The sequence below is a fragment of the Capra hircus genome, chromosome 9 (assembly GCF_001704415.2).
Source record: "Capra hircus breed San Clemente chromosome 9, ASM170441v1, whole genome shotgun sequence".
NCBI classification, from domain to species: Eukaryota; Metazoa; Chordata; class Mammalia; order Artiodactyla; family Bovidae; genus Capra; species Capra hircus.
In genome coordinates, this window is record NC_030816.1 from 52,185,013 (window position 1) to 52,257,101 (window position 72,089).

Consider the following 72,089-nt stretch of genomic DNA (forward strand, 5'->3'; position numbering starts at 1 on the left):
GCAACACCTACCATCTTACTTGGGTTTTCTCTTACCTTGGGCGTGGGATGTCTCTTCACAGCTGCTCCAGGAAAGTGCAGCCGCTGCTCCTTACCTTGGACGAGGGCTATCTCCTCACAACTGCCCCTCCTGACCTTGAACGTGGAGTAGCTCCTCTCGGCCCTCTGCACCCGTGCAGCCACCACTCCTTGGATGTGGGTTTGCTCCTCTTGGCTGCTGCCCCTGACCTCGGGGGAGTGGAGTAGCTCCTTCTGGCTGCTGCCCCGACCTCGGTGGTGGGGTAGCTCCTCTCGGCCATGCTACATCATGGCCAGTATACTATTTATGCATTAGTATACTGTATTGGTGTTTTCTTTCTGGCTTACTTCACTCTGTACAATAGGCTCCAGTTTCATCCACCTCACTAGAACCGACTCAGATGTATTCTTTTTAATGGCTGAGTAATACTCCATTATGTATATGTACTACAGCTTTCTTATGCATTCATCTGCTGATGGACATCCAGGCTGCTTCCATGTCCTGAATATTATAAACAGTGCTGCGATGAACATTGGGTTACACGCGTCTCTTTCAACTCTGGTTTCCTCGGTGTGTATGCTCAGCAGTGGGATTGCTGGGTCATATGGTGGCTCTATTTCCAGTTTTTTAAGGAATCTCCACACTGTTTTCCATAATGTCTGTACTAGCTTGCATTCCCACCAACAGTGTAAGAGGGTTCCCTTTTCTCCACCCTCTCCAGCATTTATTGCTTGTAGACTTTTGGATAGCAGCCATTCTGACTGGCGTGAAATGGTACCTCATTGTGGTCTTGATTTGCATTTCTCTGATAATGAGTGATGTTGAGCATCTTTTCATGTGTTTGTTAGCCATCTGTATGTCTTCTTTGGAGAAATGTCTGTTTAGTTCTTTGGCCCATTTTTTGATTGGGTCATTTATTTTTCTGAAATTGAGCTGGAGGAGTTGCTTGTATATTTTTGAGATTAGTTGTTTGTCAGTTGCTTCATTTGCTATTATTTTCTCCCATTCTGAAGGCTGTCTTTTCACTTGCTTATAGTTTCCTTTGTTGTGCAGAAGCTTTTAAGTTTAATTAGGTCCCATTTGTTTATTTTTGCTTTTCTTTCCAGTATTCTGGGAGGTGGGTCATAGAGGATCCTGCTGTGATTTATGTTGGAGAGTGTTTTGCCTATGTTCTCCTCTAGGAGTTTTATAGTTTCTGGTCTTACATCTAGATTTTTAATCCATTTTGAGTTTATTTTTGTGTATGGTGTTATAAAGTGTTCTAGTTTCATTCTTTTACAAGTGGTTGACCAGTTTTCCCAGCACCACTTGTTAAAGAGATTGTCTTTTCTCCATTGTATATTCTTGCCTCCTTTGTCAAAGATAAGGTGTCCAAGTTGTGTGGGTTTATCTCTGGGATTTCTATATTTTTCCATTCATTTTTCCATTTCTGTCTTTGTGTTGGTACCATACTATCTTGATGACTGTGGCTTTGTAGTAGAGCCTGAAGTCAGGCAGGTTGATTCCTCCAGTTCCATTCTTCTTTCTCAAGATTGCTTTGGCTTTTCAAGGTTTTTTGTATTTCCATACAAATTGTGAAATTATTTGTTTTAGTTCTGTGAAAAATACCGCTGGTAGCTTGATAGGGATTGCTTTGAATCTATAGATTTCTTTGGGTAGTATACTAATTTTCACTATATTGATTCTTCCTAACCATGGACATGGTATATTTCTCCATCTATTAGTGTCCTCTTTGATTTCTTTCACCAGTGTTTTCTGGTTTTCTAAATATAGGTCTTTTGTTTCTTTATGCAGATATATTCCCAAGTATTTTATTCTTTTCATTGCAATGGTGAATGGAATTGTTTCCTTAATTTCTCTTTCTATTTTCTCATTATTAGTGTATAGGAATGCAAGGGATTTCTGTGTGTTGATTTTATATCCTGCAACTTTACTATATTCATTGATTAGCTCTAGCAATTTTCTGGTGGAGTCTTTAGGGTTTTCTATGTAGAGGATCATGTCATCTGTAAACAATGAGAGTTTTACTTCTTCTTTTCCAATTTGGATTCCTTTTATTTTTCTGCTCTGATTGCTGTGGCCAAAACTTCCAAAACTATGTTGAATAGTAGTGGTGAAAGTGGGCACCCTTGTCTTGGTCCTGGCTTTAGGGGAAATGCTTTCAATTTTTCACCACTGAGGATAATGTTTGCTGTGGGTTTGTCATATATAGCTTTTATTATGTTGAGGTATGTTCCTTCTATTCCTGCTTTCTAGAGAGTTTTTATCATAAATGGATGTTGAATTTTGTCAAAAGCTTTCTCTGCATCTATTGAGATAATCATATGGCTTTTATTTTTCAATTTGTTAATGTGATGTATTACATTGATTGATTTGTGGATATTGAAAAATCCCTGCATCCCTGGGATAAAGCCCATTTGGTCATGGTATATGATCTTTTTAATGTGTTGTTGGATTCTGATTGCTAGAATTTTGTTGAGGATTTTTGCATCTATGTTCATTAGTGATATTGGCCTGTAGTTTTCTTTTTTGGCATCTTTGTTAGGTTTTGGTATTAGGGTGATGGTGGCCTCATAGAATGAGTTTGGAAGTTTACCTTCCTCTGCAATTTTCTGGAAGAGTTTGAGTAGGATAGGTGTTAGCTCTTCTCGAAATTTTTGGCAGAATTCAGCTATGAAGCCATCTGGACCTGGGCTTTTGTTTACTGGAAGATTTCTGATTACAGTTTCAATTTCCATGCTTGTGATGGATCTATTAAGATTTTCTATTTCTTCCTGGTTCAGTTTTGGAAAGTTTTACTTTACTAAGAATTTGTCCATTTCTTCCATGTTGTCCATTTTATTGGCATATAATGGCTGATAGTAGTCTCTTATGATCTTTTGTATTTCTGTGTTGTCTGTTGTGATCTCTCCATTTTTGTTTCTAATTTTATTGATTTGATTTTTCTCCCTTTGTTTCTTGATGAGTCTGGCTAATGGTTTGTCAGTTTTACTTATCCTCTCAAAGAACCAGCTTTTGGCTTTGTTGATTTTTGCTATGGTCTCTTTTGTTTCTTTTGCATTTATTTCTGCCCCAATTTTTAAGATTTCTTTCCTTCTGCTAACCCTGGGGCCCTTCATTTCTTCCTTTTCTAGTTGCTTTAGCTGTAGAGTTAGGTTATTTATTTAACTTTTTTCTTGTTTCTTGAGGTATGCCTGTGTTGCTATGAAACTTCCCCTTAGCACTGCTTTTACAGTGTCCCACAGGTTTGGGGTTGTTGTGTTTTCATTTTCATTCATTTCTATGCATATTTTGATTTCTTTTTTGATTTCTTCTGTGATTTGTTGGTTATTCAGCAGCGTGTTGTTCAGCTTCCATATGTTGGAATTTTAAATAGTTTTTCTCCTGTAATTGAGGTCTAATCTTACTGCATTGTGGTCAGAGAAGATGCTTGGAATGATTTCAATTGTTTTTAATTTACCAAGGCTAGATTTATGGCCCAGGATGTGATCAATCCTGGAGAAGGTTCCATGTGCACTTGAGAAAAAGGTGAAATTCATTGTTTGGGGGTGAAATGTCCTATAAACATCAGTTAGGTCTAACTGGTCTATTGTATCATTTAAAGTTTGTGTTTTCTTGTTAATTTTCTGTTTAGTTGATCTATCCATAGGTGTGAGTGGGGTATTAAAGTCTCCCACTATTATTGTGTTATTGTTAATTTCCCCTTCCATACTTGTTAGCATTTGTCTCACATATTGCGGTGCTCCTATGTTGGGAGCATATATATTTATAATTGTTATATCTTCTTCTTGGATTGATCCTTTGATCATTATGTAGTGTCCTTTGTCTCTTTTCACAGCCTTTGTTTTAAAGTCTATTTTATCTGATATGAATATTGCTACTCCTGCTTTCTTTTGGTCTCTATTTGTGTGGTATATCTTTTTCCAGCCCTTCAGTTTCAGTCTGTACGTGTCCCCTGTTTTGAGGTGGGTCTCTTGTAGACAACATATATAGGGGTCTTGTTTTTGTATCCATTCAGCCAGTCTTTGTCTTTTGGTTGGGGCATTCAACCCATTTACGTTTAAGGTAATTATTGATAAGTATGATACTGTTGCCATTTACTTTATTGTTTTGGGTTCAAGTTTATACACCCTTGTTGTGTTTCCTATCTAGAGAAGATCCTTTAGCATTCGTTGGAGAGCTGGTTTGGTGGTGCTGAATTCTCTCAGCTTTTGCTTGTCTGTAAAGCTTTTGATTTCTCCTTGATATTTGAATGAGATCCTTGCTGGGTACAGTAATCCGGGCTGTAGGTTATTTTCTTTCATCACTTTAGGTATGTCCTGCCATTCCCTCCTGCCCTGAAGAGTTTCTATTGAAAGATCAGCTGTTATGGGAATCCCCTTGTGTGTTATTTGTTGCTTTTCCCTTGGTGCTTTTAATATTTGTTCTTTGTGTTTGATTTTTGTTAATTTGATTAATATGTGTCTTGGGGTGTTTCACCTTGAGTTTATCCTGTTTGGGACTCTCTGGGTTTCTTGGACTTGTGTGACTATTTCCTTCCCCATTTTAGGGAGGTTTTCAACTATTATCTCCTCAAGTATTTTCTCGTGGTCTTTCTTTTTGTCTTCTTCTTCTGGGACACCTATGATTCGAATGTTGGGGCATTTAACATTGTCCTGGAGGTCTCTGAGATTGCCATCATTTCTTTTAATTCGTTTTTCTTTTTTCCTCTCTGATTCATTTATTTCTACCATTCTAAGAGGAATGAAAAAGCCTCTTGACGAAAGTGAAAGAGGAGAGTGAAAAAGTTGGCTTAAAGCTCAACATTCAGAAAGCGAAGATCATGGCATCTGGTCCCATCACTTCATGGGAAATAGATGGGGAAACAGTGGAAACAGTGGAAGAATTTGCTTTTCTGGGCTCCAAAATCGCTGCAGATGGTGATTGCAGCCATCAAATTAAAAGACAGTTACTCCTTGGAAGGAAAGTTATGACCAACGTAGAGAGCATATTAAAAAGCAGAGACATTACTTTGCCAACAAAGGTCCATCTAGTCAAGGCTATGGTTTTTCTTGTGGTCACGTATGGATGTGAGAGTTGGACTGTGAAGAAAGCTGAGAGCCAAAGAATTGATGCTTTTGAACTGTGGTGTTGGAAAAGACTCTTGAGAGTCCCTTGGACTGCAAGGAGATCTAACCATTCCATTCTAAAGAGATCAGCCCTGGGTGTTCTTTGGAAGGAATGAGGCTAAAGCTGAGACTCCAGTACTTTGCCCACCTCATGTGAAGAATTGGCTCATTGGATAAAACTCTGATGCTGGGAGGGGTTGGGGGCAGGAGGAAAGGGGGCGACAGAGAATGAGATGGCTGGATGGCATCACTGACTTGATGGATGTGAGTACAAGTGAACTCTGGGAGTTGGCAATGGTTAGAGAGGCCTGGCATGCTGCGATTCATGGGGTCCCAAAGAGTTGGGCATGACAGAGTGACTGAACTGAACTGAATCCTATCTTCTGCCTCCGTTATTCTATTTGTTCTGTCCAGAGTGTTTTTTATCTCATTTATTGCATTCTTCATTATATATTGACTCTTTTTTATTTCTTCTATGTCCTTGTTAAACCTTTCTTGCATCTTCTCAATCCTTGTCTCTAGGCTATTTATCTGTGATTCCATTTTGTTTTCAAGATTTTGGATCATTTTCACTATCATTATTCAGAATCCTTTATCAGGCAGATTCCCTATCTCTTCGTCTTCTGTTTGGTTTGGTGGGCATTTATCCTGTTCCTTTACCTGCTGGGTATTCCTCTCTTCATCTTGTTTATATTGCTGAGTTTGGGGTAGCCTTTCTGTATTCTGGCAGTTTGTGGAGTTCTCTTTATTGTGGAGTTTCCTCGCTGTTGGTGGGGTTGTACAGGTGGCTTGTCAAGGTTTCCTGGTTAGGGAAGCTTGTGTCAGTGTTCTGGTGGGTGGAGCTGGATTTCTTCTCTCTGAAGTGCAATGAAGTGTCCAGTAATGAGTTATGAGATGTCAATGGGTTTGGAGTGACTTTGGGCAGCCTGTATATTGAAATTCAGGGCTGTATTACTGTGTTGCTGGAGAATTTGTGTGGTATGTCTTGCTCTGGAATTTGTTGGCCCTTGGGTGGTGCTTGGTTTCAGTGTAGGTATGGAGGCATTTGATGAGCTCCTATCGATTAATGTTCCCTGGAGTCAGGAGTTCTCTGGTGTTCTCAGGATTTGGACTTAAGCCTCCTGTTTCTGGTTTTCAGTCTTATTTTTAGAGTAGCCTCAAGACTTCTCCATCTCCTTTTGAAGACCATGGGCTGCTTTTCTGGGTGCCTGATGTCCTCTGCTGGCATTCAGAAGTTGTTTTGTGTAATTTACTCAGCGTTCAAATGTTCTTTTGATGAATTTGTGGGGGAGAAAGTGGTGTCCTTGTCCTATTCCTCTGCCATCTTAGAACTGCCCCTAGATTTCTATTTCTGACCTGCAGTCCAATGAAAACACTTAAAGAGCATCTTCACTTTTAAGCATTTGGTGGTGGTCGGGGGCGGGGGGTGTCTGTCCTTGTAGATCACCAGAGTTTAGGGTGGGATAAACACTAAGGTATTTTTATGGCAATAAAAGATAGTTCCCTGGAGGTCTGCTTGCCTCTCCTCAAAAAAAGAGGCAACATGCTCTAAAACATTCATTTTACATCTAGATATTAGATTCCCTTGTTGATCTCTTTAAATCTGTCACCGTCCTTTTTTTTTAATTTTTTTATTTTTGCCATGCTGAGTCTTCACTGTGGCACACACAGGTTTTTCTAGTTGAGGGGCTCAGGTTCAGGCTCAGTAGTCATGGCTTCAGGGCTTACTTGCCCTGCAGAATGTGGAATCTTAGTACCCCAGACCAGATATCAAACCCAAGTCCCCTACATTGAAAGGCAGATTCTTAATCCCTGGACCACCAGGGAATTCCCCCTTCCTTTGTGTTTTCAGTTGTTAAACGTTGTATCATTATCCTTTCTTTTTGTCCTCACTATCATGAGTTCAGTTCAGATTCCCACTATCTCTCACCTGACTGTATGTCAAGTCCTACCATTTTTTCTAAGGTATAAAACATGTTAAATAGTGTGTGCATGCCATAGTGTGTAATATTGTTCTCTGTGAGAACCTGCCTTGCACAGTGCCTCGAAATCTTTGCTAAACTCTTCCAACACACATGTCAGAGAGTATCATATCTTCAGCTTGATTATTTGCACACCAAGGTTGGAATGTACAGTAGTGGTCTATGTTTGCTGTCTATTAATTTTTTAAACTTAACTGAGGAAAACCAAACCTGTGTTGGAGGACCCCCAGGCTGGTAGTTTCACAGTCATGAGGAATTGTTGCAGCAAAAATTGGGGATTCAAGTAAGAATGCAAGTCATGTTGAGAAGGAGACCAAAATAACTCAATCAAAAGATTCTTCTTCTGAAAAAGGAGCCTGAATTATTGTTGTCTGATATTGCTAGGACTAACACTGAAGGCTGCAGTTTATGAAGTTCCAGTTTAAGAATTGCTACCTTCCCTTCTCTGATTTTGATAGTTAGGTACATCCTCTTTTCTTTTTCTGTATAAGAAATCACACCAAAACTTAGTGACTAAAAAAAAAAAAAAAAGTCCCTTTCTGTAGGCTGACTGAGCTCACCTAGTGGTTCTTCTGCTCCATGCTGCAACACACATTTCGGAGGTTATCTAGGCTGGAACAGCCAGTATGCCTCACTACCATGTCTGGGACTCTGGTGCTGGTTATCAGTTGGGGTGCTTCATAGTTCCTCTACATAGCCTCTCTCTCTCTCTACATGGTTTCTCATTATTCACCGAGAAGCCAAAATTCTTACAAGATGGTAGGCTTCCAAGCAAGTAAAATAAAAGCCACCAGGCCCCTTAAAATATAGTCCCAATGGTAGTACAGAATCACTTTTTCTGCATTAGTTTGATCAAGGCCAGCTCAGATGCAAGGAGAAAGAAAGGAGGCATGGCCTGCCTAGACATTGGTAGAAGGTTGGCGACGATCTTTGTAGATAGTCTACCGCGTTACTATTAGGCCTTAAGCTTATAGAACCACAGTGCATTTCACTTCCACAAGGCACAAATATTCCAAATAGTGAATAAAAAAAGACTATGATGCCAAATTCTGTCTAAAAGTGGATTGTCCATTATGACTCAATGACTTAACAAGAGACGTTCAGTTCTCATGAGACTGTCACTGAAGTTGTGATAGTGTTCATCCATTTGTTAAAGGCATGAAACTCCTTTTGCTATGGCTGACCACTGTGTTTTATAGGCATTTGAATCAAATGGGTATTATCTGAGAGTAATTCATAGCACCAACAAATATAAACACATGTTCTGTTATCTTTAAGGGAAAGTCAACTGGAAAATTTTGTGTTATTCTAAATCATTGTATAAACATATATTTCAAGATAGCTTTTCAAATTCAAGCTCAGATATTTCAGATAATGTCTTTTTCCTGCCTACTTTCAGTTTGACTTCAAACAATTGGAAAACTTTTAAAGACAGAGAGTTATCTTATGTAAGAAAGAATGAATAGTGTGTCAATATTTCCTGTAGGGAAGAAAAACAGATTAGATTAACTATCTATGTCATTTTCCCATGATTGGGTTTTAACAATCCCCCCCGCCCCAGAATATTACAAGACAGTCAAATCTCTAACAACTGAAGAAAAATATTTGGGCGTAAGACCCTCTGTCAGTGCTTGGGACTTCAAAGCCCTCTGAGAATTCTTAGAATGGATTTTAAAAGATCTAGGTTTTAAATACTTTCACAATTAACTTAAAGGTATTTGGTGACTGGAAAAATCAACTTGTGTGAGGAAGAAGCTAGGACAAGACTCTTCCCTGCACCATACAAGAAACACTTAACATTTCAGCTTCTATAAATAACAGTGGTTAGAGGTTATGGATTGTCGAAAATCTACTCTGAACCAGTGGCTCTACTGGATGCCTTATATACATCATCCCACAGTAATTCATGGGCTGTTCCTTCATTGTCATGTGGTATTACTACCTAACAAGAGTAATACCTAACTCAAATTTGACTCACATGTCCTTGATTCTAAATCCAGAGAAATTTACACTGCAGTATACTATCCTCCAAAGATAAATGAATGAAAGTGTATGTGTATATGTGTGCTCAGTCACTCGGTCGTGTCTGACTCTTTGCAAGCCCATGGACTATAGCCCATCAGGCTCCTCTGTCCATGGGATTTCCCAGGCAAGAATACTGGAGTGGGCTGCCATTTCCTCCTCCAGGGGATCTTCCCAACCTAGGGATTGAACCCATGTCTCTTGCATCTCCTGCACTGCAGGCAGATTCTTTACTACTGAGCCACCTGGGAAGTCCTTTAAATGAATTAAACTCATGGTAATAAGATTTTCCCAGAGTAGCTCTAATTTCTGTTCTCACTCCTCAGTTATGAAATGGGTACACAAAGAGACTCTCAAACACAGAAAAATCTAGGTGATAAACAGGGTGGCTTAGCTGATAAATAATCTGCCTGTAATGCAGGAGAACAGGGTTCAATCCCTGGGTTGGGGAGATTCTTTGGAGAAGAGAACAGCTAACCACTCCAGTATTCTGGCCTAGAGAATTGTCTATGGAATTCCATGGGGTTACAAAGAGTCGGACACGACTGAGCAACTTTCCCTTTCACTTTCAAACAGGGAAAAACCTATTTTCTGTCAAGTTTCTTATTTCTGGGATCAAGTCTATGATTCTTCCTCAAAATTTTTGCCCTTAGCATTGTGATATTTGAAACTGGAGAATGCCTAGGATATCAACATTTGATGTGCTGTTTAGGTTCTTAACACATCTTTACACATGAACCTTGGAATGACTGAAGGAACAGCACAGGGCTGGGAATTACTGACAAGGATGTCAGATAATTTTCATATCAAAACCCTAAGTCTTCAGAGTCTCCTACCCTATGAGGAAGTTGCAACAGGCACCAAGATCTGATTAAAAACAGCAAGAGACTGTTTCACTGGTCACTACTCAGAGTTGTTTCCTTCTTGTTGAGTTCTTGCAATACAAGGTAAACTTCTAAGGACCGTGTCTGGGCCACAGATTTAGCTTTACTGCAATCCTGTCTATTCAATATGCACAATGACTTGCCCATTTTAGCCCTCACCATATACACTTAATAACTTTTCCTTTCTTTTTCTTTTTTGCCCACACCATACAGCATATGGGATCTTAGCTCTCTGACCAGGGATCAAACCTGTACCTGCTACAGTAGAAGCACAGAGTTTTAACCACTGGAACACCAGGAAATCCCTAACTTTTTCTCTTTGAGTGTTGCATATGCTCTGATCCTTCAAAAATTACATAATAATACAGTAGAGGACCTTTAATGATGTTACTGAGGTTGGGTCTTGATAGTGGTGTTTCTGCTTCCAAGTGTAACCTTTGAAGGTCATTCTGAAGATGTTGCCTGGCAACTCAGTGTGGTGGTGGTGTTAATGGTGGATTATCATCCTGATTCTGTGAGGATCAAGACTCAGGTAGCATGGTATCAAGTGGGGTTCAAACTGAGGTTTCCTTCTCTCTAGCATCCCTTGGAGTGAGGGAGAAGGAGAAGTAAAATGAATAATAAAACATGGGTGACCATGATGACTTCAAGTGTGGAGATTATTTTACAAAGAAAGCCATGTCTGAAATGATGCAAATTATTTGTGAAGGGAAAAAGTAAAATTGCCACTTAAATCACAGGATTTTCAGGAACAAATGGTTTGTATTTAATACACATCATATATTTCACATACTTATTGGTCCTGGTTTCATCTAATAACTCAAAGTGTATTTTCCCATGAAATTTTACTAGGTTTCTTTCTAAATTCCCCACCAGGAGAGTACCTGACTACTGTAAACTAAGAAGGTGTTCCCAAACAAAAGTTTATATGAAGTTGGTGAGAGTGTGTTCCACCCTTTCAAGTTCAAGACCAGTGCTACTGTGAAATAAAAACTGTGTCTTAAATCCAGAAGTGAGGGCACAGGTTTGAGAGTGGAGGAGAAGACTCTATTTAGAATAACTGGACCAGTGAAAACACTGATTCTTGCTCTATCTATATGGTCACAGTGTGAAGCTTACAGCCCTGATCCTGCCCGGAAACCAGCATTACCCAGTCGCTGTCCTTCCAAAAGCCAGTTCTTCTGCCTTATTGCCCCTAAGTTCTAGCAATTTTTTGATAAATACCCCTAGTCATCTTTGGTCCTGGTCCCCATCTATGCCAGAGTGCACCCTTCCCAGAGGCACTGATATATTCAATACGCCAGAGTAAGTGACTTGAGAAGACAGGGCCTTTGTTGAATCCTGCAGAAAACAGGAGCAAACCACTTCCATCACTTGATCCATCATGTGCATTTCCCTTTAATAATAATGAAAAGGATGATGTTGATAATATTATTTTATGATATATATTCTAGTGTTCATTTAATATGCATCTTGTTTTGATGCTAATCTCATAGAATGCTGCAATTAGTTCCATTTCACAGATGGGGACACTCAAAGAGCTTCAGTTGCATGTCCAAGGTCACAACAGGTTATAAACAAAATCAATGAACTAAACTCAGCCCTGTCTGCAACACTTGTATTTCCCTCTCTGTCAAAAGCAATACAAATGCTGTACTGTTTTGCTGTTTTATTTTTAACTGACTAAAATAAACATTTCTAAGGAGTATCTCTATTGTCATTGAGTATCAGTTTCACTGAAATCTCTAGTGTGCTTGAACAATGAATAGGAACCCCTTATCGGGGTCTTTCAGAATAACTCTCTTACCTGAAAATAGAAATAAATCTATAAAAAAGACTTCAGATGGATGGAGCAAACTGTGTGAATACTAGTTTTAATATTGGCTCAAAAACGAAAATATTTCTCATGCTTTTGTTCAATTGATGATTAAGCAAATTGTGTTGAATACCCATGTTTGAGTCAATAGTGATTTTTGAAACATTTTTATATTCTTATATAAAAGTCTTAAGTCCATATTATTATAATATATCAGGGTTGGTCACCAAATGCATAAATACTGAGTGCAGCTGTAGAATTTAATAAAGCCCAAAGTTTGAGCTAGCAAATGAAAAATTATATATTATTGGAAACTTGTGCTCAAAGTTGAAATGTGAAGGAAATATTTTAACACTATCACAATATTACATTGCAATCATTATTTAATTTATCTCCTCTGAAATGACTTAGGGGAAGTGCTCGCAAAGCCCTATTTACCTCAGCCAGGAAGTAAGGCAATGGTCAGCAAATGAATGAAGTCATGGAGAGCTGACAATGCCACCATTGTAAGGGCACCTCAGGGTATTGTTTGACGTTGACCGATTGAGGACTAAGCATTGGGAAGTTTTTATTTCGACTTAACAAAAGGGTAGGGCCTGAATTCTTCTTTTTCCTTTTAATTGAAAGTGTCCAACTTAAATGCACCTGGAAGAAAAGGATGTCTTAGTAAATTATGAAGATTTTGGAAAAAAGGTTTACATTTGAAGCACAGATCTTCAGTAAATAGCATTTAAAACTTACCTATAAGCATAAGCTATATAAATATTCATAAATGCTATGTATCATTCATAAATATATGTACATGTATAAGTGATTTATATATTCACCAATTTTTTCCAGGAGAAACTTCAAGCACTCCTAAGCAACCTGTGCATTTCAATTGTCACTTTGAACTTTGGAACAAAGGAGAGACTGTAAAACCAGTTTATAAAAAGTATTATGAGATACCACAACTGGCATTTTTATGACCTTATTAAACTACATTCAAGTGGCATAAATTATATGTAATGAAAGTGAGAAGGATCTCTGACCCGATTTTAATATTGGACGCATGCTTATTAGTTTGAGATTTTTTCTGAATAGAAACCTTTTTTCAAACTTTAGCAGTTGATATTATGTGGAAGTCATAAATGTCAGATTACATTACACTATTTTGGTTCATAGAATAGCACAGCCATTAAGTTACTAGAGAGTAATGAGCAGGTCTTCTCACAAAGTAAAGCCAAAGGTGTTAATTTAGATTTGAAACATTCCACCTCATTATAAAAGCCAAATTAATTTGCCATGTGTAGAAGCAGCAAAAACTAATATTTGAAATGTGAAAGACCTCCTTTTTGCAGGAGATTGATAGAAAGGAGCATTACGAAGTTTCTATTTCTAAAGAGTAGGCATACTGGCCCCTCAGAGGTTAATTATTAGGTGTTATAGAGTCTCTTATTAGGAATTTCTATTCAAAAAGTTGAATGGATAGAATGAGTTCAATGTTAACAATGAAAAGACATCTGGTCACTTAGTTTGAAAATATGTAGACTTAAACATAAATGTAAAGTTAGCCTATTTTATCTCCTTCAACTTTTATAATGTATTATGAAAGAAGGTACTTTTATGTGGTCATAAAGATTTTGTTTAGGCATTAGTCACAAAATCTGAAAAAGATAAAAGCAAGAAACCCACTAATTTAGAGAACTATAGAAACAAATCATAGAGCATCTTCAAGTGTCCATTAATTAAGGCCAGGCCAAATGAAGAATACCTTAAAACATAAAGAAATGAGGATACTACACAAAAAAATGTCAAAACAACAGCCTTTGCTAACCTAGACAACATATTCAACAATGGTAAAGTGATAAGAATAATGTTGAATTGGCTTATCATTTTTAAAATGTGAGAGAAACCAAAGTACAGAAGCCAATTATGAAAGGCTAGTTCATAGTATCCCAGCCCAGAGATGGACAAAAATACCAATTGTGGTGTCTACAGGATCAAGCATACAGAATGGTCACCTGAAGAACCTTCAGTGACGTTGTTCTGGTCAGGATAGCAAGCATTACTGAGGCATTAATAAAGACCCCACACAGATTCCAAGAATCTTCTCTGTGTTCTTAGCAATAAAGGCAGCAGGCAGTGATGTTAGTCCCTGAGAAGCTGAGAAAGGGAGGTTACGCAGAATCATTTAGAGTAAACAGCAATTTTAGTGCCTTTGGTTTGTCCTTTGCTTTCTAGCTCAGAAGGCGCTTTATATCCTCAGAGAAACCACTCCAACTGACAGATATTTATATTTTATTTTCCATATTAGGACACAGATTCAGAGAGGGTAGATCAGCTACCAAAGATTATGCAGCTAGTTAATATCTAAGACATTTATAGATTATCTGGCCAATGTCTGTCTCATCTGGATTTAAGTGCCTCTAGCAAGGATATTTCATGATTTCTTGGGAAAGCTTGCTTCACTGATGAAAAAAATAAAAATAAAAAACAAAACAAAGCTGTATAATAAACTTCCTGTGATATTTTTAATATCAAGTCTTTTTGGTTTCTAACATGGCATTGTGGATGAATAATAAGAATAACTAACATTTATGTGTCATTTTGGAGTTTGCAAATTGTTTAAATACCTAAATTAAAACATGTAAGACTGCAGCTTCTGCTTTCACACTGCAATAACTTTTCAAAAACATACAAGCACATTGCATTTCTCTCTTAACATTCCCATGTATCCAGATTCTTCACTCTTCTCTAGGTCCTGGTTGCCCATCTTTTTAAATGTGGTTTCAGCTATAGGGATAATATTCCAGAAACACTCAGAGCAGAGTGAAAACAAAAAAAGAGGGACAAAGTAGGTTGAACAGATACAGAGAGGGGGAAAGAAGGTAGAAAATTAACAAATCACCCATGGTTGCCATAACAGATTATTGCAAACTGGTGGCTTACAACAACAGAAATTTATTTTTAAATAAAATACTTTTTTCAGTAAAATAAAGGAATTGGTTTCTTTCTGAATAAAAGGATAACCATCTTAAAATCATACCTCAAAGGCATGTCTGTCAATTTATTCAATAGTTTCTAAAGGTAGGCTGATATGGGACTCCCCTGGAGGTTCAGTGGTTACGACTTCATGCTTCCACTGCAGGGGCATGGGTTCAAACCCTGGCTAGGGAACTAAGATCCCCACACTGCATGGAGTAGTCAGAAAAAAAACACAAACAAACAAAACAAAGGCTATTAAAAAACAAGTAATTAATTTTTTAAAAAATAGGCTGGTATAATCAGGATTATAATAAAGATTAATGGCATTTAAAGAGGGCTTACTAATTTACCAAATAAAATAATGTTGTAAGCTACCAGTTTTCAGTTCTGGAATCCAGAAGTCTGAAATCAAGGTGTCATTCCCTTCTAGGATTTTGTTCCTCCTGGAAGCCGTGGTGGTTGTAGGCAACCTTAGTGTCCCTTGGCTCATAGATAGATCACTCCACGCTGCCTCCATCTTTACATCACCTTTTTCTCTGTGCCTCTATGGATCTTTTTTGTCTCTTACAAGGGTACTCATTGGACTTGAGGGCTACCCTAATTCAGTTTAATTTCATCTTGACTCTTAACTAATTACTTCTGCAATAACCCTATTTCCAAGTAAGGTCACATTTTGAGGTTCCAGGTAGGCATGAATACGCAGGGGACACTGTTTTACCTACTACAAGGAGATAAAGTTTCTGAGAGCCTCATACCTGTCCTCATTCTCAGGCACTAGGTGATTTTAAAAATGATTTGAAATGAGCAAATAGGCTAAATTGAAATTTTGGTGTCTTAAAGACAAGAGAGAAAGAGAGAGAGCTTGGAGATATCACGTTTCTATCCAGAACCTTGATTTCAGAGCTGCCCAGGTGGCTTTAGTGGTAAAGAACCCGCCTGCCAATGCAAAAGACATGAGGGGTGCAGGTTTGATCCCTTGGTCAGGAAGATCTCCAGGAGGAGGATATGGCAACTCACTTTAGTATTCTTGCCTGGAGAATCCCATAGACAGAGAAGCCTAGTGGGCTATAGTCCACAGGGTCACAAAGAGCTGGACACGACTGAGACTTAACACCCATGCACTATGATTTTCATTAGTAGAGATGGTACAGTTTCAATGAGGAACTTGGTGCTCAGTGTGGCAGTTTTCAGTGAGGTGCTCGCCATTCCATTGGAAAGTCACTAGATACTCAGTCACAGAACATGAAGAGGAATCAAAATAAATTAAGGAAGGGTAATACTGAACATATGGAAGCAATGCAGTGATTCTATTAAGAATGACAGATAAAGGCCAGAGGGATTGCAAATCCATCACCCAGTTTTCAGTGAAATTTAAAGAACAGAGGCTCTAAAACACTGATCACTTTTAAGTGATGTTTCCCTCTGTGTCTAGATTCCCTGAGGACCTTGGCTAACAGAACAGAATGTCCGTGGAAATGGATGTGTGATCTTAGAAAATTCAGTGAATTTAGGGAATAGGCAAAAACAAGGTAAAATTTGTGCTCAGAACACTGATTGAGAAAAATGTGGGTGTCAAACAGCTGAAACAGATTTTCTGGACAGATCTTATCAGGGAGATTGGTTTAAGTCTGAGACCTAGACAGTACATAAATGTGGATATGGTTGGGATCACTTGTCTGTGGGAGAAGATATGAACTCTGTGGATGTCTGTCTTTCATAAGAGGTAGGCAGCAGAAGGAAAGAAGCGCTAGGAGTAAGAAGGGAAGTGCTGAGAGTCAGAGTCTAGAAGAATGGCATTTATTGGCCTCTACTTCCTCATTGTGGATCTGGCTAACCTCAAGTTTACCTGAACTCCTCTAGAGAGGTGGCATTGCTATCAAATGAAAATCATTCAAGTCTAGGATGATGGTGGAACTCAGGCATCAAACCCACCCATTTCCTCTTTTGTTTCACATCAAATCATTGTTGCAGAACTACAGTTCAGTGAAAACAACATAACAAATTAGAGCGAGCTTATGAGAAACTTATTAAAATTTTATTTAAAAATGTTACCTGTAGCATGTACACCTAGAAAAAACATATATCATAAGAACTCCTTATTCATCCTTAGATGGAAGTCACCAGAGTTCTTTCATCCTTTAATAGCTGCTTTTTAAAATGACCATTGCTTAAGCCCAAGGGGTGATATCATCAGCCCAAGTATCATGGGACTCTAATGGATGCTTCAGGTTCACTCAAGGCAAAAGCTTTTAATTTCTACCAAAAAAGAAAATTAGGTTTGCAGCCTTACTATTCCCAGAAATGTCTTCCTTCTATTCTCATGTGTGCTCAACACACCAAAGTTTTCTGATGCTTTTCTTAAAAGTATGAAAGAGTGTTGTGTTTATATTACTTTCTCAGTTGTATTTGACTCTTTGTGACTCCATAGACTGTAGCCCACCATGCTCTTCTGTCCACGGAATTCTCTAGGCAAAAATATATTGGAGTGGGAAGCCATGCCCTTCTCCAGGGGATCCTCCCAACCACGTGATTGAACTCAGGTCTCCTGCATTGCAGACAGATTCTTTACCATCTGAGTCATCAAGGAAACCGCATGAAAGTTTGTCGTGTGTATTTAATAATATATGTGAAATCACCCCCACCAAGTCTGGCCTAGAAGCAGGATAAACTGTCTTCTGATCTACAGTATCTGCCATAGGATAAAAGTATATTAAAGATGCAATTGATCACTCTGAATGTTTGCAAGAATGAGAGGTGAAACACTGTGAACTCAAAGCAAATTGAGTGATTGGCTCCAGATAAATAATAAGTTAAGAGTAGAACAGGCATGTGTGTTCTAGGCTGTGTCCCCAGAGAGTTAGTCACCTGCACACTGGAAATTTGTTTCCTTCAACCTGCTATGCTCTTGAGGTTATCATTCACTGTTCTTAGGGTGGCGAGCCTTCTCAGTATGCTCTGCATCTCCAGCATATAAAGGCAAAATGGGACATCCTTGGTGGTCTAGCGGTTAAGAATCTGCCTGCCAATGCAGGGGATATGGGTTTGATTTCTGGTCTGGGAAGATCCCACATGTCTTGGAACAACTAAGCCCTTGCACCACAACTACTGAACCCATAAGCTTCAGAGCCCATGCTCTGCAACAAGAGAAGCCATCTCAACGAGAAGCCTGTGTACCGAAACTACAGAGTAGCCCCCATTCACCCCAATTAGAGAAAGCGCACACAGCAGCAAAGAACCAGTGAAGCCAAAAATAAATAAATAAATGTTTTTAAAAAGCAAAACAACTGCACATGGTTTTTCATTCATTTGTTCCACAATAAAAGTTCAGTTCAGTTCAGTCGCTCAGTCGTGTCCAACTCTCTGCGACCCCATGAATTGCAGCACACTAGGCCTCCCTGTCCACCACCAACTCCCAGAGTTTACCCAAGCTCATGTCCTTTGAGTCGGTGATGCCATCCAGCCATCTCATCCTCTGTCATACCCTTCTCCTCCTGCCCCCAATCCCTCCCAGCATCAGAGTCTTTTCCAATGAGTCAACTCTTCACATGAGGTGGCCAAAGTATTGGAATTTCAGACTCAGCATCAGTCCTTCCAATGAACACCCAGGACTGGTCTCCTTCAGAATGGACTGGTTGGATCTCCTTGCAGTCCAAGGGACTCTCAAGAGTCTTCTCCAACACCACAGTTCAAAAGCATCAATTCTTTGGCACTCAGCTTTCTTCACAGTTCATCACATCCATACATGACCACTGGAAAAACCATAGCCTTGACTAGATGGACCTTTGTTGGCAAAGTAATGTCTCTGCTTTTGAATATGCTATCTAGGTTGATCATAACTTTTCTTCCAAGGAGTGAGCATCTTTTAATTTCATGGCTTCAATCACCATCTGCAGTGATTTTGGAGCCCCCAGAAATAAAGTCTGACAGTGTTTCCACTGTTTCCCCATTCAGGACTGTGTTATTAATGGTTTCTGTGATTGCAGAAAGAAGTTAAAGGGAAATAGCATCTGACCTCACAGAGCTTTCTCTTGCATCCAGCCATCGAAAACATACCCAATGAGCATTCATCAAACATCATTCTAGGTGCTTGAGATATGGCAGTGAACAAAACTAAGATCCCTGCCATCCTAGGGCTTATCATCCATTACAGGGAAATGAAAAAATAGATGTGTTGAAAATATGTAAATTTTACAGTATATTTGAATGTGTTGTGTTACAAAAAGAGAAAAGTAGATCAGGATAAAGAGGGATCTGCAAGAGATAGGACCAAGAGAGGCAGTAGCACAGTATGAGTTCCAACTTCAAGTTAGAACGGTCAGGGTAGACTCCATTGAAAAGAGAGATTTGGGCAAATACCTGGAAAAAGAGTGTTCTTTTAATTATCTGTAGTATGAAGATTCCAAGCTGACAAAATAGCTGGTTCAAAGACCCCAGAGGCAGAATCATGCTGGGTTGGAGGAGGGGCAGAGTCTAGATTAGCCTAGTATCTTGTAAATAAAAGAGAAAATGTACTCTACCTGGATGCATTTTCCTAAACTATACCAATAAGTGCTAGATCATTTTTCCTCAATTATTTGAGACACATGTAAGATTCACTCATTTTAGAAGGTGAAAATTATTTCTTTGGGAATTCTGGAATTAATATGCTACCATAATCTAAAACCTCTTTTTCTTGAGGTTTAACATTTGAGTCTTCCAATACAGAGACTTCCAAGGAGTCTTCCATGCTTGGCTATTAATAGCAATGTCCCATACTTTCTATAGTTCCCTTCAATAATTTTCTTTATCATCTATATAAATAAACATCTCAGCCTCTTCCTTCCCATGGCAATGTTCAGGCATTTTGATTCAGCTATGAAAGCAATTCTCCACTCCTGATGTTAATCTAGACAGGAACTGACATCAAAACAGGGAACTCACAGGGGCTGTATTAATGAACAGATAGAGCTCTGGTCAGGACTTTTATCACCACCACACAATGACCATTTTACAAGCACAGTGATCTAACATAATGTTGGCTTGTGCTAAAACCCGGTTCTTCTTTCAACCACATGGACAGTTTTAGTAGTATGTCTGACTCTTCAGCGAAAAGAATATTTTGAAGAATGAAATGGGTTAATCAAGAAAACCATAATACCCTTGTTGGGTATCTTTCATAGCCGCTTATAAAATACCCAGCTAGTGTCAAGGATGAGAGTTTTAAACCTGAAAATTAGAGCAAAACAAGCAGACTGTCAAGAAAAGATTAAGATTTATGCTTTGTTTCACAGTAGAACGTCTTCATTTTACCACCAGGAAAACCTACATCTTGGGCCACTTTCTCTCTGTGAGGAAATTTCACAAGACTGTGATTTCAAGCATCCTCTAAATTCAAGAACAATTTAGTCATTGAGCTTCTACTGTTTCTCTACAGAATGCAAGGCAGTGGGAACTGAGATCTTTGCTTTAATATCAGCTCAGCCAATGTGTAAGTCTTGAAAGGAAAAATGAATTGCAAGTGCCTGTCAGCCACTTTTTCAATCCAGAATGCAAGGTAGAAGAGACATGTCTTTAAAGCAAGAGCTGACGGTTTCCCTTGCACACCTGTGTGGAAGGAGGCTCTTACATAGCAGTGGGTCACGCTCAACATCTGCTCCTTTCATTGAACTGAGCTGTAAATTGAAATTCCATTGCAATGTTTTTAGAACTAGTTGAAGTAAGGAGACTGTCAGAAATCCTCTTTAAACTCACCCTTATCCAAACAGGAAACTGACCCTTGGCCCCTGAATGTAACAGTACACCAGTGGAAATTTCATTATCCCTGTTTCAGCTGAACTAAGTGAAAATTAATTGTGTAATTATCTGGATGAGCACATGTGTAAAATTTTACAATGTGCCAGTTAGATTAAGTAACGTGTTAGTGGCATGGTTTAGTGCAGAGTCAAAGCTGTCCTATAAAAATGGAATCAAAAAATCCAACGAGATTGGAAGGAAGAAAAAAAAATATGTCAGAACAAATACTTAACATGAGAAGTAAGGTTAGGCTTAATTCCATAACCTGATGAAAATCTTACCCTCCAGACCATAGGTGAATCTGGCAGGGTTGGAAAGGGTGAGTGAGTGTGTGTGTGTGTGTGTGTGTGTGTGTGTGTGTGTGTGTGTGTGCGGCGTGCATAAGCAGGCACACATATGCACACATGGGACATGTTTTAAATGACTTCTCAAATTACTGTCATTTTAAATGAAGTTACTACTAAAATATTTAACCTGCCTGCTATTGTATTTTTCATATATAATTTCCTTCATCAACCAAGCTCTATTCAGTATATGGAATTATTTGCTTCAGGTGACACTATGTTCACCTGTTCAATAAGCCACTCTGACTTTCCTTCTGGAATTAATTTCTCAAATGATAAGATAAATGCTGCATCCTGACTTAAGATTATTTCTTTAAAACATATAGGCAAATCATGAACTAGCTTTAACATCAAATGCATAGGGAATTTGGATTTGAAGTTTTATTCACTCTGATAAAGATTTTAAGGGACATTTTTCCCTGAGAATTTGGCCTCCCCCCTAGAAAAATATTGCTTTATGGAGACAATTTCCATTTCAAAGTCTCTGAAATGTTTAGATAGTAGAATTTCGGGATGAAAGATACAACTTGGGTAGACACTCTTTGAAAGTAAGGACCATCTTTAAACAACATTTAAATAGTGCATTGATTTCCTGGAGAAGGGAATGGCTACCTACTCCAGTATTCTTGCCTGGAAAATTCCATGGACAGAGGAGCCTGGCGGGCTACAGCACATGGGGTCACAAAGAGTCGGATACAACTGAGTGACTAACACTTGAAACCTTAGCAACTCTGAATGTCAGATTTCACGATGTCTGTGCTATTTTGGCAAATCCAGATACTAATTTATGTATCTTGCCAATGAAACGGTTCTCCTGTTTTTCTCATTCCTTATACTACACATGGTCTCCATAAAGCTATGTTTATGGTAAAAGTCTGCGGAGATTTTTCCTCCTCAATGCCCTTCAAAAATGAAAGTTGCACTAGACAAAAATAGTAATGTTTTCAAAGAAAATATATTCAAAATGTGTTTCAACATTTTTTTAATCTCAGTTTAAAATAATGCCATTAGATATTTGTACTTTGGGTTACCAGTGCTTTAAAAGATTGTGATTACTTTAAGAAAGTTGTAAAAATATGTATATGTTCAGTGAAAAACATTCTAATGTCTATAAACATGATTAAAAGGAAGAAAGCACTGATGTGATTGTAGCCCAGAGGTAAAGAGTACACCTGCAATGCAGGAGACTTGGCTTGGATCCTGGGTCGGGAAGATCCCCTGGAGAAGAAAATGACAACCCATTCCAGTATTATTGCCTGGGAAATCCCATGGACAGAGGAGCCTGGGAGGCTACAGTCCATGGGGTCGCAAAGAGTCTGGCATGACTTCGGGACTAAACCACCACCACCACCACCACGATTTATAGAACAGAGCAGTCAAAGGACATTTTAAAATATTTGAGACTATTCAAAGGGAAGAGGAGAATTTCAGATCAGGGATTATTAGTTCAAAATGAAAAAGAGACTCTGGTATGAAACTTGTATTTTACTGAAGACTATTGATTAGGAAGGCTTTGGTACTGGACATTTTTCTCTGAGTAAGACACAATGCCTTCCTCACTGGTTTTAACATGTCAGGAGTTGGTGGGGAAGGGCTATTGTTTGTTAAACAAAATGGCAACTGGGACGTGTCCTTGAGACCCCGCAGAGCCCAGGGTGGCACTGGTGTCTGGGGATCCCAGGACACCTGCTCTATTATTCAGGACACGCCACTTCACAGAGGCTGCAGTGTTTGCCACCTTTTCGCAAGCCTGGCCTGGGAATTACTTTGTGCCTTTCAAGAAACAGTCAAAATCAGGAGCATCTAGTCAAGCTTTTATATATATATATACATATATACATATATATATACACACACACATATATATATGATATTAAATATATATTAAAATTTTTCAGTTGTAATTGTCCTGAATTTAGAATAATGAAATTTAAAAAAATTTAATCCTTAAACTTATAACTATATTTGATATGAGTGCTTTTTAAAATGCAATGTTTTTATATATTCCAAGAAGACCTTGGAATATAGTTTCCAGCACTGAACCAGTTATGTTTTTAAATTATATTTTATTCTTACTGATTACAATCAAGACCATTTTTATTACCATAGAATTGAAGCCTTACCAAAGAAAGAAATCTTTATTCTTTATTAACTTATTATTCATTCTAATTCTTTATTACCATAGAAAGAAATCTTAAAGCCCCCCTTGTCCATTCTACAGGTGAGAAAACTAAGCCCTAAGGAATAGCTCCTCTCTTTGTGCTGTTTTAACTAATCCAGGTTTCTGGTTGTGTGTAGGTTCCCCCACCTCCAATAGGATAAGAAATAAATATGTGAGGAAATGGCAAACCACTCCAGAATTCTTGCCTGAAGAATTCCATGGACCGAGGAGCCTGGAGGGCTACAGTCCATGGGGTCACAAAGACTCGGACACGACTGAGTGAGTAACTTTCACTTTCACTTTCATGTAATAAGTCAGATGACAGGTTTAATACACAAGAGGAGGAACATGGGATTTAAAGCCAAGACAACCTAGGTTCAAATCCTAGTTCCCTGTCTTGCTTTCTGTGTGACTCTGAGTGTGTAACTTAACCTCTCTAAACTTTAGAATCTCTCTTTTGGTAAGTGGCATCTACTCCACTTGGTAGTTATGAGCATGAAATTAAACTGTAAATGGAGCTACCCGGTACTTGATGGACAATAAAATTCAAATATTTGAGGAGAAATTTTCAAAGTCAGTTTATTATATTTATGGTGAAAAGCATATGAAAAAAAATCTTTGAGAGAAATCAGGGAGGAAATCAGGTTAGCAGAAATGTCCTTCCTAATAAGATTTAGTATACATATCCCCTATAAAACACGTTTATTCAGTGTGCAAGCAAATTTTCATTTGGGCATTTGGAGAACAGAGTTGGCAAGGAAAGAGAAAATAACCTGATAACTCAGGAGGAAAATGCATGTGAAAGAAACATGTATATGTCCATTTCATTATGATTTATTATTTGTACCCCCACTTGATTCCTCCATGAATTCAGCACGGCAACATTATTATGTTTTTATTTCCTATTTTGGAAATGTGCATTACATTTTTAATGTCACAAATGGTAGAAAGCTTTGAATTCTCTTTCTGTCAAAAGTTGATCTGCACTGCAAGACCACATGTCCTGCAGAACTACAGGAAAACCCTGGGAACAAAGGATATACAAAGTACAGAGAACCAAGTCCACGTGTGAGAAACAAACATAAGAGCTCCCTACTCAAGGGATGGAGGGAGGGAGGGGGAAAGGCAGGGAAGGAAGCTTCCTCTCACTAGGTAATAAAAGTGAGCATTCAGATTTGCTCTCATTGCTTGTGGAATTTGTGAAATACTTTATTTTTTATGTTTTTTAAAACTTTATTTATTTGTTTATTGGCAGCACTGCATCGCATTTGGGATCCCAGTTCCTCCACCAGGGATCAAACCAGTGCCCCCTACATTAGAAACAAGAAGTCTTAATCACTGAACCACCAGGGAAGTCCCTGTGAAATACTTTATTGTAAAGCAGAGGGAGGGAGAATTATTCCCGGTGAAAGCCTAAGAAATGGAATAATAGAGTTTTTGAAACTGATTCCAAGTCAGCATTCAGTTTTATTTAAATACAAAAATAGGCTGCTCGTCCCTACCGTGGGGTCATTCTTTCACTGTACAGCTCTCACGCACCAGAAGCGCAGCACAGGTAGAACCTAGCCCTTTCATTTATGGAGATTTCATTCTAGCAGAGACAGACAGACAGTGAATAAATATAATGCTAGGTGTTGAGTGCTATGAAGAAAACTTAAGCCTACTGAAGGTGGCAGAGGCAGGGGGAGCACGATGTTATAAAGGGTGGTCAGCGAAGCACTTTCTCATAAGCTCTCAAGTGGATAGTCTCAAACTTATTCTGACAGTTCCCTGCTGGCTTAAGCAGTAAAAAATCGCCTGTCAATGCATAAGAGGCAGGAGATGCAGGTTCCATCCCTGGGGTCAGGAAGATCCCCTGGAGTAACAAAAGGCAACCCACTCCAGTATTCTTGCCTGGAAAATCCCATCAACAGTGGAGCCTGGTGGGATTCAGTCCATAGGGTCGCAAAGATTCAGACACGACTGAGCACACACACATACCACACCTCAAAAACTTCTACTGTGAACCGTTTTAGGGTGAGTTGACTCATTGGAAAAGACCCTGATGCTGGGAGGGATTGGGGGCAGGAGGAAAAGGAGATGACAGAGGATGAGATGGCTGGATGGCATCACCGACTTGATGGACATGAGTCTGAGTGAACTCCGGGAGTTAGTGATGGACAGGGAGGCCTGGCGTACTGCGATTCATGGGGTCGCAAATAGTCGGACACGACTGAACGACTGAACTGAACTGAACTGAGAAAGGTTACTTACTTCATTAGTTTTTATTGATTATAATTTCTACTTGATAGATCTGTGTCCTTCATTTCTGTATCAGTCAATAAGCCTATAATGCGTGAAAGGCACTGTGCCTGTGTCTTACCCAAAAGTAGAGTCCCATGAAAAGATCCAAAACAGGAAGAACCAGAGGGAGAGATATTCCTTTGAAAAAACGGGGACTGGGGGATGTAAAATAATACAGTTACCAAAGCTAAAAATAAACGACAGAGTATCTGATCTTAGAAAACATAACATATTTTCCTGGAGAACAGAAATCTAAGACAGCAGAGGGAATTCTTTTCCTCACTGTCCCACTTTTATCCCAAAGATCTGAGGGAGCCAAATGAAAATTTCCTGGCTTCCTGGGGCAATAAAATAATCTTGGTCTTCTTGTGAAACCACATTAGTATGAAGAGGGAACAGAGGCCCTTTGAGCACTCCTAAGTGCTGTGTAAGCTGCATTTTCCCCCAGGAACTCAACACTTTGTTTATTTGCAGAGTTGTGCTATGAATGCATGGGGGCCCAAATGGCCCAGGTGACACACTTAAGTCTGAACACTTATCACAGAAAAACTCTCAATTAAATGCTTGTTCAAGAGCCAGGAGAGATGCATCAATTACTATTGCTTTTTTCAGAGATGTTGATGAGAAAGAAAGTGGCATTTCTCTGGGGAAGGTAGACTCAAGATAAAATGTCCTTAGAAAGATACAGTTGACTGAAGCCCTGGATGATCTGAGCCAAGGCTTCTTTCACCTTTACCAGTTTCAAGCACTTAGATCACTAAGATCACTGACTTTCCCATTAAGAAGGACATGAAGTCTAACTTTTAAGTGACTGCATTGTGAGTGCATGCATGAGCACCTTAGAGAGAGATGGGGTTCTTGGGCCAGTAATAGAGCTTTGTGGGAGGGAGAAAATTTTCTCCCCTATAGAGGGACACTTTATATACCAAATGCTGTAAGATCAAGTGCTCGGCTTCAGGAAGTATGTGGATTACTTACTTCCTCAGAAACATCTATATAAATAGACACAGAGTCACTGGTGTTACTTACAATTTGGTCTCTATTACTTAGGGCCAGAGTTACCTACCTTCATTCTTTTCTTGCTACAATGTTTGAGTTGAAGGTTTAACTATGATAACATTTTGCTAATGAATTTAGTGTCTGCACAAAGAGTCGGACACGACTGAGCGACTGAACTGAACTGAACTGAACAAAGCTAAATTTATAGCCCACAGAGCAGGGCCCTGTTAATAAAATGATATTGATATTCTCTCTTCCAGTCCTGCTGCTGAAAATCATTCACAAAGATGCAAGGATTCCACAACATTCACTGGGCCACTGGAGATATAGGGCTTTGGAAAGTGGGTAGAGAGTGTTCCAAGTCAACCCTTGTTTATGATGAAACCCAACTTCAGCTCTACCCTCTCCTACCTGTCACCTGTTTCTCTAGTCAGCCTGCTCAAAACTAGCCTATAATATCTTAACAAAGGCTTTTCCTTTTCACAAGGCACTATGTCTTCCAAGGAGGGCCATGGAGATGCATCCAAATGCCCCCACAGTTACAGCTTTGAACATGTTGCCTGGTTTCAGGTGTACAGCATGGTGATTGAGTATTTTTTGCAGATTATATTTCATTATAAGTATATTAGGTAATTCCAAGAGAGTAAGGTAAAATTTCCTGTGCCGTGTAGTAAATCCTTATCTTATAGTAAATGTTCATCTATTTTATACATAGTCATTTTTGTCTGTTAATCCCAAACCTTTAATTTGTCCCTGCTCCCCAACTTCCTCTCCCATTTGGTAATAACAAGTTTGTTTTCTATGTCTGTGAGTCTGTGTTTTTTTAACTTGGGAAATATTATTTTATATATAGAAGTATAGTTGATTTATAATGTGTTAATTTTAGATGTACAACAGAGTGGTTCAGTTATATGCACATAGAGATCTATTTTTTTCAGATTCTTTTCCCTCAAAGGTTATTATGAAATATTAAGTATAGTCCCCTGTGCTATACAGTAAGTCCTTGTAAGTTACCTGTTTTATATATAGTAGTGTGTACATGTTAATCCCAGGTTTTGGTTTTGTATATACATTCATTTGTATTACTCTTTAGATTCTACAAATAAGTAATATCATGTAGTATTTGTCTTTTTCTATCTGACTTATTTCACTGAGCATAATACATGTTGCTGAAACTGGTAACATGTCCGTTCTTTTTTATGGCTGAATAATATTCCACAACACACACACATATGGATAGATATGTATATATACACATGTGTGTGTATGTGTGTATAGCACATTTTCTTTATCCATTCATCTGTTGATGGGCTCTTGGGTTGCTTCCATGTCTTGGCTATCAGAAGTAGTGCTGCTCAGACCCTTAGGGTGCATGTATCCTTTCAAATTAGTATTTTCATTTTTTCTGGTTATATACCCAGGAGTGCTTCCCTGATGACTCAGTGGTAAAGAATCTGCCTGCAAAGCAGGAGATGCAAAAGACTGGTTCAGTCCCTAGGTCAGGAAGATCTCCTGGAGGAGAAAATGGCTATCCACTCCAGTATCTCTGCTTGAAAAACCCTGTGGACAGAGGAGCCTGGCAGGCTACAGTCCAAAGGGTCACAAAAAGTTGGACACAACTGAGTGACTGAGCTCATTGCATATCCAGGAGTGGAGCTGCTGAATCATACAGTAGTTCTATTTTTATTTTTTAAGGAACCTTTATACTATATTTCACAGTGGCTGCATCAATTCACATTCCCTTCCATGGTGTATGAGTATTCCCTTTACCCCACATCATCTCCAATATTTGTTATTTTTTTATGATAGCCATTTTGCATTTTTATGCTGCAACTTTCTTGAATTCATTTATTTTTTTGTTAACTATACTTTTGCTTTGCTTTTTAATAGCGTTTTGCTGGAATCCTTAGAGATTTTTTACATATAAAGTGTCATCTGTGGACAGAGGTAATTTTACTTCTTCTTTTCTAATTTATATGTCTTGTATTTGTTTTTTCTGCCCAATTTCTCTAGCTGGAACTTTCAGCACTATGTGAAATAGTTATGGTAGGCATCCTTGCCTTTTCCCTGATATTAGAGGAAAAGATTTCAATTTTTACCCATTCAATATGATGTTTGCTGTGGGCTTTTCATATATGGCTTTTGTTATGTTGAGGTAATTTCTTTCTATTCCCAATTTGTTGGCTATTTTTATCATGAAGTGAATTTTGTGAAATGCCTTCTCTGCATTGATCGAGATGATCGGACCGTTTTTGTCCTTCCTTTATGTTGTTAATGTGGTATATTACACTGATTGATTTTCGTGTTCAACCATTATTGCATCCCAGGAATAAATATCACTTGGTTGTGGCATATGATCTTTTTTAATGTGCTGTTGAATTTGGTTTGCTAGCATTTTAACACTTTTATATGAGGGATATTGGTTTAGAGTTTTCTTGTTCTGTTGTCATCTGGTTTTCGTAACAGGGTAATGCTGGCTTTACTCAACAAGTTTGGGAGTGTTCCCTCCTCTTTGATTCTTTAGAAGAATTTGAGAAGGTTTGGTATTAATCGTTTATTTAATGTTTTGTAGAATTCCCTGATGAAGTTATCTGGCCCTTGGCTTTTATTTGTTGGAAGAGTCTTTTAAATTGCTTTAATATCTTCACTAGTTATAGGTCTGTCCAGATTGTTTATTTCTTCATAATTCAGTCTTGGTAAACTGCATGTTTCTATGAATTTATCCATTTATTCTGAGTTATCCAATTTGTTGGCATGTAATTGTTCTTAGTAGTCTCTTATAATCCTTTTTATTCTGTGGCATCCGTTGTAATGTCTCCTCTTTCATGCTTAATTTTAATTTATTTCTTTTTTTTCTCAGTGTAGCTAAGAGTTTATTAGTTTTGTTGATCCTTCTGAGAAACTTTTCTTGGTTTTGTTAATTTTTTTTCTATTCTCTATTTTATTTATCCCTGCTCTAATCTTTATCATTTCCTTCCTTCTGCGGACTTGACCATCATGTTTTTATTAAGACGTATTTATATGCTGAAATTTTAAATATATTTACCTCCAGCTATCTCTGCTTTATTGACTATGCCAAAGCCTTTGAATGTGTGAATCACAAGAAACTGTGGAAAATTCTGAAAGAGATGGGAATACCAGACCACCTCACCTGCCTCTTGAGAAATCTGTATGCAGGTCAGGAAGCAACAGTTAGAACTGGACATGGAACAACACACTGGTTCCAAATAGGAAAAGGAGTATGCCAAGGCTGTATATTGTCACCCTGCTTATTTAACTTAGATGCAGAGTACATCATGAGAAATGCTGGACTGGAAGAAACACAAGCTGGAATCAAGATTCCCAGAGGAAATATCAATAATCTCAGATATGCAGATGACACCACCCTTATGGCAAAAAGTGAAGAGGAACTAAAAAGCCTCTTGATGAAAGTGAAAGAGGAGAGTGAAAAAGTTGGCTTAAAGCTCAACATTCAGAAAACAAAGATCATGGCATCTGGTCCCATCACTTCATTGGAAATAGATGGGGAAACAGTGGAAACAGGGTCAGACTTTATTTTTTGGGGGCTCCAAAATCACTGCAGATGGTGATTGCAGCCATGAAATTAAAAGATGCTTATTCCTTAGAAGGAAAGTTATGACCAACCTAGAGAGCATATTCAAAAGCAGCGACATTACTTTGCCAACAAAGGTCCATCTAGTCAAGGCTATGGTTTTTCCAGTAGTCATGTATGGATGTGAGAGTTGGACTGTGAAGAAAGCTGAGTGCTGAAGAATTGATGCTTTTGAACTGTGGTGTTGGAGAAGACTCTTGAGAGTCCCTTGGACTGCAAGGAGATCCAACCAGTCCATTCTAAAGGAGATTAGTCCTGGGTGTTCTTTGGAAGGAATGATGCTAAAGCTGAAACTCCAGTATTTTGGCCACCTCATGTGAAGAGTTGACTCATTGGAAAAGACTTTGGTGCTGGAAGGGACTGGGGACAGGAGGAGAAGGGGATGACAGAGGATGAGATGGCTGGATGGTATCACCGACTCGATGGACATGAGTTTGGGTGAACTCTGGGAGTTGGTGGTGGACAGGGAGGCCTGGTGAGCTGCGATTCATGGGGTCACAAAAAGTCAGACACGACTGAGCGACTGAACTGAACTGAAGCCTTTTCTTGGCAACCTCAGACAAACATGCTTGTATGGTGTCACTTCAGTCGTGTCCGACTCTGCATCCCTGTGGTTACAACCCCTTCCAGGCTCCTCTGTCCATGAAATTCTCCAGGCAAGAATGCTCAAGTGGGTTGCCATGCCCTCCTCCAGAGGATCTTCTCGACCTGGGGATCAAACCCACATCTCATATGTCTCCTACTTTGGCAGGTGGACTCTGTGCTAGTGCCACGTGGGAAGCCCTCAGAGGAACATATCAAGCCCAAGTACTGGATGTCTTCACAAGGATTCTCAATACTAAAATATCTGAAACCATGATTCTAAGTACATTACACCTATTTATTCATTTAATCCTTAGAAGAATTTTAAGTAAATATTATTAATATCTTCCCCACTTTACAGAAGAAGAAACCAAGGTACAGAGAGTTTAGACCACCTCCACAAGGCCATAGAGATAGCAGTAGCAAAGCTGCTAACGTTATGTTTGTCCTGAAGATTTTTTCATGTTATCTTCTTGCCTGAAATGCCTTTCCCATTTTCGATTACTTACCCTCTAATTCCTGTTCGTCTATAAGATTTAGCTCAGAGTTCCTTTGCCAGCAGGCCTTCCCTAACAACTCTACCACTGCTGTCCACCCGACTTGGCTGGTTAGTTCAACCCTCCTTTATGCTTCCATAACAACTAATGCATGTTCCCGTTGTTGACTTTTCCAGTTTCACAATTCATTCTGTTCATTTCTCTGCCCTTCCCACCAGAACCATGTGCTTCTTGAGGGCTGTGAGAGCACTCATTCAATCTGAGATCCTCTGTCATGCAGTATGGTGACTGGCAAAATTATAAATTTAATGAATTTTTCACATGTGAATAGACATGAAGAGAAACTGAAAATAAAGTATCATATGGTATTTATTAATAGATTAAGTGTGCAAATACATAAGGAAAAGTGTGGATAAAACTTGCTGGATTATTAAGCAAATATTTATTAAATACCTGCTTTGTACCCAGCCCTGGTTACTTGCAGTGACTGACAACATAACAAACAATTGAAATATTTGAATTGAAAATAAGATCATTCCAGATGAATGTAATGCTTCCTTTGCTGAGTCCCTTTGCTGTCCACCTGAAACTCACAACTTTGTTAATCAGCCATAGTCTAGATTGAGGGCAGGAGGAGAAGGGGATGACAAAGGATGAGATGGTTGGATGGCATCACCAACTCAATAGACATGGGTTTGGGTGGACTCCAGGAGCTGGTGATGTACAAGGAGGCCTGGCGTGCTGCGGTTCATGGGGTCGCAAAGAGTCAGACACGACTGAGCGACTGAACTGAACTGAACTGAATACAAAATTACAAGTTTAATTTTAAAAAAGAAGCTCCAAAAACAAACAAAACAACAACAAAAAATAAAGCCAATATAGTAATTTATAAGAGAGTTTCCAGAGCCTAAATCACTCTCCAGATGTCAACCATCCCCTTGGGAAGTGTCATGACTCCTCTTGAGCCTCTGGCTTTGCAGGTAATGCAAGAAAGGAAGAGCCTTTGAGTCTTTGTCTTCTCCCTCAAGGTGGAAGAGAAACCCAGAGGCCTGTCTGCCCTGGTGCTTTTCTTCTGGAGTCTCTCCTTCCTTGGCATGTGTGCTCTGGACTGGACTTCCCTGAAATTGAAGTGGTAAAAGCTTAGATGCAAAGGTGGCTTTGGGGCAAGAATAAACAAAAGAGGCCAAAACCAAGTTAGGTTTTTCACCGTGCTAATGACATGCCCTAGATTATGGGATAATAACTTAGTTTGCTGGAGTGGTGCTTTGAGGTATGACCAAGAGCATAACTCTTGGTACTTAATACTTCATAGCATTATTTATATGTAATAATTAGGTCACACATTAGGTTCTTGAGAATCCACTATGGCAGACTATGTGCCGCATTTTGTAGATAAAAAGATACATAAAAAATAGGATTCATACTCTGTGCAAAAAAGTGCTAAGTTATTTCAGTCATGTAGAACTCTTTGTGACCCTATGGACTGTAGCCTGCCAGACTCCTCTGTTCATGGGATTTCCCAGGCAAAAATACTGGAGTAGGTTGCCATTTCCTTCTCCAGGGAATATTTCCTACCCAGGGATTGAACCTTGGTCTCCTACACTGCAGGTAGACTCTTTACCAACTGAGCCACCAGGGAAGCCTGGACAATGGCAAGGTTTAATTCCCTTTGTCAGTAGTGCCAAAGAGCTACTTGCTAAGTGAGAAGGGACCCTAGCACTCATATATGTGTAATGCATCTCCTTCTGTTTAGAGAAGTTTAATAAAACAAGGAAGAAGTAACACTGAGAATTCTCCAGTGGTCCAGTGGTTAGGACTCTGCACTTCCACTGGTTGGGAAACTAAGGTCCTGCATGTCATGTGGCTGGGCTAACGAAAAAAGAAGTAGTCTCACTAGATCTCTGATCCCAGATGACAGAGTGAGTGAGGCCCCATTTCCATTCTTCAAAGAGCAGAGGCATTCTGCAAGACGGCCAGCGTTAAACGTCTAACCAGGAGAGACTAAGAGAGTGGGAAGGCTGACGTCTGAAACAGAGAAGGTGGACAAGGCCTCAAAGTTTAGATTGGAAAAGAAAATAGAAAGAAGCATACCATATAGGTTCCTGGGTCAATAGCCACAAAGATTATACATATCATACATCTGTCATATGCCAGGAAATGATGGTGCAAAGAGAGTCTTTAGTCCACCCCCACTATCACCTCAGACATATGATTTCAGTAACAAAGAGTGGGATTCATCTGCCAATGCAACTTTGAGGCAAATCCTTTAGCTGTTGACCCCCTTCCAATGAGAAGGGGACAATGAGGGGAGAGGTGGTTTGAGAAATATTCAATAGTTACAGTGATTAGTTCCAGTGACCAAATGGATGGTGTAGGAATGAAGCAGATGAAAAAGGCGAGAAGGTGGTCTGAAATGAGAAGGTGGTCTGAAAACCTCTCCTGTATGTAGGTAATTATGTGTCCTTTGCTGTCAACAGTCTGTATCTTCCAGAAAAATTATTAATAGCACCTTCTTTAATTTTCAAAAGAGTTATGATTTGGGCTATAAATTATTGACTGTACAAGATTCTGGAGCCCTAGTGGTGCCAGGAACTGGGTTCAACACGTTGCTTCTACTATGTCATTTAATTTTCACAATTATCATCTCTTTTGTTATAGATGAGGGCTTGAGGCTTGGAACGTTTACAGAGTTTTCCCCAAATCCTGCATCATTAAGTAGAAATAACAGAAATTAAATTCAAGCCTATGTGAAGCCAAAGTATGAGCTACAGCTTACTTTTGTTTCTGCAGAAACAAAAGTTTCTACAAAGTACTGCTCTCTTGGCAGGAACAAGAAAAACTACATTCAGGATGAAACTAAATAAAGACGTACATAAGGATTTAGTCATTCACAATCAGCATATATTTGCCATGTTCCAAGTAACTATGTTCTAACTTACTTTAGTTGGGTCTCAAAGGATAACTTGTTTGACAGGGAAAAGAGGCTAGCATGGGGGATTGTGTTTCAGGAACACAAAACAGAAATGAGAAAGAACATGGCCTAACAAAGAACTTCTGGATGCTCAGTTCAATGAGAATAGAAGGTTTAGGTTTGCAGAATAAGCACAGAACAACTTTTAAACCAAACAATTTGTGAGGACTGGAACTAAAGCTGTAACAGTGGGCAATGAGGGGAGAGATGGTTTGAGAAATATTCAGTAGTTACAGTGGACAGTTCCAGTGACCAAATGGGTGGTGTAGGAATGAAGCAGATGAAAAGGGCAAGAATGATGTTCAGTACTATCTGTGCTTCCTAAGCTACCCATCACAGTCAACTAACTGAATCAGAATTTCCGAGTGGGAGGCCTTTAATCTGATTAACAAGAATTGCCAGTGATGCTTATCATCTGGGAAGTTGGGGAAACACTGGATAGTAGATAGTGGTTCCATTAACAGAGCCAAGGGTAGAAGGAAGAGTTTTCATAACAACTATCATAAATTCATTTTGCAAATAATAAATTTGATTTAAATGGAAATGTTTAACATGTAACTGCATATCTGAAACTAAGGAGAGGGCCATGCTGGAAATTTTTAACTTTTAATTTAGCAAACGAACTTGGGTAAGTGATAATGGTTAAAATCATCCCATGAGAACAAATATTGTGATAGAAGTGAAAAACGAACGACAAAAACCTGAAATAATTGGTAACATCTAAGGAGCCGAGGTAGAAAAACGAACCAATTAGTGAGAGAGAAAAGTTTTAGAGTTTCAGAAAAAAATCAAGAAGGGGTGATGTCAGAAGCCAAAGAAATATGTTTTGCAATGAAGAGGGAGTAGTCAGCAGTATCATATACCACAAAGACAAGGAATTAAATTTTCCTTTGAAACTGGCACTTAATCTCTTATAACCTTCCCAAGGTCCTTAGATTACAATGAAATGGGAAGTAAATGGGAATGAGTAAGTGCAGACAAGCAGCCTTAGCTACACTTTCCAAAACCCTGGCTGGCAGAGAAGAACAGGATTGGAGAGTAAGAAGATGATACCTACAGAGGGATTTGGGCTGAAGGGAGAGTTTTCCTTTTTCCTGGTCCCCATCACGGCTGTCAGGACTTTTCAAGGTAGCAAGAGATAGGGACTCAGGCAGAAGAGAAAAAACAGTAGAAGACCATGGCTTGTAACCCACAGACCCAGTAGATATTTTTTATACTAAAAGATATATAATCATGTTTTTAGGCCAAGGGAAAAGAATCATGAGGTTAACATTTAAGAAAAAGCAGATAATTAATGGGTAAATGGCTATGAGGCAGAAATAAGACCAAGCTATAGAGAGTTTTAAGAATGCATTGTTCTCTTAAGAGGTGGGTAAAGAGGAAAGAATGGACGAAATCAGGAACTTTTCAATGGACAAAAAAGAATTCAAGGATATCAGGTGGCCTGGTCCCAGTAAAGTAGGAGATCAGGTCATCCACTGAGAGGGGGGAGAGACTGGGATTGGATCAAGAGCTCCAGTGAGAAACATTTGGAAGACTATGGGAAATTGACACTTTCAACCCCTTGGCTCAAAACCCTTGCCTTGCTATGTTCACCAAACCTATATTATGATCCTTACCCAACAGTAACCAAATCCCACTCCCCCACACTAAACCAGAATTCAAAATATCTGTAAAGATCCCAGCTTCACCCTCACTTTTCTGAGATGTTAGAGAGTTATTCTCTTGGGATAGTGCTATTCCAACATACTAAGCAATAAACTTAGCTTTTCTTTATCCACAAATTGTTCAGGCACTTTTGGGGAGCCAGCATTCAACAGTTATTTATTTTTAAAAAATGAACAGAAGACAATTAGACCTTTTTATTCAGGTAATACTGGTTAATAACATCATGTAAGTTCATGTGTACAACATTATAATTTTAATTCTGTATTCACTGAAGCATGCTAACCACCAAACTAATTAGATCTTTCCTTGATGACTAGGATCCAACCATTCATCTAGTGATGATGCTAGATTTCTAAAAATGGATTTTCAGAAATTCAAATATTGAATAGTTTAGAGATAGCCTGATAGAATGTATGTATTTTACAAACAAAGTTATTGAGATTCAAGAAATGCAAATAATATGATACAAAGAGATGAATTAACAGAAATATAAGAAGTGGCTCCCACAGGGCTTCTCTTATCAAGGGATCTCTGTAATCAATGGTGTTGTTTTCCTTCCTCTGCATCCCTGGCTCTCTATCTACTCATTAGCAAGTACACAGTTGCCCATACTTCTACTCCAGTGGGCTTGTCCCTTTCTGCTAAAAGGCAAGCATAGGGGAGCTGGGGAGAGTTCTTTACCAGCAGCCACAGTGCTAAAGGTTGAGAGCAAAGTTTGAAATGTCAGAGAGAATTCTAAACTCAAGCTGAAGTACAGTAAGTTCCCTACATATGAACGAGTTCCATTCCAAGAGTGCGTTTGTAAGTGCAATTTGTTCATAAGTCCAACAAAGTTAGCCTAGCTGCCCAACTAACACAATCAACTATAGTGCTGTACTTTAATAGGTTTATAATAATTTTCACACAAATAATACCCAAAAAAACCTACAAAAAATAAAGAAACAACTTTACTGTTATAGTGAAAGAAAGTGAAAGGGAAGTCACTCAGTCGTGTCCGACTCTTTGCGACCCCATGGACTGTAGCCTACCAGGCTCCTCCGTCCATGGGATTCTCCAGGCAAGAGTACTGGAGTGGGTTGCCATTTCTTTCTCCAGGGGATCTTCCCACCCAGGGATCGAACCCGGGTCTCCCTCATTCCAGGCAGACGCTTTAACCTCTGAGCCAGCAGGGAAGCCCAATCTTATAGTACAGTACCTTAAAAAGTACAGTAGTACAGCATAACATTTGGTATAGGGACTGGCATCGAGTGAACAGGCGAGAAGAGTTATTGACTGGACGAGGGAAAGGACGGGCGCGATGGTAGAGCTGAAGGATTGTCAGCAACAGGAGATGGAAGGCAAGCTGCAATTTCATTCACGCCTGATATGGATGGAATGCATGTTCACATCTTTGAAAGTATGCAGCTTGTAGGTTCATGTGTAGGGGACTTAACTGTATATCCAAACCAGGCTCTCCATCTACTGGGCATTTCCCCCTTCCTCAGATTTTCCTGTTGTATGGTATTCTTCTAGCTTTCTGACTTTTTGCCTTTCTTCAAAATAGCTCACCTCCTCTAGTAACAGAGTGCTGCTTTTGTTCATATCATTAAACTAACCAATGATAGCATTATGAACATAATCTTTATTTCATTTTTTTCACTCTTTCAGATAATTTAGTTCCGTTTTTTTTTTACTTACAAAGACACCTTTTTTCCATTTGTTCTATTTCTTTGTTGTCTTCTTTATTTGTTATTCAGTAAATCTATGCAAACATAAAGTTCGGTTTAACCTCTAGATAAATCAGTTATCCATTTCTCTGTCTACAGCACAAAAAACATAGTTGGGGTTCATCAAGTGCTTTTTGTTTGAGAGTACTAATTTTCATTAGCTGACTGACGCAGAAGTTCATTAACCCCTATCCTATGTAACCCATGCATCAGATTGATAAGTACTTTGACTAATGACAGCTAACAAAGACAGAAAACCCCTCTATGCCAGGCATTGTTCTAAGAGGTTAACCTAGGTTAACAAATTTCATTCTTAAACCAATCCTATAAGGTAAATACTATTATTATCAGCTGCATTTTTCGAAAAGGAAACTGAGGATGAGAAAGACTGAATAATTTCTCCAAGGCCAAGCATCTGAGAAGTGACAGAGCTAGGCTTTGAACCTAGGTCATCTCATCTGGCTTCAGTCTCTTAACCGCTGCACCATGCTAAAGACCATTATAATTTTTCTGTGATTAGAAAATGTAAAAAAAAATTACATGGTTAAATTTGGAATTAATAGTTAAGCTTAATATTTTTTGTAATAGATTTGCCCATGTGGTTTTTTATAAACTAATGGCCATTTTCTATTTATACCTTTTAAAGAAATATTATTTGATTCTGAAAAATGACTTTGAATTATATGAAAGGTATTTGTGTAAATCTATCTTGTTTGCACAAAGTTAATTCCTTTCTTGTGACCTTACTTTTGAGGTATTAGCCAAAGAGAGAGAGAACTTATTGTTTTAATTGTGAGAGCCTAAAAAAAATAAGATTGCAAGTCTTACAACTAACAGCAGAGACATTTGGAAATTAATATCTTTGCATTCTGAAGAAAATATGAGCTAACCCAGGAAAGTTCATGAGTCCCATTTCTCCTCAAATGTTGGGGTGTATTTTTCTCTACTCTCATTCTACTTCCACCTGGGGAAGTAGGGAAACCTGGGCAAGTGACTGTGAAATTCCACTTTATTTTTCTTGAAATAAAAAGTGTCTCCTTTTTTCTTTAAGGCACTGCCTCTGTGCTTGTAATTCTTGCCAATCCTTTCTTCACAGAGACTCTGATCGGCATAGGAAACGGTTGCCAAGAATTCAGAACCATCATAAGTCGTAAGGGATTATGTTTGAGTGAGAAGCTGCTAAAATTGTTTCAAATCACCCAATTTCACGTAGTTGAAATGTGAACAGGGGAACAGAGGTGAAACGTAAGCTTTTAAAGGAATGTTAACTGCTATCATCAGGGAAAGATACATTTTTAAAAAATACCTACTGTCAGTAAAAATATGGATATATTCACTAGGATGGGGGGTGGGGAGCCAGATGGGAAAATGATGGGACAGCAAACAAAAGGGCAGACAATGTGAAATCTCTGTTTAATAAACACAGCTGGGATGCAGCTGAAGTTGAGACATGGAAGCTACCTTTTTACTCACAAAGAAAATCAGCTAATGTGGAAGTGAAATTGAGTATTTGGTGAATGAATGGACATTTTCATGCCAAGAAATAGGCATGATTATTTATTCCCAACAGCTTGTAGGACTTAACATTAAAGAGAAATTGCAAGAATCAACGACTGCCAGCAGAGGATGTCTGCTGGCGTGCATGAGAAGCACATTGACTGTTAAAAAGAAATGTGTAAATCTTTGCAGCCATAAATGCACTCAAAAAGGCCGCTATTGAGAATATCCTGAAGCACTCGGACATAATGTATGCATGGTATTTTAATTAAGGAGAAGCACTTTTTATTCCATGGAAGATTTCTTTTATGACCAAGTTATTTTATCTATGGGGGCTTCCCATGAGATAAAGTAACGAAAAGTAGTGCCTTACTGAAATATAGCTGTTAAAATATAGCCTCGTAGATGTGGAAGTTGTAGCTTCAGTAGATTTGCAGATCTTAATTTAGATTAATTTTAGTTATGAGAATGTTGGCTGAAATGCATGATACTTACTCTAACCCAGTATTACTCTGAGATATGGATTTTATTTTCACCTACCTGAATAATTTAATATGGTAAGCTTTGTACCACCATGAATTCAAAGACTCATCATCAACAATTATGAGATATTTTTATTTTTCAGCAAGAGTACCCACTTCTTTCACCCAAAGGAAGGAAGGGCATCCTGCCTTTAGGGCAACACTAAGACTAAAATGGCTCAGATGGTAAAGCGTCTGTCTGCAGTGCAGGAGACCCGGGTTTGATCCCTGGGTTGGGAAGATCCCCTGGAGAAGGAAATGGCAGCCCACTCGAGTATTCTTGCCTGGAAAATCCCATGGATTGCGGAGCCTGGTAGGCTACTGTCCATGGGGTCGCAAAGAGTTGGACACGACTGAGCAACTTCACTTCACTTTAAGACTAAAACAATGCACTAAGGGCAACACTAAGACTAAAATAACACTAAGACTAAAAGATTATTTTCTCATCATTCAAGACGATAGCTGGATTTTGCATTAGCCTCAAGCCAGTTTAGTTTTTTTAAAAACCTCAACTAAAAATTTCTTTATTCAGATAGTATAGGTCATGAACTATCTGAATAAGAATTTGCTATACTAGTCTTTTAAATGCTACCTTATGATAAAAATGTCCACTCTAAAGAGTCCTTACAAAATGAAAGCAGAAAATAATGAAATTATTGTAGGAAGGGGAACCCCTTCCTTCCAGGGCCAGAAACTGGGCTCTTGTCTAACACTCAGAAATGAATGGTCCAAGGAGACACATGTGCTGACAAAGCAAGAGTTCTTTTTTGGGAAAGGGCACCTGGGTGAAGAGCAGTAGAGTAAGGGAACCCAGGAGAACAGCTCTACCACATGGTTCTATGGTGACGGGATTAGTTTCCTGGTTGTCTTTAGCCAGTTATTCTTACTCAGAGCCCTTCCTGGTGGTACATGCCTTGTTCAGCCAAGATGATGCCAGTGAAAAGGAATTCTGGTAGGTGGTCGGACATGTGGTGTCTCCTTTTGACCTTTACTGAACTCTGCCGGCTGGTGGTGGCTTATTAGTTCCGTGTTCCTTACCAGCACCTCCTGTCATAAAACAGCTCATGCAAATGGTTACTATGGTGCCTGACCAGGGTGGGCAGTAACTAACAAAATTATGAATTTTTTCTTAGATAGTAAACTATTTATTTTATATAATATTTATTAGGTATTTATTGTATATGAAGCACTATTGTACATCCCTGGTAGAATGCAAAGATGAATAAAGCACAGTTCCTGTTCTCAAGGATTAGATAATATACGTGGAAAGGGGTGAAGGTGGAGACTAGAGGCTAGAAGAGTTTGTTAAATATGGTAGTTCAGTCCAGTTCAGTTGCCCAGTCATGTCCAACTCTTTGTGACCCCATAGACTGCAGCACACCAGGCTTCCCCGTCCATCACCAACTCCCGAGCCTACTCAAACTCATGTCCGTCGCATCAGTGATGCCATCATGTAGGTGAACCAGCCTCAGAATCCAAAATGTATGTTTTGCTGCGGCAGTGTTGGTTTTGAGCCATCGTAAATTCCTGTTCCATGCTCAGTATTAAAAGTTATATCCAGAAAAGCAACAAACAAAAACAACAAAATAAAACAGACTAGGTACATATCCTTGCAAAGAGGTGTTCATAATAAATAGTACTAGTAGAAATAAATGCCACACTTGTGAGTCTGGAGATCAAGGATGTTAGCAGTCTATGTCTAACTTCCTGTCTAACTTTGAACTAACCATTTAACCTCCTTGGACCACAACTTCTCCATCTTTGATATGGTGTTAATGTCTACTAAAAGGAGTTTCAGATGACAAAAAATAATATTTACATATTTAATGAATTCTACTGGCTAAGGTTTAAGTGATTTCAAGTTCGCCATGCATCATCTGACACTGTAAATAGATTCCCTGAAGTTATGTGTTTCAGCATACTGGGCGAAATCCTTTCCTGAGGGATTAAACTGGAATTCAAACCCACCAGTCTGGTTTGAGGATTCATGGTCTTAACCACTGAGCGACACTGTCTCTCCGGCTAAAGGGGAGATGATGCTAATACGCATAATGAAAGTGCTGAAAATACTGGAAGTATTGAGATTAAAGCCCAGTTACTTCATAGTTTTGCATGGCAGAGAAAAACCATCCCATGTATGCGTTTCAAGACTTCCAATATTTTTTTTTCAAGGCTTAGTCCAGTTTATTTCAAGACTTGGTCCCCCAAGTTCTTACAGAAACCTCCTCATTAATAAAAGCATTCCGAAGTCTCAACTGAATGTAACCATATGGAACCCAGGGTGCAGGGATATTGTATCTCAGGTAGGAAGGATGTAATGGGTTTCCCTATCCACAGGACAATGAAAGGATGAACTGCCTCTGACTGGGCCATTCACTGAACTGTAAGTGACCTAATTTTTTTAACACACCCCTTTATTCTTTGTGTAATAAAATGAACATATAAGGACAGTCCAGACAGAGTGGTTATTAAAGCTTCATTTTAATAACTTCAACCTAATAACATCATGGGGTGGTCAGGAAAAATAATGAATGCTTATCCATTCATCCATCCACCATTCACTCAAAAGACAGTGGTTGCATTTATCACACGCCAAGCACATTCTAGGTTCTAGACTTCAAAGATGACTGAGAAATGTCCTAGTCCTCAGGGAGCTATAATTTGATGAGGGGGAAGGGACAAATCAAAAGGTAACTAAGACTTTAAGACAAGGGCCAAAACAAAAGAAGGACTCAGGTGAGATGGGAACACAGAGGACCAAACAAATGACCTATGGAGGCATAAAAGTCCTCATAGAAACAAGGATATCTGAACTGGGTCTTAAAGGGTATCTATAATCTATTTAGATGGGCCATTCTTTTATTATTATTATTATGTAATAGATGTGGCTTTATGCAATGAGGTATGGAGAATTTAATTTTTAAAATTTTTATTGGAGTGTATTTGCTTTACAATGTCATGTTAGTTTCTGATGTACAATGAAGTGAATTAGTTATATATCTATATATATGGGAGCTACCCAGGAGGGGCTAGTGTTAAAGAATCTGCCTGCCAATACATGAGACACAGGAGATTAGAGTTCGATCCCTGGGTTGGAAAGATCCCCTGAAGGAGGGCATGGCAACCCATTCTAGTATTCTTGCCTGGATAATCCCATGGATAGAGGAGCCTGGCAGGCCACAATCCATAGCATCGTAAAGAATCGCACATGACTACTGAAGCGACGTAGCACGCATGCATACATATATACCCTGTTTTTTAGATTTCCTTCCCATTTAGGTCACCACAGAGAACTAAGTAGAGTTCCCTGTGCTACACATTAGTGGCCTATTTTATATATAATAACTTATATATGTATCAATCCCAATATCCTAGTTCACCCACTCCCCCACCTTGGAATTCACAAGTTTATTCTCTACAGCTGTTTCTCTATTTCTGCTTTGCAAATAAGTTCATCTGTACAATTTTTTTCTATTTCAATATAAGCGATATTAAGCCCTTGACAGTGTGGATCACAATAAACTATGGAAAATTCTGAAAGCGATGGGATACCAGACCACCTGACCTGCCTCTTGAGAAATTTGTATGCAGGTAAGAAAGCAACAGTTAGAACTGGACATAGAACAACAGACTGGTTCAAAATAGGAAAAGGACTATGTCAAAGCTGTAAATTGTCACTCTACTTATTTAAATTATATGCAGAGTACATCATGAGAAACGCTGGCCTGGATGAAGCAAAAGCTGGAATCAGTATTGCCGGGAGAAATAACAATAATCTCAGATATACAGATGACACCACCCTTATGGCAAAAAGTGAAGAAGAACTAAAGAGCCTCTTGATGAAAGTAAAAGAAGAGAGTGAAAATGTTGGCTTCAAGCCCAACATTCAGAAAACGAAGATCATGGCTTCCAGTCCCATCACTTCATGGCAAACGGATGGGAAAAATTGGAAACAGTGACTGATTTTATTGTTCTGGGCTCCAAAATCATGGCAGATGGTGATTGCAGCCATGAAATTAAAAGACGCTTACTCCTCGGAAAGAAAGTTATGACCAACCTCAGTTCAGTTCAGTTCAGTCGCTCAGTCATGTCTGACTCCTTGTGGCCCCATAAATCACAGCACGCCAGGCCTCCCTGTCCATCACCAACTCCCAGAGTTCACTCAGACTCATGTCCATCGAGTCAGTGATGCCATCCAGCCATCTCATCTTCTGTCATCCCCTTCTCCTCCTGCCCCCAATCCCTCCCAAAACCAGGGTCTTTTCCAATGAGTCTACTCTTCACAAGTGGTGGCCAAAGTATCGGAGTTTCAGCTTCAGCATCAGTCTTCCAATGAACACTCAGCACTGACTCCTTTAGAATGGACTGGTTGGATCTCCTTGCAGTCCAAGGGACTCTCAAGAGTCTTCTCCAACAACACAGTTCAAAAGCATCAATTCTTCATTGCTCAGCTTTCTTCACAGTCCAACTCTCACATCCATACATGACTACTGGAAAAACCATAGCCTCGACTAGATGGACCTTTGTTGGCAAAGTAATGTCTCTGCTTTTGAATATACTATCTAGGTTGGTGATAACTTTTCTTCCAATGAGTAACGTCTTTTAATTTCATGGCTGCAATCACCATCTGCAGTGATTTCGGAGCCCCAAAAATAAAGTCAGACACTGTTTCCACTGTTTTCCCATCTATTTCCCATAAAGTGATGGGACCAGATGCCATGATCTTCGTTTTCTGAATGTTGAGCTTTAAGCTAACATTTTCACTCTCCTCTTTCACTTTTATCAAGAAGCTTTTTTGTTCCTCTTCACTTTCTGCCATAAGGGTGGTGTCATCTGCATATCTGAGGTTATTAATATTTCTCCCAGCAATCTTAATTCCAGCTTGTGCTTCTTCCAGTCCAGCGTTTCTCATGATGTACTCTGCATATAAGTTAAATAAACAGGGTGACAATATACAGCCTTGGGGTACTCCTTTTCCTATTTGGAACCAGTCTGTTGTTCCATACCCAGGTCTATCTGTTGCTTTCTGACCTGCATATAGGTTTCTCAAGAGGCAGGTCAGGTGGTCTGGTATTCCCATCTCTTTCAGAATTTTCCACAGTTTATTGTGATCCACACATTCAAAGGCTTTGGCACAGTCAATAAAGGAGAAATACATGTTTTTCTGGAACTCTCTTTCTTTTTCTATGATCTAGCGGATGTTGGCAATTTGATCTCTGGTTCCTCTGCCTTTTCTAAAACCAGCTTGAACATCTGGAAATTAACGATTCATGTATTGCTGAAGCTGGCTTGGAGAATTTTGAGCATTACTTTACTAGCATGTGAGATGAGTACAATTGTGTGGTAGTTTGAGCATTCTTTGGCATTGCCTTTCTTTGGGATTGGAATGAAAACTGACCTTTTCCAGTCCTGTGGCCACTGCTGAGTTTTCCAGATTTGATGGCATATTGAGTGCAGCACTTTCACAGCATCATCTTTCAGGATTTGAAATAGCTCAACTGGGATTCCATCACCACCACTAGCTTTGTTCGCAGTGATGCTTTCTAAGGCCCACTTGACTTCACATTCCAGGATATCTGGCTCTAGGTGAGCGATCACACCATCATGATTATCTGGGTTGTGAAGCTTTTTTTTTGTTCTGTGCATTCTTGCCACCTCTTCTTAATATCTTCTGCTTCCGTTAGGTCCATTCCATTTCTGTCCTTTATCAAGCCCATCTTTGCATGAAAAGTTTCCTTGGCATCTCTAATTTTCTTGAAGAGATCTCTAGTCATTCCCATTCTGTTGTTTTCCTCCATTTCTTTGCACTGATCACTGAGGAAGGCTTTTTTATCTCTACTTGCTTATCTTTGGAACTCTGCATTCAGATGCTTATATCTTTCTTTTTCTCCTTTGCTTTTCACCTCTCTTCTTTTCACAGCTATCTGTAAGGCCTCCCCAGAAAGCCATTTTGCTTTTTTGCATTTCTTTTCCATGGGGATGGTCTTGATCCCTATCTCCTGTACAGTGTCAAAAACCTCATTCCATAGTTCATCAGGCACTCTGTCTGTCAGATCTAGGCCCTTAAATCTATTTCTCACTTCCACTGTATAATCATAAGGGATTTGATTTAGGTCATATCTGAATGGTCTAGTGGTTTTCCCCACTTTCTTAAATTTCAGTCTGAATTTGGCAATAAAGAGTTCATGATCTGAGCCACAGTCAGCTCCCAGTCTTGTTTTTGCTGACTGTATAGAGCTTCTCCATCTTTGGCTGTAAAGAATATAATTAAACTGATTTTGGTGTTGGCTATCTGGTGATGTCCATATGTAGAGTCTTTTCTTGTGTTGTTGGAAGAAGATGTTTGCTATGACCAGTGCGTTCTCTTGGCAAAACTCTATTAGCCTTTGCCCTGCTTCATTCTGTACTCCCAAGGCCAAATTTTCCTGTTACTCCAGGGGTTTCTTGACTTTCTATTTTTGCATTCCAGTCCCCTATAATAAAAAGGAGATCTTTTTGGGGGTATTAGTTCTAAAAATTCTTATAGGTATTCATAGAACTGTTCAACTTCAGCTTCTTCAGCATTACTGGTTGGGGCATAGGCTTGGATTACTGTGATATTGAATGGTTTGCCTTGGAAACGAACAGAGATCATTCTGTCATTTTTGAGATTGCATCCAAGTACTGCATTTCGGACTCTTTTGTTGACTATGATGGCTACCCCTTTTCTTCTAAGAGATTCCTGCCCACAGTAGCAGATATAATGGTCATCTGAATTAAATTCACCCATTCCAGTCCATTTTAGTTCGCTGATTCCTAGAATGTTGACGTTCACTCTTGCCATCTCCTGTTTGACCACTTCCAGTTTGCCTTGAATCATGGACCTGACAATCTAGGTTCCTATGCAATATTGCTCTTTACAGCATTGGACCTTGCTTCTATCACCAATCACATCCACAGCTGGGTATTATTTTTGCTTTGGCTCCATCCCTTCATTCTTTCTGGAGTTATTTCTCCACTGATCTCCAGTAGTATATTGGGCACCTACCGACCCGGGGAGTTCCCCTTTCAGTATCCTATCATTTTGCCTTATCATACTGTTCGTGGGTTTCTCACAGCAAGAATACTGAAGTGGTTTGCCATTCCCTTCTCCAGTGGACCATATTCTCTCAGACCTCTCCACCATGACCTGTCTTTCGTGGGTGGCCCCACACAGCATGGCTTGGTTTCATTGAGTTAGACAAGGTTGTGGTCCATATGATCAGATTGCCTAGTTTTCTGTGATTATGGTTTCAGTGTGTCTGCCCTCTGATGCCCTCTCGCAACACCTATCATCTTACTTGGGTTTCTCTTACCTTGGACATTGGGTATCTCTTCACGGCTGCTCCAGCAAAGCACAGCCAATGCTCCTTTCCTTGGATGAGTGGTATCTCCTCATGGCCACTCTCCTGACCTTGAAAGTGGAGTAGCTCCTCTCGGCCCTCCTGCACCCGTAGCCACCACTCCTTGAACGTGGGGTTGCTCCTCTTGGCCACTTCCCCTGACCTCGGGCTTGCGGTAGCTCATCTCAGCCGCTGCCCCTGACCTCGGATGTGGGATAGCTTCATGACCAACCTAGGCAGTGTATTAAAAAGCAGAGACATTACTTTGCCAACAAAGGTCTGTCTAGTCAAGGCTATGGTTTTTCCAGTATTCACATATGAATGTGAGAGTTGGACTGTGAAGAAGGCTAAGTGCCAAAGAATTGATGCTTTTGAACTGTGGTGTTGGAGAAGACTCTTGAGAGTCCCTTGGACTGTAAGGAGATCCAACCAGTCCATCCTAAAGGAGATCAGTCCTGGGTGTTCATTGGAAGGACTGATGTTGAAGCTGAAACTCCAATACTTTGGCCACCTGATGCGAAGAGCTGACTCATCTGAAAATACCCTGATGCTGGGAAAGATTGAGGGCAGGAGAAGAGGACAACAGAGGATGAGATGGGTGGATGGCATCACCGACTCAATAGACATGGTGTTGCAAAGAGTTGGACTTGACTGAGCAACTGAACTGAACTGAACTGAACTATGATGCTTGTTTTCCTCTTTCTGGCTTACTTCACTCTGTATAACACTCTCTAGGTCCATCCACGACACTGAAAATGGCACTATTTTACTCCTTTTTATGGCTCAGTAATATCCCATTGTTTATATGTATTACTACCACAGCTTCTTTATCCATTCCTCTATTGATATACATTTGGGTTGCCTCCATGTCCTGATGGCAGTTAACAGTGCTGCTATGAACACTGAGGGGCATGTATCTTTTTGAATTATGGATAGGGCATTCTTTACAGGGAAAAAGATCCCTCTACCCTCACCCCACCCCCATCACCCCACCAGATCAAGTAAAGCAAAATGGCTTTATCTACTGCTGCTTTTAAAGAATAGGTGAAATATTTTTTATATTCTAAGATGCTAAATGAACAACTTGGATTAGTTATCATTAGTTAATAAGATTATTAGCTGAGGTTAGAGTAAATATGACACTCTGATATAGTGAAAACAAAGTGGACCAAGCATGGGAGACCTCCTTTAAAATCCCAGTCTGTGCCAGTTTGTAGTGCAATCCTGGGCAATACGACTGATATAATGGGAATTTAAAAAAAATTAATTGTAGTTTGAGCTAGAGTGCTAAAATGGTATTAAGAATGACTCTTTAGGGAACTTACCGAGTGGTCGAGTGGCTAAGATTCCACACTCCCAATGCAGGAAGCCAAGGTTTGCTCCCTGGGCAGGACATTGGATCCCATATGCCACAGTGAAGTTTGAAGACCCTGTGTGTTGCAACTACGATCAAACACAGCCAAATAAATAGATGATATTTTTTTTAAGACTCTTTGGGGAATTCCCCGGCAGTCCAGTGGTTAAGGCTCTGCACTTCCACTTCAGGGGGCAAGGGTTCAATCTCTGGTTAAAAAACAAAAAAGAAAGACTATGGAAAGGAATCCTCATTTAAAATGAAAGAAGGGAGCACTTCTTTCCAAAGAGTCTTTATCATCATCATTATTATTATGTCGTAAGAACATAGACAAAAGTGCAAAATTTTATTCATCGAACTATAAGCCTTGTTTTCTCAGCAGAGTAAGGCTAGAAGGAGGAGGGGGAAATCATTAATCTTTACACAATGCTCTGCTGTTTAATTTGTTATAAGAAGTGTGTGTTCATGTAGTAATTTAGAAGTCAAAACCAATAAAATATTTTAAAATAATGAAAACAAAAAGAGAAACAATGCTAAGGGCCATCAGCATGACAGTATATTGAGGAGTATTACTGAATCCAAGCAGCTCCTGTAATTAAACATATTTTTGTTGTTTAGTTGCTCAGTCGTGTTTGACTTCTTTGCAACCCTGTGCGCTGTAGCCCTCCAGGCTCCTCTGTCCATGGGATTTCCCAGGCAAGAATACTGGAGTGGGTTGCATTTTCTCGTCCAGGGGATCTTCCCAACCCAGGGATCAAACCCGCATCTCCTTCATTGCAGGTGAATTCTTTTACTGCTGAGCCACCAAGGAAGCCCAGATGAATTTTAATGGGATAGAATAAAAAGGTCTGAAACAGAGCAAGGTAGATCTCAGTATTTCTAATCACTATAGAAAAGTGGGTTTGCTTAAAACAGTACAGAAAGAATTTGTTAGCTCTTTGGGAAAAAAAATTGCTTTTTTCCAAAGGAAAAAAAAAAGAATCTTCCTGCAATGCAGGAGACCCCAGTTCGATTCCTGGGTTGGGAAGATCTTCTGGAGAAGGGATAGGCTACCCATTCCAGTGTTCTTGCCTGGAGAATTTCAAGGACTGTTTAGACACAACTGAATGACTTTCACTTTCACTTTTGGAAAAAAAGTAATGTTGAATTGCTCCTGGCCTCTTACATTAAAATAAATATCAGACATGTCAAAGAGTTAATTACTTAAAAAAAGAAAATATAGAAAACTATTTTTCTGATGAAGAGAAGCTTGTTGAGCATAAAGATGAAAACTAATTATAGGAAACAAAATAGTAATGTCTATATAAACATTTACAACTTCTGTCAGTCAGTCAGTTAGTTCAGTCACTCAGTCGTGTCCGACTCTTTGCGACCCCATGGACTGCAGCATGCCAGGCTTCCCTGTCCATCACCAACTCCTGGAGTTTACTCAAACTCATGTCCATCAGGTTGATGATGCCATCCAACCATCTCACCCTCTGTCGTCCCCTTCTCCTCTCGCCTTCAATCTTCCCCAGCATCAGGATCTTTTCCAATGAGTCAGTTCTTTGCATCAGGTGGCCAAAGTATTGGAGTTTCAGCTTCAGCATCAGTCCTTCCAATGAATATTCAGGACTGATTTGCTTTAGGATGGACAGGTACTTCTTCTGTACCTCTTCCCTTTCCCTTATCCATTTAAACTTTAAACACAGTTATATACTAGAATGCAAATGGAAACCTGGAATGAAGCTTAAATCATGGAAAACATGAGCACCACAAAATAAAAAGAGCAGAAGTGACAATTCACAGAATAAATACAGATGAACAGAAAAAATCTGTTTAGTTTCCTTAATGACAAGAAAAATCTATATTTAAACAAGGAGATACCACTTTTACTTAGCAAATCGATAATGATTTTTAAAGTTTAACTTGGAAAAGGCTAAAGTAATCCATTCCTAAATGCATGCGAAAACATCCAAGTGGCAGCCATCGCCATCTATTGGTGGCAAGCAGAGGTGACCTACTGTTTGTCTGAGGCATGGCTTTGTTCCTCGCCATGAAAGCTTGTAAATTCAAAGGTGAAAGCATAGGAAGCTCTACCTGTGTGGTTTGATGTATGAGGAAATGACTTTCTCATTCTTTGCTTCGAGAGGGATAAAATGGTACAATCTATGGTACAATGGTACAATCTACACTTAGCACTAAGTATAAAAATCATTAAAAATATCTATGTACAATTATATATCATATATATGTATACTTCTTTAAAAAAATTTCCAAAGGACTGTATTTGGATTAGTAGAAAATATTTTATAATCCAGTTATGTTCACATTAGTATAAGGGAGTGCATGCTATTGTTTAGGTAGAAGATAGTAGAGCTAATATTGGTCACCAAGTCTCTTCTAGAATTCGATCCAGTTTACACAGTTCTACAACCAGAAAATTTCTCATTATATATCTCTATAACACAGCCAACTTTGTGAACATTGAAATCCATTAGAACCACCAAAATTTATATAAACTCCATATTATAAAACTCAAAGTTTGTGCATATTGTTTTAAATGAGTCAGTTAATATAATATTATGGGCTTCCCTGGTGGCGCAGATAGTATAGAATCTGTCTGCAATGCAGGAGACCCAGGTTTGATCCCTGAGTCAGGAAGAGCCCCTGGAGAAGGGAATGGCAACCCACTCCAGTAATCTTGCCTGGAGAATTCCATGGAAAGAGTCTATAGTCCACGGGGTCAAAGAGTCAGACATGACTGAGCAACTAACAAAATACTTCAATGAACATACTTTCCAATTAATACTTTCCCCAATTGAGATTATTTATTATAATTTCATATTATAATATAAATATTGTATTATATATATATATATATATATATATACATATATATATGAAAGTGTTCATTGCCCAGTCATGTCCTTCCACCATTCCCTTCTTCAGGGGATCGTCTCGACTCAAGGATCAAAGCCAGGTCTTACATTGCAGGCAGATTCTTTACTGTCTGAGCCAGCAGGGAAGCCATGAAGCACTGCATAGAACCGCAGAGGGAAAAAGAAGGAAGAATCTACCTATCAATAGATCTGTTAAATACATAAGTTCAATCTGATGCACTCACTAAAATGGTTATGTACACATCTCTGGAAGGTGGAATTATAACTGTCATTATTTTCTTATTTTCTTGTGAGTGTGTTTTATGTTTCATAGTTGCTTCAAGAAGCACATGCAAGCAGTATGTAGCTACAGTAATCAGCTGTTTTTTGTAATCAGAAAGAAAAATTCTTGAAAAATAGCTGCAGTAGTCGGCAGGAAAGGAAAAATCTACTGAGTTTCCAAGTTCTTGTACTCAGTGTAATAGGTGAAAGTGACAAAATCAAGTTACTAAAAGGTAGAAGCTCCCCCATGGCTGTTCAGGGCTGCCTTCAGCTGTCCTAGGCTCCCTACAGGTCCTCTAGGCTCTCTTTTCCCCTCTGCCTCAGGCTGGATCTCTGCTTCTCTCCAATCGATTTTACATTAAGTCTCCAGCATCCATTGAAAGGAAAAGAAGAAGAGGGCTGCAGAGAATGAAATAGTTAGAGAGCATCACCGACTCAATGGATATGAACTTAAGCAAACTTAAGCAATAGTGGAAGACAAGGAAGCCTGGTGTGCTGCAGTCCATGGGGTTGCCAAGAGTCAGACACAACTTGGCAACTGAACAACAACCAGTATCTGTGCCCCTTGTCTATCTGCCTCTGTGGAACTTAAAAACCCTCGCTACTCTCCTACATGTCTTTAATTCCCGTTTTAAAGCCTGTTTCTTCTAAAAAGTTTTCAGTTTGCCTAACTATTCTGTGCTAATCCATTAAGACAGTCTGTGATCTTGGTAAGTTAAACTGTGAATCAGTTTTGCTACAAAATGAGAATAATATGAGTACCAATATCACAAGGTTGTTGTGATGTTTAAATGAATTCGTACATGTAAAATGCTTAAGATAATGCCACAAGATATGCTGGTTATTCTTATTATTTAGCAATTGTACTTATTTTACTATTTTTCCAGAGTCTATTCTATAAGCACTGGCTAAACAAAGTTAATAGGGTTCTTTATTGCAAAATTAGTTGAATGTGTACTAAGTATGAACGAGAGAGATAGTGTGTGGTGAGTTTTCCAAATTTTCATTTATAAAGAAAACATCTCTGGATCCCTTTCTAAAGCATCCCAAGGAATGGTTCTTTTGGAAAGGTTAATTTATTTCTTTATCATAGATGTCTTTCTCCTCCCCCATCCCCCATCTCCCCCTTCACTTGTACTCAGTAAATTGAGCTCAAGGACCTGGTTGCTATTGTTTTTAAATTTTAAATTGACTCAATTCTTTTGAAAGCCCTTTGGAATAAGAACTATATAAATGTAAGGTGATGGCTCCTTTCTAAAGGGTTTGCATTTCTGAGACATGAAAACTTTCTTTCCTGCCTTGTATGAGTTTGAAACAAATTTTTACTGAATGGAAGAAAGAACAGACGAATACAGGGGAAAAAAACTCTTCCAGAGTCTAAAATAATGAATTAAACTAGTTCTTTTGAAGAGCTGACTAATGTAGTGGTTCTAGGAAGGAAGGCTGCATTCTAATATGAAGTGGGTGTACTATTATATATACAAATACATATATATAATTATATATATAAATACTACTGTGTGTTTTCAGAAATTTAAGTGGAGAAAAGTATAGGAATAACTTGGAAACACAGCAGCACAATCGTGTCATAAAACCCATACAAGTGCAGATATAAGAGCTGGTTTCGGCAGTGATCTTGGCTATCGCCTCTGTTTGGGTTCTTGGCGTATTGAGATCAATGAAACAGTACCTCCTACTGATTTGCAGTTGTTGCTGGGGGGACACGTGCAGCTGATCCAGGCTGGTAAGCTTGGAGGCTCACCCAGTCCTCAGTTTACAGTTCACACTCTTGTTCCACCCATGGGTAGGCTCTCTGGTCCTCTGACCCTTGGTCACCCAAACAATGATGTTTACACCCAGGATGGGAGCTTTATCTAAATTACAGGATGCTGGGGACTGCCTGCCCTTTGCAGATGATGGACATAGATTAGCCGATCTAAACAATTACTTAAGGAACAATCTGATCCCTGGTGACAATTAAGGCATCTTGCTGACAGCTGTGGTGACAGCAGACGGACAGTAAAACTACCCCTCACTGAAATCAAGAAACTGGGTCTTTCTGATTTACAGGCAGGTTTCTTTGTTTTTGGTTTTGGGGTTTTTCTTTGTATGGGCTCTTAAAAGACTTTAAAATGACTGAAAGGATGACTGCTGCATAGTGGAAAATGTAGAAATAGCAACTTATAAATATTAGCCGAATTGTTTCTCAGATCTGACTCTTAGGAAGATTAAGCTGACAAGAGGAAACAAAGAAAACGGACACTTAATACTTTCTCTGAAATACGTCAAATTTAAAATGCAAGTCAAGATATTTCAGAGAGAGTGCGTGTGGGGACACCACACCCCACACACATCCCCACCCCGTCTTTTAGCTTTCCTAACAGTGAAAGTGATCTGAAGCATATAGAACTACACTTTTAAACCTTCACTGAAGTTTTAGAACAACAGCGTTTAGAGAAAATACTTTATTTCCGGGATCTAGAAATCCGAAGATGCCAATACAGTAACTACTTTTTTGCTACCACTCTCAAAAAGGAAACATTTTAATTATAAATGCTCTGAAGAAAGAATTAATTTTTTTTAAATTTAAATATTTTGGTATGTTTACACAGGATCTTTTCCCAATTCCCTCATCAATTGAATAAGCCTGTGGATGTTCTCCAAACTGACTCCTTCCCTACAGAAATGAACACATTTCTCCAGAAAGGATTTTGAAGAATGTGTCCAAAAATCTTAAATCCCCTCTTCCCCATGAGAAAAAAATGGGGAGGGAATCAGGACAGGGATTTCTATTTCAACTCTCCTTTCTTAGATCTTTGAATTACAGGATATTAAAAATAAACCTAGAAGACACGGCAATGAATTTTTGGAGCAGCTGGAAAAGAAGCCATAAAACGAGTGATTACAATCAGCAAAGTGTGATAACAGCTGAACGCATTAGACCCATCCTTAAAAAGCCAGGCCCCACCCCCTTCCCCTCTTGGACCTTTTTGATAGAGAAGGGGATGTCATACAATACAATCCAAACACGTTTTCTGTCCATATTGGGTTAAGAAAATATAGCACTGGTCGTGGTCCCCAAATGACAGACATCCACAGATGCAGAGCGGACGATTTTCCTGAGCAGCTCATTCCACCAGGCAGAGTCTGTGAGGGAAGCACCCACCTGCACCAGGGTCTGGCCTGGTGACTATAAAAAATCAAATCCTTCACCGTGGTCACTGCTCTCTAGAAACATAGATAATTCCTCTTTGCCCGTCTTCCTTTGGCAATGACAGTAAATGGAAAAGTCCTAAAAGTATGTAGCTTTTCTTGCTTTCAAGAGCGTTGTCAAGTAAGAGCCTTGTACTTCTTCCTATAAAGCTTTTAAATACTGACCTGTAGAAGAAATGCCTTTTTTGATGTATGAATATAGCATTACAATCTCCCAAGTTGTTATCACAATACATTCAAAAGTTATGTAAATCACAGTGGAAAAAAAAGATGAAATTGGTTTCAATGAAACCAGTTGTAAGATTTTGAAATATCTGCTCTAAACTGGATTTGTTAATTACAACAGCCTTAGCGAGAAAATTTTACGTTATGAAAATCCTCTTCTATTTTCTTACAGGTTAATTTTTTTTAAAGCAAAGGTTTTTCTTTGATAGAAAATGATGACTATGACATATGTAAACAGAAAGTCAAAAGAGACTATGCTTGAATACCTCGGAAAAAATTCATGCCTAAATATAGAGAATTTCAAAGCAGATACCATATGCTTAACTGCATATCCAAACATAACCTTTTATATCTTCGGGTTTTTTCCCATTATTTTGAGATCATAGACAAATGTCTCCTGTACTTAGCAGGCTTCATGCACAAAATTAAATACATGATCCTCTCAAAAAGAATGGCACTTTCTTGGTTTACGGGCAAAAGTTTTTCCCAGGATAGCTCTTAGTTTCCCTTTAAAATCCAAATATTTCTGTAAAAAGTAACATAAAGCATCAACATTTAAATACTAAATTAGTTTTAATATTCCCGATTTGTTGAGTATGAAATCTGACATAAATAGAAATATTAACAAATAGTTCCAGAGGCGATTTTTATATTTCTAGAAATGTAGCATCTCATAAGTGATCCAGGTAGGTCTGGTACCAGTTTTCTCTCATTAGGGAGCTTAACATCCAGACAAAAAGGGAATAAAGTGTCCACAGCAAATCAATTTTATATGATATAAGCTTATATTGATCCAATACTGCATAAAAATGGTTTTTTTTAAAAAAAAAACTTTTAAAAGATCAGATATATTATTTTTCTACTAAAAAAACCCCTTAAAAATTTAAAACCAGTTGCTTGATGTCGTGAAAATTTTACTTACAGTAGTTATTAAGCCATTATTTAGAAAAACAGAAGACAGCTGGACAAATGCTTGATTAGCAAACAAGTTGTTAAAACAATCAGGAAATAGCCATCAGCAATCAGATATTTTTTAGAGTATTTAATAATTTGGGAAACTGCCCATGACATGTTATTAAGTAAAACAAATAAGATGGAAAATGGTAAATATAGCACAATCCAAACTATGCCTCTGGAAGAATATTTTCCTGTTGAGGATGGAAGATACTGATGGCTGACCAGACCACTGTCTTTAAGAAGGCTCCATTTTGAAATGAATCATATGTATTTTTGTAGCTGTGAACCTTATCCTCTATGCTTCTTTCCCTTTGATAATGGAGCTCTCCTTTTTCCCTCTGCATAAAGTAATATATCTGCCCTGTAAGACAATAAAAATGATTGAGATTATTGGGGGAACAGAGTTTAAGTTGTAGTTTATTCTAAGACTTTGCATGTTCCTTTAATACCTCTCAAGGGGTGTATGTAGTCCATGGTGTCCAAAAAAAATAGCTGCTAGCCTGAAATCTTCATTATTTAAAATACACCTTTCTTCTTTTATCATGAAAAAAATATACATAGCAACTTTGACTTCAATAAGAGCTTTCAGTCTCTTTGCATCATCGGTTTTTAAAACCGTGTTGTATGGCATAATTTATTTAAAAGTTTAAGGTGGATCCCGGGGAAGTTAGATAAAAAAGGTTTGTTTTTTAATCTAAAATATTTTCAGGAAAAAAATTAATTTTAACTTTGAAATTATAGGTACTATTTCTTTTATCCAAAACCTTCATTTCTATCACCTGTATAAACATACTTGGGATAACTAAGTATACAAATGTCCAGTGATTTCTAATTACTTTGTTATTTTCATCAGTGCTGTACGGTCAATGAGTTTTTACTCTCTACATTTTACATGTACAGCGAGAAAAGAGCTAGAAGAGAGCTAAAGAAGGTTCCGTAGCCTGCAACAGCGCAAGGAAGCGAGGGTGGGCAAATCTGGGCCTTAGAGCGCCACCCCATGGTAAACTGGGCGAAGGGCACCCCTGGGTAGGCTCTGCTCTTTCAAAATTCTCTTAGCCATGGAAACGGAAAGGAGCGTCTCTTCACTGTATTTATTCAAAACGTAAGCAATTCTAAATAACTTACTTTCTCTGCGCTGGTGGCTGAGCAGTTGCTGAATTTAGGAAACTCTGAATACTTCGAATTCTAACTTAAAGGACATCCTTTCTTTTTTTCAGGTAGAATAGACAATGTGTCAGGATTTCAGTAAATAAATATTGCCACAACAAAGAAAGCCTTATGAGCTTGTGCTACCAGATTCACTCTCACAAAAATTCTAGTTTAATGATCAGTTTCGGTACCTAAAATTAGTCTTCATAATGTTTCTTGCCTTGCAAAAGAATCGTTAGTTTTGCTAAAATTGCCAAAACCAATAAACCAGAGTATATGCAATAAACGTTTTGGGGTGTTAAAAAAGAATTTGAAATGTGTGACTTGTTAGATTTTTGGATAAGAGAAATTAGGAACAAAAAGCAAGCAATTGAGAATTACATTCTTGCATGGATTAAAAAACAATTTTTTTTTAAAACAGATCACCACCATTTTCATTCCAGTGATCTCTTATGTAAGGTAAAAAGAACATTACCTTTCCAGTGTTCATTCCAAAATTACTTTGTTAGAGAAAAAGGGAAGACTATAACTGAAATTCTACTTGCCACTTTTAAAATCTGCATTAGCAGAATAAAAATGTTTTAATCACCTTGACTTAAAGGCTGTTCGTTTACATTAGCTATTTTAAATGCTCTTCTGTTGTTACTTTCTCCGAAAACAATGGGAAAAGTCCATTTGCAAATTAACAAGCCCTGGCAGAGGCATTTCTTCAGGCAATTCCCAAGGAAGGGGCCAGATTTTGGAGTCTAGGTCCACATTTCTGGAGCCACACACTCCCATTTTTTCCAAAGTATCTTCCAGTTGACTCTACAAATGGCTTTTGCAGGCATTATTGGGGTGGAAACCAGCAGCACTTGGTGGGGGTGAGTGGGATGTAAACTCTGTAAGAAAATAAAAAGTTAAAATGCATGGAAAATTGGACAGGAAGACTAGTTAAATGGCATTTTACTGCCCATACTCCAACCTTCTCTTCCAACTGCCATTTTACTCATCTCTCAGGATTTCTCTTTTTCAGAATTGGTAACTCAGTGGTAAAGAATCTGCCGGCAGTGTGGGAGACACAGACCTGGGTTGGGAAGATCCCCTGGAGAAGAAAATGGTAACCCACTCCAATATGCTTGCCTGGAAATATTCTAGCTCTTCTAGAAGAGCCTAGCAAGTTACAGTCCATGGGGTCACAGAGTCAGACACGACTTAGTGACTAAACAGTGACAATAAGGCATGTTTACCGAACAGAGCCATTTGCTTACGGTGCGTGTCCTCACCCCCGAAGAGAACTTCTCTTGTGTTCTAAAAATGGAATTTAAAAATTTCCAACTTAAAGATACTACGTGTTAAGGTAACTGTTGTTTAATGATTGACAAATAAGAGTGCAAATCAGGTGTACTGTTGAAATAAAAGATCATAAAGAAAAAAGTTGTTTTTTAAATACTTCATTGTCCAAGTTAACTCAGTTGTATTTTTAGATTATAGATTATAGCTTATATAGAAAAGAATATACTGTATGAAACAATTAGTTATTAGTTAATAATAAACACAAGTGGGACCATCAACTGATAAAGAAATAGAATATTGCTCTACTTTGGAAGGCCTCAACTGCCTTTTCTTCCCAAAAATGTAACTTTATCCTGACTTCTGTGATATTCATTCTCTTGGGTTATTTTTAAATGTAGTTTTACTATCTATGTAAGTATAAAGTGAATGATTTTGCATGTTTTTATTCATCTCCTCTAGGATGGAAATTTTAGAGTTCATACTCCCACCTCTTTCTCCTGGCCAAAAGATTTAAATTTCCCAGGATCCATGGCCCCTTCCCAAGCCAACTTCAGTTTCCTTAATTCTAGTTGACTCTGAGGTTTTGGGGCTGTAAATGACAGAGCGCACGTACATAGCCAACAACCAGTGCATTCTATGGATGCTCCAAAATTGCCAGCCCTGGGTGTAGCCTAATGTGTAGGAAAAGTGGGAGGACAGATATGTTGTGTGTTTCAAGGGACCAAGCCCCCTCATTCAGTTATTTCAACATATGTCTCAAAATCAGGTCAGTGCCTTAATGCTACAATTTGGGAATTTATTGCTTTGGCATAAGGTTGTGTTTTGAACACAAACTGATCCTGGGATGGGCATCCTAATCTACTTTATCAATTATATATCCTTCATAGTAAATGAAGGCACTTCCCAGGTTGTACTGGTGGTAAAGAACCTGCCCACAAATTCAGGAGATGTAAGAGACACAGGTTTGATCCCTGGGTCAGGAAGATTCCCCTGGAAAAGGAAATGGCAACCCACTCCAGTATTCTTGCCTGGAGAATCCCATGGACAGAGGAGCCTAGCAGGCTATGGTCCATAGGGTCACAGAGTTGGACATGACTGAAGTGACTAAGCGTAATAAAAGAAGGTCCTCGGCTGATTTCTGGAATCATGTTTTCAGAGAGGACAAGAGGAGATGATCAGGACTGATGGGATCATTGACGGGACCTCTTGAAAACTTGCATTTGAAGACTGTAGTCAAGCCAGGTAGAAAAGAACAGTGCATTAAATACTCTGTGCTTGTTAGCAGGGGCCCGAGAAGGAAATGGCAACCCACTCCAGTGTTCTTGCCTGGAGAATCCCAGGGACGGGGGAGCCTGGTGGGCTGCTGTCTATGGGGTCGCACAGAGTAGGACACGACTGAAGCGACTCAGCAGCAGCAGCAGCATTGGGTTTAAGTTTTTGGATGGTGGTAGTATTTGATAGTGATATATGCTGGTTTCCCGAGGCAGGTGTCACTATACTAAGTTTTCTTCCCACATGTCTTCCGGAGTTTTGCTGAGAGAGGAGATCTGTACCCCATGGAGGTCAGTGTGTGAAACAGTGTTGGAAGAAAATAACTGAAAGAAGAGTCTGCTAATTCTCTGAACAGCCCAACCTAGCAAACATCACCGATACGAACACTCTGAGAGCTTTTGCAAAAAAATGGCAAGTTGTTTTTATCAGCACAAAGTGCTTAGGAACTTTAGGAAAGGATTCTTCCAGAATTGCAGTGCTCCTCACGCTGCCTAAAGCCTTCATATAATTTAGATTTGGAGACAAAAGTTTATGTCTAGATCCAGCCCCACTGCAAAGAGTACTCTTGAATCAAGTAGGTAATGCAATTTGAGCTTGATTTATCTTGCAGATTTCCATCAAGTCCCGCTTTAAACCCTTGTATTAAACTCTGCTCTTGCAGATGAGAGTTGGCACAAAGCACAAGCAGAAATGGCATGCAGGAGCACCTTGGATTACACGGGTGAACTGACGAAAAATAAATTCCTCTGTGTTCCTACTGAAGCCGAATCCTGCCTCTGTACCCCCAAACAGAAGAAATCTCAGAGATGGCGTTTGGGGTGAAGCAGAAAAGAATAGCTTTATTGTTTTGCCAAGCAAAGGGAGCCACAGCGGGTTGCTCTCAAAACTGTGTCCCAAGGCGTAGTGAGTTTTATAGCAGTGGTTCAAAGAGAACATGATCAGCTTGTAGACATTTTTCTGATTGGTTGTTCATGAGATAAGTAGGAGTCAGCATCTTTGACCTTCTGGATCCAACAGGTCTTGTGGGCAGCAAGTAGTTACTATCTCACACCTGGTAGGGGTTCAGTATCTGAAAACAGCTCAAAGATATTATTTCTATCCTGTCAGGGGGAACCAGGACCCTGCCCCAAAGCTGTACTATTGTTTCTTTTGACTGCTTCTCCTTTGTCTCTGCATCCCCTCCCTTCTGTAATTAGCAGCTGTAGGAATCTGCCCAGCTGGAACTCAGGGAAGGTCATGGAGGCCAAAAGAAGCCTATTTCCTGTAATCAGAAATGGGGGACCCAGAAAAGCTTTTGTGCCCAGGCGCCCCATAGGGTCCTGCTATATCCCAGAGTACTAGAGTTGCTAATAGATAAAACCCAAAGTTTCTGGATTAATTCAGAAAACTCAGGGTCTCTATGACCAGCCTCCACTTGTGCCCTATCTCATTGTCCTAACTTTGCACTTTGGAATCACCTGAAGAACTTTGAAAAACACAGATGCTTGTGTTCTACCCCCAGGGAATGTGACTTAATTGGTCTATAATGCAGTCCAGATTTTGGAATTTTAAAAGATGCCCCCAGTGATCCTGACATGCCATCAAACCCAGGACCACTGGACTAATCACTCTAGAATTGACCGCATTCTATGGTCTAAATCAAGGATAATAGTGAACGCAAGGGTTTGTTCCCAGCACAGTATGTAATGGATTGAATGGTGACCACCTAGAAAAATGTGTCCACCTCTTAATGAATGTGACTTTTATTTGAAAGGGGTAGTTATTAATTATTAATAAGATGTAATTATCCATAAGGATCTCAAGATGAGATCATCCTGGGTTATCTGTGTGGGCCCTACATTCAGTGACAGGTGTCCTTATAAGTGAAAGGCAGAAGGGGATTTGACATGGAAACAAAAGAAAGCCATCTGAAGAAAGAGGCAGAGATTGGAGTTATATAGCCAAGGAGTGCTTGGGGAACGAGAAGCTGGAAGAGGCAAGGAAGGAGTATCCTCTAGAGTGTTTGAGAGAGTGTGGCCTTGATCATACTTTAATTTCAGACTTCCGGTCTCCATAGCTGTAAGGGAACAATGCTATATATATACATATATAAATATATATAAATATAAATATATATATATATACTGGGCTTAGTTGCTCAATTGTGTCCCACTCTTTGTGACCCCACAGACTATAGCCTGCCAGGCTCCTCTGTCCATGAGGGTTCACTAGGCAAGAATACTGGAGTGGGTTGCCATGCCCTCCTCCAGGGGATCTTCCCAACCCAGAGATTGAACCCAGGTCTCCTACATTGCAAGCAGATTCTTAGTTGTCTGAGCCATCAGCAAAGCCCATGAATACTGGAGTGGGTAGCCTATCCCTTCTCCAGGGGATCTTCCCAACCCAGGAATCAAACCAGGGTCTCCTGCATTGCAGGCAGATTCTTTACCAAGTGAGTTACCAGGAAAACCCATATACATATATATATATCTGGACACGCTGCACAGTTTGCAGGATCTTCCCTGACCAGAGATTGAACCTTTGCCCTGAGCAGTGAAACTGCAGTGTACTAACCACTCAATTACCAGAAATTCCCAACAATGTTATTTTAATTCACCTAGTTAGGTGGCATACATGTTATGGACACCCTGGAAAATTAAGAACACAGTTTAATTGCTTTACTTCCACTACCTCATATTCACAAAAATCCCTATAAGTGAGGTATTATAACTGTCACTATTTTAGAGATGAGGAAACTAAGGCTGAAGAGGACTGAACAGCTTTCCCAGATGCCGAGCTACAGTGGTACAACTAGCATTTAACCTTGACCAGAGCTACACTAAATGGGATAAAACTGAGAACCTGAGGCTTCCAGAATGATGATGGCCACTTTGACTTGGACCCAGAGAGTCCAAACATACACTGGTTCCAGCTCCAACTTTCACCTCCTAGGTCAATATGCTCCATTAAAAAAAAATTTTAGACACATTTTGTGTGATTCTTCTCTGTTCATAAACATTAAAATATGCAGTTAGAATTAAAAAGATATTAAAATGGGAAGAAAGATATTAAGATGCATTTATATTATTGCTGGTATGAAGGTTTTCCAGGCCTTGGGGAGTGGGCACAAGCATGCATGGTCTTTAAAAATCACTAAATCCAGGCTGGATGTCTTAAAACTTGAATTGTTTTTCCAATTCTGTTACTAAGATCTGGAATCTATTGGAGATTACTCAACTTTTCTGTATCTTGGTGTTCTCATCTATAGAACAGCATGGAAACTCTGCCAGCCTCTCAAGATTTTGTGTGTGAAAATTTTGAAAATGATAAAGTTCTCCACAGGTGTATCATATGACTGTGTTTGCCATGATGCTCCTGAGCGCCAAACAGGCTCTGTGATATCAGTAACTATGGAGGGTGGAGAAATCAAATGCTTTCTTTAAATTAATAACTGAGCGAATGGTAAAGAAGACTTTGCAATCTACAAAGTCATTAAGTTTTTTTAACGCTCAACTCCCTAAAGAGACTCATATGGTTGCTTTAATATGATTAACAATAAAAATTAGCTTATTTGGAAAGAAATTGTCATGATTCTGGTGGTTTGTATAAGAAATGTATTTTTATTGTTTATTTTTCCTACAATACTCAAATCATTCTTCACTCTCATCTATTTTGAACTTAAAAGCCAATAACGATGTTGAGTTCTTAGATAAATAGAATGCTTTTTCTTTTCATACAGAGACAGCATAATTTCATACACACATACCCAAGCACCCAGAGAAATGGATCTTTAAAATAATTTTAATAGTACCAATTGTAATCATAAAGATCAGTAGATAATGTATAATTTTATAGAATACTGATTACAATTCTGACAAAATTTCACATAATTTAGTTAACAAGAGAAGAGATGGTAGTACATAATTTTATTAATAGTCACTCATCTAAAGTAGGATTGGCTTAATATGCTATTGCTTTAAATTAAGATAATTTCCATTAGAGATAACACAGTATCCACAGTTCTATACAGTGGAGCGCTAACCTTCCAGTAGAATTACCTAACATGCTATTTAATAGTGTGAGAGGGAAAAGTATGGGAGTAAGATCTATGAATATACATAGTAGCTCACATTTCTTTATGACACCCTTATAGCATTTGCGTGGACTTAAAATTAGAACTAATCTCCCACATTTTTGATGATTTAAACATTTAAAATTAAGCATCAAGTATAAAAATAAGCATCACTGTTAAACAACTGTTTTTATGTGTTTCAAATAACATTTTTCATTTGTGTACAATTCATTTCTTCATCAGATATAACCCCCATTATACAATTTGATGAAATTTTAGCATAAGATTATAAGAAAAAAATGATGTTTTTTCAGTCACGTGAGAACAAATGCAACAACTTTTAGACTTAATTTGATGTAGCAAGATAGGAAATTCTATAGTCACTTTCTCAAGAAGCATAGTATTTTTTTTCCCCTTATGCAATCACTTTACTTGTGCAACATCAGACCTCAGTTCTCTATAGACTAATCCTTCTTTGGGAAATATCCAAATATTTGGCATTGAGAAATCCCTGGAGTGCAGTATGTTCAAACTTCATTAAACATAGGGGCTTTTTCAGAAAGTTATCACAACACAGCAGATAGTAAAAAAATATGTTCAGAAACAAACACTGATCAAAACATTGCGAAATAAATGCACTCTGATTTTTCTATCTACTTTTAGCCAATAAAAATATGGGAAAACATCATGATGGATGTGGATCAGAACCTATTCTTTTCTTAGATAACACTAGAACGGCTAAATAGATAGTCTCAGATCCCTAAAATTATCTAGGTTTTATCACTCTCCGATTTCCATCCAGGAAGTTACAAAAGTATTTCTCTGTGGTTTTGTGAAATACACTATTTGGAAGTCTGAGAGATTCTGTTATTTAACGACCACTGTTTTTTAGTTAGCTGTGAAATTGCCTGTTGGCATATTCGAGGTCTGGGCTGGATGGTGGATGAAGCGTGAGCTGTGAACTGTGCGGGGTGAAAAAAATTTCATGGTCACGTTTCCCCCTCCTTCATGTGGCACAGGCATTAATTTATGAAACCACATTTTACTTAAAATCGGGGCGGGGGGGAAATCCAATTTTTATGAGAGAATAAATATGCTTTTGGATAACACTCTCTTTCCTGTGATCTGTGTAGGATTTGCTCTCAGGCGTCTTCTCTTTTAGCCGGTTTAAAATTTCAAAGCCTCGCAGTCCTTCTGCAGAACCCCGCGGTCTCCTACGCGGGGCTGCCGCACACCTCCACCACCTCCACAGCCTCCTCTTCTGCGAATCACTGGTCCACGTGCCCCCAGGCACCTTTCAACAATAGTATCAGATTTGCTTGTGGTTCTGAAGTAAATGTTTTCATGGTCTGTCACCTTGATTTTATTAAAGGTGTTGGGACTAAAGCATTACCAGGGGTGAAAAAACTCCTATGAAGGTTCTGAAATGTTTGGAATTTATAATCACCAATCTTTCTCAGCCTTATATCAGTCGTTTTCACATGGGGCATATCTACAATTAACCAAAAGTTAAAGAAGACATCACAGATGTTTTCAAGTACCTAGCACTTCATTTTTGTGCCTATAATACTTAGATTTTTAGGCAAAGCTGCTAGATTGGGGATTTTTTTTTTTTTTTTCAGTTATTTTGGGTAGACCTTTGCTTTGCTTGCTCTGGTTCAGATCACGTTTTCAGGGTATACAGTCCGAGTATGAAAAGTCCTGTTGGTTGATGCCACCCCAGATTTCACAATCTCTTTAAAAGATTCTATTTCCAGAAAACAGCATGCTAGAAACTGATTTTTATTAAATTTGTATTGATTTTCCAGGTTTTTGCAATAGAGAGGTCTTGCTTTAGTCTCACTTCAGTACTTTGTTACCTTGTAAATGATTGCACATATATTTCTTAAAAAAAAAAAACCACTGCTGTACTCTTAAATTTTAAAAAACTGCTTTCATACCTACTACTGTATATAAAACAGATAAACAACAAGGACCTACTGTAGGGTGGATGGAATTATATTCAATATCATATAATAAACTATAATGGAAAAGAATATGATAAAGAATATACCTGTATAACTGAAGCACTTTGCTCTATACCCAAAATTAATACAACCTTGTAAACCAAATAAACTTCAATTAAAAAAATTTTTTTAAACCGCTCTAAAAACTTTTAAGATGAAAATGCAGATTTTGCAGAGATACATGCAACCATGGAGCAATGTCAGAGCCCAAATGTAACTTTCTTGTTTGCACACTGCCCCTGCCCCCCACCTCGCACACCTTTTATTTTTTCTTAAAGGAAACATCCCTTGAAAACTGAACTGCTTGGAAGAAATATATACTTTTTAACAACACAGATTCTGAGTTGCTGAGCTAAGTGCAAAATTTAATTAAGTGGCAGGAGCTATCCAGTCCCCACGTGAAGCGCTCGGGGCTGCTGATAGGTGGGTGAAGCAAAACAAGTGTATGTTGCAGGACCCCCCGTGCAATGCGGCTGAGTTGTGTGTGGTCTGGGTGGACATTTTTGTCATCTTGTTTGGGAACCAATTCAGGATCTGTTTCTGTTGGCACTTTCCTCCTGTTGTGAATATATTAGTGCATTTCTCAAAGTCTCTGCAGACCTGAAAAGCTGGTAATTTAAGCCCTGAGGCTAAGACAGACAGTTTTCCTCCATCGGTTCATGCATGGATGATGGGAATTCTCAGAAAGGAATAGACGATGTCAAAGCAGAAGAAAGAGTACTGGCCCAGTGTTGTACAGAAGAACCTTGTTGTTTATCCATCCTATATATAATAGTTTGTATCTGCTAATTGAAAACTCCCAGTCCTTTAAGCGACTATATGTTAAAAAAAAAAAAAAAACAGTACTGGCCCAGCTTTAGCTGAGGGCTTCTTATCAGCCTTTTACTTTCTACTATAAATGTTCAAGAATGCTTTATCTCTGGTCTGGAAAAGTTATGAGAAAACCATGCCTTGTGCTTGGTTCCTTCAGCTGATTTCTGAGTCACAGTTTGAAAAATGAGACGAGAAACACAGAGTTTTCCCTAGGCCATAAAACGCCAGATCATTGTGAAAGTCATATTTATGCCTATCCTGATTAACTGGTTTTTGCTTTCTTCTTCATTCTGTGTTCTTTAGTAGAGCCATCTGAAGATTTCACGGTCACCCTGTTATACAGAGCACATGAATGTGCAGTTATGTGAAAGATTCTCTGTCATTAAATAAACTCCCATTTGTACATGACTGTTTTCCTCAAGTGTAAAGAAAAGAAAAACTATGTAGCTATTCATCTGTTTACAAACATATGTCTAATGCATTTAACATAAAATCAAAACTTGTTTTAAATGCACTGAAGTTTCCTTTCATGTCCTGCTGCTGCTGCTGCTGCTGCTGCTAAGTCGCTTCAGTCGTGTCCGACTCTGTGTGACCCCATGGACGGCAGCCCACCAGGCTCCCCCATCCATGGGATTCTCCAGGCAAGAGTACTGGAGATCCTACAGATCCCCAAAATCCTGGGATCAAGTGAATGCCAATATTCCTTTTTGTGATGTTTTTGTAGATTTTTGCAAATTTGCATGTAGGCTTATTTTATGCACAATGATCTGTACATGTAGATCAGCATAATCCTTTGTGTGTCCAAGAGCCAACAGCATTAGTAAAAAGATACCACATGGGGAAATTTCTTATTTTTCCAAAATGCCTCAGTAAAGGCAGCATGGAACATTCAGGTGTTAGTCCTGGTGGTTCTCTGTATGTTCACTTATGTGAAATTTCGCACTCATTGAAATTAACTATCCACCTGACACCATAAAAGAGTACAACAACGACACAAGCCATTCACACCGGCCACATCTGCAAATATTTTTTCCTCTGAATTTCGGTCCCATTAATGAAGATGTGATTGTTTCTCCGTGACCTTTAGCACCCTCCAAATCCTAGGAGACGAGCTGCTTCTCTTCCAACCCGACTGCACCACAGATGTTCCTGCTCACACTGAGTATCTCTTATCTCACGAGGCTCCTGCCTCACCAGCCAAGAGAAAGCTGCCCCCTTCACCAGATTCAGGACTGAAAATGAAGCGTAAATCTTACGGGCTAATAAGCGCGGCAGTTACTTCAATAAAATGTTACTTAAAAGTCAATAGGCTGCACATGTTAAAGACATTAGAGCTGTTAACAGACCGTTGTAAAGTAAGCAGAATCTTTAATAACCTGCGTGCAACATTGAATCATTCCATTTTCAGCTCAGGGCAGGCTTAGCTCTGGCACTGAGGTACCGTATTCATGGTATGAAGTTCTTTCGCATTCTCAGAATTAACAATCCATCAGGGCTGGATCTAGGAAGAAAACCCCATGGCTCTGGGAAAGCTTGAAACTCAGAAGGTCTTGCCTTACCCCTGTTGTGAGCAAGGAGACAAACAGCTTGGTGTTTAGCATCAGACCCGGTGTCTCAAATGCCTGAGTCCCTGACCCTTTAGCCCAAGAAGCAGGAGACACAGATCTGAAGGAAGTGAGACTCCTTAACTCGGGCCAGTGTGGTCTTCACTAGACCAAATCCAAGGAACACCCTTGAAGCGCACTCTAGAGACTCTACTGCAGTGTCAAAGAAGGCTAATATTGGGAAGAACAATTAGGCAAAATTAGCTGTGATGCATTTATGACACTTTTCTCCTGAAGGAAAATGAGGCGGTTGTTCTTTTGTCTAAGGAAGCTTCTTTCATCCTCTCTTAAACAGCAGCTACTCTGAAAGATACCTAATCCCACAGATAGAGAACAAATAAAACATTAAGATTGAGCATCTTTTTCCTTAGAGAGGAGTGTTCCCACTGTCTTTTCGATGTTCCTGGGATTCCCTTCATTTACAGAGTATATGAAGAAAAAGGCAACGAAGAGGAAGAGATTTTCTTTCTAGTTAACTTTTAAATTTGACAAGTTAAAAAATCTACAGTCTAAATTATTAAAAGAATGAGAACTGATTAGAAATGCTATTCATAAATTTAACCTAAGTGATAACCTTTTCCTTATGGCAATTCATTTTGTATCCTGATCATCATTTTCCTTCAAGATGGAATTTCTAGATCTTCCAAATTCTAAACTGAAAGAAAGTGATCTCAGTCTAACACTGAAAGAGACATGTTACTAAAAGTAGCAATCATCTGGATTGGGGAGAAAAGGGATAAATCAGAGACTGCATAAAAAGTGAGGATTATTATAAAAAGAGCATGACATCTTTACAGAAATGTTTTACATTTGAAAGTTCTGATAATCTCATCATCCAAATCATCTGTATTCTTGTTTTCAGTTCAGTCTAGTCACTCAGTTAAGTCTGACTCTTTGTGACCCCATGGACTGCAGCATGCCAGGCTTCCCTGTCCATCACCAACTCCCAGAGCTTACCCAAACTCATATCCATCGAGTCAGTGATGTCATCTAACCATCTCATCCTTTGTTGTCCCCTTCTCCTCCCACCTTCAATCTTATCCAGCATCAGAGTCTTTTCCAATGAGTCAGTTCTTCAAATCAGGCTGACAAAGTATTGGAGTTTCAGCTTCAACATCAGTCCTTCCAATGAATATTCAGGACTGATCTTCTTTAGGATGGACAGGTTGGATCTCCTTACAGTCCAAGGGACTCTCAAGAGTCTTCTTCAGCACCACAGTTCAAAAGCATCAGTTCTTCGGTGCTCAGCTTTCTTTACAGTCCAACTCTCACATCCATGCTTGACTACTGGAAAAACCATAGCTTTGACTAGATGGACCTTTGTTAACAAAGTAATGTCTCTGCTTTTTAATATGCTGTCTAGGTTGGTCATAGCTTTTCTTTCAAGAAGCAAGTGCCTTTTAATTTCATGGCTGCAGTCACCATCTACAGTGATATTGGAGACTCCCAAAATAAAGCCTCTCGCTGTTTCCATTGTTTCCTCATCTATTTGCCATGAAGTGATGGGACCAGATGCCATGATCTTTGTTTTGGGAATGTTGTTTCAAGGCAGCTTTTTCACACTCCTCTTTCACGTTCATCAAGAGGTTGTTGAATTCTTCTTCACTTTCTGCCATAAGGGTGGTGTCATCTACATATCTGAGGTTACTGATAATTCTCCTGACAATCTTGATTGCAGCTTGTGCTTCATCCAGCCCAGAATTTCACATGATATACTATGCATATGAGTTAAATAAGCAGGGTGACAAAATACAGCCTTAATATACTCCTTTCCCGATTTAGAACTAGTCTGTTGTTCCATATCCAGTTCTAACTATTGCTTCTTGACCTGCATACAGATTTCTCAGGAAGTAGGTCATGTGGTCTGGTTTCCATCTCTTAAGAATTTTCCACAGTTAGCTGTGATCCACACAGTCAAAGGCTTTGGCATAGTCAATAAAGCAGAAGTAGATGCTTTTTTGGAACTCTCTTTCTTTTTCGATGATCCAATGGATGTTGGCAATTTGATCTCTGGTTCTTCTGCCTTTTCTAAATCCAGCTTGAACATCTGGAAGTTCATGGTTCATGTACTGTTGAAGACTGGTTTGGAGAATTTTGAGCATTACTTTGCTAGCCTGTGAGATGTGTGCAATTGTGTGGTAGTTTAAACATTCTTCGACATTGCCTTTCTTTGGGGTTGGAATGAAATCTGAACTTTTCCAGTCCTGTGGCCATTGCTGAGTTTTCCAAATTTGCTGGCATTTTGAATGCAGCACTTTCACAGCATCATCTTTTAGGATTTGAAATAGCTCAACTGGAATTCTATCACCTCCACTAGCTTTGTTCATAGTGATGCTTCCTAAGGCCCACTTGACTTCACATTCCAGGATGTCTGGTTGTAGGTGAGTGATCACACCATCATGGTTATCTGGGTCATGGAGATTGTTTTTGTATAGTTCTTGTGTGTATTCTTGCAACCTTTTCTTAATGTCTTCTGCTTCTGATAGGTCCATACCATTTCTATCCTTCATTGTCGCCATCTTTGCATAAAATGTTCCCTTGGTATCTCTAATTTTCTTGAAGAGATCTCTAGTCTTTCCCATTCTATTGTTTTCCTCTATTTCTTTGCATTGATCACTGAGGGGGGCTTTCTTATTTCTCCTTGCTATTCTTTGGAACTCTGCATTTAAATGGGTATATCTTTCCTTTTCTCCTTTGCCTTTGTCTTCTCTTCTTTTCTCAGCTATTTGTAAGGCCTCCTCAGACAACCATTTTGCCTTTTTGCTTTTCTTTTTCTTGGGGATGGTCTTAATCCCTGCCTCCTGTACAATATTATGAACCTCTGTCCATGGTTCTTCAGGAACTCTGTCTATCAGATATAATCCCTTGAATCTATTTCTCACTTCCACTGCATAACCATAAGGGATTTGATTTAAGTCATATCTAAATGGTCTAGTGGTTTTCCCTATTTTCTTCAATCTAAGTCTGAATTTGGCAATAAGGAGTTCATGATCTGAGCCACAGTCCGCTCCCGGTCTTGTTTTTGCTGACTGTATAGAGCTTCTCCACCTTTGGCTGCAAAGAATATAATCAATCTGATTTCAGCATTGACCGTTGGTGATGTCCATGTGTAGAGTCTTCTCTTGTGTTGTTGGAAGATGGTGTTTGCTATGACCAGTGCAAAACTCTGTTAGCCTTGACCTGCTTTGTTTTGTACTCCAAGGCCAAATTTGCCTGTTACTCCAGGTATTTCTTGACTTCCCACTTTTGCATTCCAGTCCCCTATAAATAAAAAGACATTTTTGGCAGGTGTTAGTTTTAAAAGGTCTTGTGGGTCTTCATAGAACTGTTCAAATTCAACTTCTCCAGCATTCCTGGTTGGGGCATACCAGGAATACCATGGGGATTACCATGATATTGAATGGTTTGCCTTGCAAACGAAGAGAGATCATTCTGTCATTTTTGAGACTGCATTCAGGTACTGCATTTCAGACTCTATTGTTGACTGTGATGGCTATTTCATTTCTTCTAAGAGATTCTTGCCCACAGTAGTAGATAAAATGGTCATCTGATTTAAATTCACCCATTGCAGTCCATTTTAGTTCACTGATTCCTAAAATGTCTTACATAAAAGGTGATGGAGTAGAAGGATGTGCATTCATCTTCTCCTGTGGGGACTCCAAAATTACAATTCGCTGCTGAACAGTCATCGACAGGAGAATGTTGGATCTCACCAAAAAAAGATACCCCACATCCAAGGGCAAAGGAGAAGCCCCAGCAAGATGGTAGAAGGGCAAAATCATGTTTAGAATCAAACCCTGTACCTGCCACAGATGCTCAGTAAGCTCAAACAAAACTTGTGTGCACCAGGACCCAGAGACCCCACAGAGATTGAGCCAGAACTGTATATGAGTGTCTCCTATGGAGGTATGGGTCAACAGTGGCCTGCCACAGGGGCAGGGGCTCTGGGTGCAGCAGACCTGGTTATAGTATAAGCCCTCTTGGAGGAGGTCACCATTAACCCCACCATAGAGCTACCAGACTTACACAGGACTGGGGAAACAGACTTTGGAGGGCACAAACAAAAGCTTGTGCACACCATGACCCAGGAGAAAGGAGCAGTGACCCCATAAGAGAATGACCCAGACTTGCCCATGAGTGTCCAAGAGTCTCAAGCAGAGGCATGGGTCAGCAGTCTGTTGCAAGTTCAGGGGCTTGAGTGCAGCAGTGTGTGCATGGACCTTTTGAAGGAGTTTTCCATTATCTTCGTTACTTC